The 72089-nt window shown below is 36.6% G+C and overlaps 4 protein-coding genes across 5 annotated transcripts; 3 read left to right on the forward strand and 1 right to left on the reverse strand.

Annotated features, from left to right (window-relative positions):
• The first annotated feature begins 1706 nt into the window (after nt 1-1706).
• On the forward strand, nt 1707-19841 carry LOC136204810 (dihydropyrimidinase). The gene is made up of 13 exons (XM_065995548.1): nt 1707-1953; nt 2187-2351; nt 6457-6508; nt 6722-6991; nt 7106-7317; nt 8313-8433; nt 11481-11568; nt 11673-11751; nt 17481-17568; nt 17674-17714; nt 17792-17844; nt 18338-18494; nt 19509-19841. The coding sequence occupies exons 1-13, from the start codon at nt 1828-1830 to the stop codon at nt 19689-19691; spliced, it is 1635 nt and encodes a 544-aa protein (XP_065851620.1). The 5' UTR covers nt 1707-1827; the 3' UTR covers nt 19692-19841.
• A 3923-nt stretch (nt 19842-23764) lies between these two features.
• LOC136204842 (uncharacterized) lies at nt 23765-27584 on the forward strand. Of its 2 annotated transcripts, XM_065995550.1 has the most exons (4): nt 23765-24478; nt 27115-27204; nt 27278-27345; nt 27449-27584. In XM_065995550.1, the coding sequence occupies exons 1-4, from the start codon at nt 23828-23830 to the stop codon at nt 27582-27584; spliced, it is 945 nt and encodes a 314-aa protein (XP_065851622.1). In that variant the 5' UTR covers nt 23765-23827. The 2 variants fall into 2 exon arrangements, with proteins under 2 accessions (XP_065851622.1, XP_065851623.1); XM_065995551.1 differs by lacking the exon at nt 27278-27345 and having other exon boundaries at nt 27449-27574.
• Nucleotides 27585-27704: 120 nt separating this feature from the next.
• On the reverse strand, nt 27705-36488 carry LOC136204826 (sugar transporter ERD6-like 6). Its single transcript, XM_065995549.1, has 18 exons — nt 36095-36488; nt 35934-35996; nt 35757-35846; nt 35524-35583; nt 35369-35434; nt 35048-35113; nt 34867-34942; nt 34458-34522; nt 34261-34353; nt 34049-34129; nt 33859-33943; nt 30149-30195; nt 29558-29620; nt 29394-29453; nt 29188-29253; nt 28998-29057; nt 28174-28288; nt 27705-28033 (listed from the first exon to the last, which is right to left on the reverse strand). The coding sequence occupies exons 1-18, from the start codon at nt 36281-36283 to the stop codon at nt 27921-27923; spliced, it is 1458 nt and encodes a 485-aa protein (XP_065851621.1). The 5' UTR covers nt 36284-36488; the 3' UTR covers nt 27705-27920.
• Nucleotides 36489-67477: 30989 nt separating this feature from the next.
• LOC136210964 (uncharacterized) lies at nt 67478-70718 on the forward strand. Its single transcript, XM_066002446.1, has 2 exons — nt 67478-67655; nt 70016-70718. The coding sequence occupies exons 1-2, from the start codon at nt 67490-67492 to the stop codon at nt 70642-70644; spliced, it is 795 nt and encodes a 264-aa protein (XP_065858518.1). The 5' UTR covers nt 67478-67489; the 3' UTR covers nt 70645-70718.
• The last annotated feature ends 1371 nt before the right edge of the window (nt 70719-72089 follow it).

Raw genomic sequence — 72089 nt, forward strand, 5'->3', positions numbered from 1 at the left:
TTTTTTTTATATATATATACAATGTCTTTGATATGTTACTAAAGAGTGATTAAATGTGGTGAAGATAATTTTTTCATTAGTAAAAGCGGAAAATATAGATTTTATCCGTAGATCACTTGATATATTTGGTTGTAAAAGAAATGACTCAGATCCGAAAGTTTAGAAGAGTTTAAATGATGAAGGTTAGATTACAGTTAATTCTTTTTTTTTTAAAAAATTTGCGCAATGCGCTTACATTAAAGAAGAAAGAAAATCCCCACCAGACCCGGATGTGATTCGAACTCATGACCTCCCAAGGCATAGGTAAGCTCTCAACCCATGACCCGGATGTGATTCTCTTTGAATTTAGAGTGTTTCAATAATTGTTAGTATTAGTTGTACCTTTAATGATTTTTTTTTTTTTTACTTTTTGTAGTTTTTTTTTTTTATCTTCGGAATCCTATATTAGATGTAGCTATACTTACGTGAGATTTTATTCTTCATGTTTCATGTTTTACTTGTATTTTTTTATATAATGAAATGATATAAAGATTCTAATAATTTTTTTTATATTATTATATAATTAATTACTATATATATATATAAGAAAAAAATAGAAAAGTTTATAGATCAAGTATAATTTTATTTAGTATACTTTGGCTATTCACTTTAATAAAAAAAACTAAACAAAAATACAACTCATAAACTATATAATTATTTCTAACAATAGTGATTCAGAAGGAGAATCAATTGCAATATCAACTGTCCGAGTAGACAAGATCCTCTCTGAAGATTTTCGGAGCTAGCTGGACATCTGTGGGAAAGGGCTGTCTGCGGCGGAAATCAGACGAGTGGTGGTCATTCTCTGGTAGCTGTGGTATCGGCGGAATAAATTCCTCAACGAGCACAAGTGGACCGAATCGAGGATATTAATTAACAAGGCTGCTGCTTTTATTCAAGAATACAACAATGGTATGAATGCTAACTCTACAAAGCCGACAAATAACCCGATGTCTAATTCACTAACCCGTGGTCTTGCAAGAATATGGAGCCCTCCTCGGAGCGGCGTTATAAAAATTAATTGTGACGCCAAAATTGGAATGAATGGCCGTGCGTGTAGGGCGGGGTTGGTTATTAGAAATGCGGCATGTGAGATTATGGCGTCGGCTGAAGTTCCCATTGGTGTTTGCACTTCAGTGGAGGAGGCGTAGATTCAAGCAATTCTTGAAGGGTTGCTACTTGCAAGGGATTGAAGTTTTAACGATATCATAATTGAATCTGACGCCCAAATTGTAGTGCAAAAAAGATGATTTTCCGAAGTCCTATCTCCTTTTTCTTGTAAGAAGATCTTCATAAATAGAGTTCTATTTTTCATAATTGTATTTTTTTCTTTTATGCATAAAGAAGGCAATAGAGTAGCTCATTCTCTTGGTGCGTGTGCCGTTAATATAAATGAACAATCTATTGTGTTTATGGAGAATTGCCCTGCCCCCAATTTGGCACTTATATGTAAGGATTCCAGACTTGCTTTTTATTAATCTAAGGTTACTGATTAAAAAAAATAATAAATATTTAGAGATTAATAAATTGATTATAATTTCTCTCTGCACTATTTTTTTCTTTTGAGTTTAACAATATTACTAATTTATTTCTTTGTTACCATTTCTCACAGAAAAATTCTGCCTTCCTTCAAAACCACATTTAAAAAAAATAAATAAATATAGGTTTTGCCTAGAAGAAACAAAAAGGGATACCATGCCGTGACGCTGTAATGTAGAAATGGAGCGGGATGGATGAATTATGAAAGTGAAATCTACTAGCCTCGCTGAATATGACCATTAGGAGTCAATGGCGAAGAAGGCGCTCAAAGAACAAGTGAAAAGTATGGCTTCCGCTTCCATTGCTTCTCCTTTTTATCTCTTCTCCTTTTCACTTCTCCTTTTTGCTTCTCCTTCGATTTCACAATCGAATCAGGTATTTTCTGCTAGATTTTCTGTTCAATCTTCTATTTCTTTCTTTTGTTGCTTAACCATTTCTTTGAGTTCCTTTCTCAATAATCAGTTACTGAACTGAGTTTATTTCTCACTAAAATTTGGCGTTGAATTTCTGTTTCCAGGTTGAAAATATGTAAGAAAAAATGTTCTAAGTAAAAGAAATTCAAATAATCGAAGTGTGTTTATGTTTGTTTATCAATGTTGATTTTGCAGTTCTGTGAAGATGAGACTGCATATTGTGAAGTTGGATATGGAATTCCATCATCATCATCAAAGCTCTTGATTAAGGGGGGAACTGTTGTGAATGCTCACCATCAAGAGGTTGCTGATGTTTATGTGGAGGATGGGATCATTGTTGCAGTGCAACCTAATCTAAAGGTCTAGTATTGCTATTATTTTTTAAACATATTTCTCGAATCATGTGGCCCCTTAATTCTAGCAACATATCTCTAGATTAAGTGCTGATTTGCACTTCTTTTGTAGACTTCAAATCCCTCTTTTGTCTTGGACTAAGTTCAGTGCAAATAATAATATAACAATATGCCCATAAACAGAAATTATTGCTGTATTTTGGCTCTTTTAATAGAAATGGGTTATATTTGATGTTTCCATACTCAAAGTGAGACATTATCATGTTAGGTATGGGAATGAACTCAATCAGGGGACTAGCTATTAAATGTGAATTCCTATCACGCTTTGGTCAATTTACGTATTTAACAAAATTGAATTTCAAATCTTTTTCATACTTCATTTAATCTTGGATGAAATTTTCCAAACATCCCAAGCTTAAGAAGAAAAAAAGAATGATAGAGATGATAATACGAATTAAGGGTAGAAAAGAAAGGAAATAAATGGAATACGTGGTTTTGGGCTCTTAGCTCGAGTTAGTGACAGGAAATAGATTATGGGATACTATACTCATAGTTGTTAAAGGCGCACTAAGGCGCTAAAGGGTCCTAGAGCCTAGGCTCAAGGTGTGCCCCTGAGGAACACAAGGCGCACAAAAAACAGTCTATTACTAATTAAAGCATATCAATATTTGATATCAATATCACTAATACTCTAATAGAGGGCGGGCCTTGGCGCAACGGTAAACGTTGTAGTCGTGTGACCGAGAGGTCACGGGTTCGAGTCTTAGGAGCGGTCTCTTGCCAAAAAAAAAAATTGGCGGGGGAAGGTTTGCCCCAGTACACCCTTGTGGTGGACCCCTCTCCGGACCCTCGCTTAGTGGGGACGTGTAGTGCTCCGGGCCGCCCTTTTATCACTAATACTCTAATACTAGTTACAGTACAAACAAAAAAAAAACACCCTTATGACCACCCAACCAAGACAAAACCACATAAAAACATAATACTAAATGTCAAAAACACCAAGTTAAGTTCATACTTCACAGAGACATTAACATATACTTAACGCCTTAACCTAAGTACCTAACTCATGCTACAATTCCAGGCTGCATGTTCTCTGCTGGTTCTTCTGTGCGTCACAGTTTCTTCTGTTTCTGTGTGTCGCAGCTTCTGTTTGAGTGGAACCTATTCTTTACGTGACTCTGATCTTAATCCCTCTCTAGTCTTTCTATATTTACGTCTCTTTGATATCTTATTTAGATCAAGGGTTAAGATTAAGTTATTTAAATTAGATTAGTGGTTGAGATTAATCAACCATTTGTTTGCAAAACAGTAAAGAAAGAAAAAAACCCTAGTGAAAACAGTATATGTTACTGAGGCGCGCCTTGACTCGGGCTCTGAAGCCCAGGCGAGGCGCACAAGACGCGAGCCTTTTAAACTGTGTCTCGCCTTGTGCAATCAAGGCTCACTACCTTGAGCCTTGCTGAAGATGCGCCTCAAGTGCTCCTGAGGCGTGCCTTTGACAACTATGTATATAGGTCTAGGAGGAGTGAGAAGGAAGGCAGCTTTTGGAATTTTAAATTTTGGGTGTTCTGTGCTTCTGCATAGCTTTTCCTTTAACTTTTCTTGTCTTTCTTATGTTACCAGTGTATTTTTTGGAGTTATTCACGTACTTGAACTAATTGTGTGTCAGTTCTTCTGTTCTATGTCCATTTGCTTGTTTAGTTGTGTGTTTCGAGATTTCTAACAAAAGATCAATAAAGCAATCAATTGCCCTTTTTGTTCTACTTGCATCTCCAACTTATTATAATGCTATTAATTATGATGCTTGATTGCCCATTGTCACAAGTACGATCCTGTATTATTTTAGAGAAAATAAAAAGTATTTTTTTATGGCTCTTTAGTAGTAACTAAGCAAATCTGCAATTTTGTTTTGATTGGTTATGAGAGAAAGTATATTAACAAATAGATTTCCTGCATTTTATGTGACCAATTGTGACAGACACATTTTTTCCTGTTAAGCTCCCAGTTGGAGAACATGTGTAAGAACAATTTTTCTTCCAACATAACCGTGAGGGGTAAATTCATTCCTTGACATTCTGTTGTAGTACATTCCTCCAAACTACCCAAAAATAGCAACACTAGTTATTTCTTGACTATACACAGTTCTATTTGACTTATTCTTTGGAACCTGCTTTTGCCCTAGAATTACTGAACATTAAATGATAAATATACTAGTTCCCATAATTTTTTTTTTGTATCAAAAGCTATTTGCAAAGCAACTATTTTTACTGTTTCTTTTACCTACATTTGCTCATATATTTGTTTTTATTTGTCTAGATTAGCAATAATAGTCTATATTTTCACGAATGAAGAATTTGAAAACTTGGATGCTACCATGTACTTTGTATCTCTCTCCAAACTTCTCTTGCGTGACAACCTCCTTCTCAACTCTAACAATTGGTTGGTTATAGGACTTTTCATCCAAACATTTTCTAACTTACCTTATGTATTGAACTACTTCTTCCCTATTGAATGTTGACTGTTAAACATGGTAAGCAAAAGATTCCGACTCCCTTTCTTAACCATGATAGAACTCTTGAAAGCATTTCGCTTGAAGTAAAATTCAAGCTATAAATTTTCCTTCCTTGTACCTCTGGAAAAGCCAGCTAGTTTGGTGACAGATAATTGGCTGATTATTATAGTTGAAATGCTTGGCTAGATATGTTTCATTAACAACTTATTGGACCAGTGGTAACTTTCAACCTAAGGCCTTGTATAGTGTGGAAAACATATGCTATTTTCCAGAAAAATTCTCCAAAAAGTTAGAAAAAGGAATACGTCGTTAAAAAGGAAAATCTAAACAGAAAAATGATGTTTTCCCTATTCTCTTTTAAATTCCACGGTTTTCCATCCCCTGAATGAAGCCAACAACAATCTCTCCTTTTTTCTTATTTATATCTTGTTATTGAAAATTCTTAATGAAAAGTTCAATTAATATTGAGCATGGTATTATTTAATAAAAAAAATAACTAATTGAAAGATTTAAAATATAAATATAAAAGATAGATAACTTACCATGCTTTAAAACCTTGTAGTTTTCCATTTAGAAAATGAAAAAAAATAGAAAACTAAGAAAATGGAAATAGAAATGGTTTTTGAAAACTAAACAAGCCTTAAGTGACAGAGAATATGCAAATAGTGGTAATAGTGGTGAGCTGCTAGATCAAGTTACACGTGGACTAGGGTGTTGAGAGTCTATATCCGTAGAAAGAAGAAAGAGGACCAAGGGAAAAAGGGGAATGTCACATCAGTTAGTTATGCCTAGGGAATGGGAATGAGGTGGCAGTAGTTAGTAATTCCTTTTTGTTGTATTTAGTGTAAAGTTTGTGTGAGGAGGAGAAAGGCTATTTTTGGATTGTTTTTCTGCATTAGAATGCAAGGCTCTAACTAGTGTGAAGAGGGAAGGTTCTCCCTGTGGGGCTTAGCCTATCCTTCCTATTGTTTGTCTCTTTCGGATTAATCAATACATTCTTCATTCCCTTCTTTTATCAATTTGTTCTTCTGTTCATCTAAATATTTCTGTTATAGTTTCTATCACTAAGCTTTCCCACCTCGACAGAAGTCAAAACTTTTGGGCCACTAGTTTTAGACTTCTTAAGTTAAAGTCTGTAGCCACTAATGTCTATAAAATTTGTAGATGACTTTGTGTATGTATCCTGATGGGTTTAGATTGCTGTTGCAATTGCAATTGCATATGCATATGATGGTAATGGAGCTGTTATAACTGTTACATGATGTCGGCCTTTTCTTTCTGTCAATCTTTTTTATGATACTTACAAAAGGTACAATATCAATTGATGGTAGAGGAATTCCCTAAAATCATTGATGTGCTAAAATAAATAATTTGAGTCATTAAGTTACTGTTATCATTATTACTAGACTAAAAACATTTCTTCTCTTCTGGATCTTGCCTTCATCGTTCTAGGTGGTGGACATCTGACATTTATTTAACTCTCTTTCCTATTGCCTAGTTTCCAGTTCCTTTCTTTTTTTTTTATCATCAGTTGGTATTTACTTTTCTTGTTTTCCCATTTTTTTGCTCTGCATTGAATCTTTTTGGCTGTCATTTGCAGGTTGGTGATGATGTTAACATTATTGATGCTTCTGGAAAGTTTGTAATGCCAGGTAAGCTCATATAATGATTGATTATTCTGCTGCTTTTGACTTTTATACAAGTGGAATCAAAATGATCATAAGGACTATTTTTTAACTTAGGAAGTGATTAAAAAATTATTGTTCAGCGCAATTTACTTCGTATACCTTGGGTAATATCATTTCAATGTATAATTAAAATAATCTGTTCTTGTTGACTGGAAATTCTTGCTGTATAATTAACAGGAGGAATTGATCCCCATACACATCTAGCCATGGAGTTTATGGGTACCGAGACTGTGGATGACTTCTTCAGCGGCCAGGCTGCAGCTTTGGCCGGTGGAACAACCATGCATATTGACTTTGTTATTCCAGTCAATGGCAATTTAATGGCAGGCTTTAAAGCGTATGAAAGAAAGGCCAAGAAGTCTTGCATGGACTATGGTTTCCATATGGCTATCACCAAATGGGATGAAGTTGTTTCAAGGGAAATGGGAATTATGGTGAAGGAGAAAGGTTGTTTTTGAAATTTTATTATATATCATCTGCATTTATGTAGATATGATCTATTCCTGCTTCTGTGTGTGTGTGCACATATAAATAATTTGCTTGTACATTTGGAATTTGTAGGAATCAACTCTTTCAAGTTTTTCATGGCATACAAAGGTTCCCTTATGATCAGTGATGAGCTTCTCTTAGAAGGTTTGAAGAGGTGCAAGTTGCTTGGTGCCCTAGCTATGGTTCATGCAGAAAATGGAGATGGCGTATTTGAAGGGCAGAATAGAATGATTGAACTTGGCATTGCTGGTCCAGAAGGGCATGCTCTTTCAAGGCCTTCAGTGGTAGACCTCAAACTATATTAACTAATTATGCTTTCTGGCCTTTTGGATTTATATTCTGCTATCAGATTTATTGTGAACAATCTGAAAATCTTGATAGTTCTTTGGTGCTGGTATATAATATGTACCTGTTCAGCCTGGGTTGCCTACCTACAAAAATACTGGGCTTTGGACATGCATTTTTTCCCTAGGGCCTGCTTGAAGTAAACCTGAGTAAGCCTGATTGATAGCTGTGTGGGTTTGGGAAGATAGTTTGCTTTAGGTTGGAACTGCTTCAATACTTAATAATATGTAAAAGCATATGTTTTTTTTTTTGGCCTTCGCTTGGAGAAATTTTCGGGCTCAGATAATCGGGCCAAAGCAATCTAGCATGGTGGTCTGGAGTTCGGTTAGCCCAGCCTGCATTTTGAATAGGTCAAGGTGCTAGTACATTATTCCTTATTCTCACTGGATTTGTATGGAGCTTGGTTAATTAGTTAACCTTAATAGTCTGATAGCAGTTTGTGGGATGGGGTATTTAATTCATATCTTTAGTTGAACTGGTTCCTTTTTCTCATCTATTAGCAAACGAGTGTCATTTCAATGAGTTTTTATTTATTTATTTTTAATTCACACTGATGAATACAATTGAAAAGGAATGCATTAAATTGGGGAAAAATGGTTGTTTATTTCCAGGTGCCTGGGTTAGTTTATTTTATGCACTTCAATTTATCTCCTTTAATTTGTGATATAGAGTTAGTTTATTATATATACTTTAAGTTGTCTCCTTTAATCGTTTTCATTAGCATTCATATTAACGTAAGATGGTTCTGTTAATTTAGGAATCTGAGAAAGGATGTCATCCAACTAATATATCTCTACTTGAAATTCTGATTTATAACATACGTGCATGCATAGCAAAACTGTAATCATATGCTCTGGTTTTAAGTTAATATTTAATAAACTATTTGAAAGATACTTAGGTTCCATGTAATTTAGATTGTAGTCTAATGTTGCAGCTTGAAGGTGAGGCAACTTCTCGTGCAATTCATTTAGCGGCTTTTGTAAACACGCCTCTGTATGTGGTTCATGTGATGAGCATTGATGCAATGGAAGAAATAGCTAAAGCTCGAAAGTCAGGTTTCCACTAATAACATATTAAACTTTAGATTCTATCATGTGGTCTTATTTTGCAGCTGTACTTGATTTGATAATATGGTTTGAATAAGAAAGGTAGTAAGTTTCGATCACTAATAACATATGGAATAACATGTCCGATAATGTTTCCCTTCCAAGGAGGTAGTTGACCATGATACACATAGAAAGAAGTATTTAGAATATATTATTTGTATTTTCGTTGTAATTCTTATGTCGCAGAATTAATCATCAATTTTATTGTTTGGGACTATGGGTAGAATTTGAAATTCATCAAGATTAGAAGTCATGATGTTTTTATGGAGAATATGTAATTCAACTGAGATGATCCAGTAGTCTCTGTGCTGCCCCTAATTGAACTCCTTGAACTTCATATTCTCAAACTAATAAATTTGGTGGGCTTCTGGTACCCGAGATGGAGGATCAACAGAAACCCCTTTTCATTTCTTTTATCCAAATTGTGGTATAAAAATATTCGCTGATCTAAGTGTCTCTGGCATTGGTGGAAAGGCATGAAAAGCTGAACCTAATATGAACTATAGTTCTTTGTCTACTTGTGGTTATATTAAGTCTTATGATTATGGTATTTGCACAAGGTTACTCTTTAATCATAATAGCTTGACTTAAGAAAATGAACCTTGACTTGTTAATGGAGCATATTAATGGCTTGTTATAGCTTGATGATCAATAAAATTTCCCTAAGATTTGCTCTGGTAACAAAACTTTAAGTTTAACTTTAATTATTATTATTTTTTTTGTTTTTGTGATTGAAATACTTCTACCCTATTATAGAAGTATGGTACAACTTTTACCAAAAGCAAAAATTAAATAATATAACTCACAATTCAATGTATTAACATCTCAATGAAGTTAGTCACAAAACAAACTGAGAAAACTGTATCTTTTTATTCTTTCTGATATGAAATCAACTTTGAATTAATGCGAACATTGTATTTTCTGATGGATATCGAACATGAGTTCGGTAAATTTACTTGATTGCGGCAACATTAGAGCTTAGAAACCTCTTACAAGTTGAAGTTTTATGAGCATAATAAATATTAGTGTAAATTTAATAATCATACCGGAACTTCATAAGAATACATATTCAAAAATTTTGTGCATGCTTTTCAACTGTTTTAAGATGAATTTCTGACTGTGTTCATCTACATATTGCCTCAAATAATGTTATACATACTATGTGATGTGTGCATACGTTGTTAAACGTAAACGTCTGAATGTCATTATTGAAAGAGGTTATTTAAATTGCAAAATTGTTTGTTGGACGCAGCAAACAATCCACATGCCTTGGAATATTTGCATTTTCCACTTTGGGAATATGTGTATCAAGTCTTATGTATAAGACAAGATATATCTATTCTCACTTTGTTGATTCACATTTTAACTAATGTATTCTTAACAAGATGTAGATATGGTTTCAACTGTAGGTCTCTTTGATTTGCTGACATGTTACAGTTCTAGTGTGTTAGATATTAATATGAATTGGGGTTTAACTATCAACTTAAATTTTTAGTTCAATTGGTTCCATGATATGGTATCAGAGCCTCTTTGACCAAATGATCAAGGGTTCGATTCCTGGCAACTCCATTTGTTGATTTAATTTCGACACATGCTAAGATGGGTCTCTGTTGTTCACGCTTCAAGCCCATGACATAGGGAATTTCGTGTCATGAAAGCAAGAATGTTAAGTGTTTGCTATAATTGGTTTTCTTGATAGGACAGTATACTAGGGGGTGTAGTGAAACATGATAATCATGATTTGTTTGTTGTTCATTATGATCCAGCCTTATTTTCCTGTTGATTCCGGAGAAATTTTCTTAGAATTAGGATATTGAATAATTTTAGTAGATTGTTCTACCCAAGGTAACCAAGGTTGAAGCAAGGATGATTGGTTTTAGAATACTTATAGGAATAAATTGAATAATTATATTTCTTAAAATCTAAGATACTAATTATAACTTTCCTGTATTTGTAATCATATTCAAAATACCAAATTCAACATAATATGTACATAGAGAATCTTATACTATAAAGGAGAAATAATTTAAACCTATCTGTGGTTTGACAAAATACAATAGTAGATTTTCATGTGTTATATAATCCTTTCATTAGTTTCACATATTTTTTCGGTTAAAACTTCTGTTTATTTGGTAAAATGGAGTCAATGCACTATGAAGTAAACATTGTATTGTACCCTTATTATTAAGTTTAAATGCATGATATCCATTTAATGCAGAAACTTGGATTGGACCTACTAGTGTATTTGGTAAAATCACCCAAATCTTATGAAATAATCTGTCCTTTACAGTTTGTCCCAGTGATAAGTAATGAGTCTCAAAAGATTAACAGCTACCATGTTCCTATAACTTGAAGCATGAGTTCCAGTTGTGTTACTCCCAAAGTTTCTGCATGATACCATTCCCAACTAGAGCATCTTTTGCTCTTAGTAATTCCATAGAATGGTAAGAACCTATATATATAGTATATATAGATACATAGATATATAGATGGATAGATAAATAGATAAAGATATATATATATATATATATATAGAGAGAGAGAGAGAGAGAGAGAGAAGAGAGAGAGAAAGCTGATCCTCAAAAACTGAAAAGCAAAAGAGTTTGTATTGGATAAATATATACTTCTTCTATTTGTCTCAAAATTTTCCTCACAAGCAGAAAGTATTTATTTGCTTGTTTTTTACGGAAAATATTTTACGGAAGCAGAATTGATTTTCATTCATGTGTTTTTTTTTTTTCTATGCTATGGTTTTCTGGAGACTTTCATATAATTGGTAATGCTTGAAATTCAACGTGTAGAACCTTTGGAGTTTGGACTATAGTAATTTAAAACGAACTGTCAAAATGGAATACTGAATGGGCTTTTGGATAAATGGGATATTTTCTGAGTTTGGTTCGTTTTCATATTTTTACTTGTATATCCTTTGATTGCTATATTTATTTGTTTTACGAAGTTGAAGGCATGAAAGAATGATTGCTTTCTTCAAACTGCAGGGCAGAGGGTTGTTGGAGAACCAGTGGTTTCTGGATTGGTTCTTGATGATTCTAAGCTTTGGGATCCTGACTTCACCACTGCATCAAAGCAAGAACCAGCATTACATACATTATTCGTTTAATTGTTTATCTATTTGAATTTGAACAGTCGGTTTATTTGAAATATAAGCATATACATATTTTCTCATTCAGGTATGTCATGAGTCCTCCTATTAGGCCATCAGGACATAACAAGGCCCTACAAGCTGCCCTTTCAACTGGAGTTCTGCAGGTTTCTTTCTTTTCAATTTTAACGCATGATAACCTTGGCTTGTAGCAATAGTGCTTCCTACTCACCCTTTACTCAACCTAAAGAACAGAAGATATCTTTAACTATCTCCCATCTAAAATTTTAAATGAATAGATAAAAATTGGTGATATTCATGTTATTGATTTTTCAAAAATTCAGATATTCTTCTTCTGTATCATAAGGGTCAAATTTACCCCTAAGATTATTAGGGAAGATCTATTTTTACATCTATCGTATAAAAGGGTCTAATGTTGCCCTAGTGGGAAAAATCCTAACTTAGTTTTATCCTTTTCCAAGTACATATCAACAACAACAACAAAGCCTTAGTCCCGAAATGATTCGGGGTCGGCTAACATGAATCATCATATAAAACCGTGAAATCAAGTCGTGTCAGTGACACAAATTCGCTCCCTCCACTCCGTCCTATCCACTACAATATTTTCCTCAATTCCCAGTAAACTCATATTACTCTTGATCACCCTCCTCCAAGTTTGCTTAGGTCTTCCCCTACCCCTCGCCACTACATCCCTTTGCCACTCTTCGGTTCTCCTAACCGTCGCATCAAGCGCTCTACGTCTCACAAGGCCAAACCACCTTAGTCGGTTTTCTCTCATTTTATTCTCAATAGATGTGACCCTTACTTTTGTCCTAATTATTTCATTACTCACCCGATCCTTTCTCGTATGACCACACATCCATCTCAACATACGCATCTCCGCCACCGACATCTTATGGATGTGACGGTGTTTCACTGCCAAACACTCCGTACCATATAACAATGCTGGTCTGATTGCCGTGCAGTAGAATTTTCCCTTCAATCTATTAGGCATGCCGGGGTCACAAAGGAAACCCGTAGCACTCTTCCACTTCGACCAACCAGATTTAATCCTATGAGCAACATCTCCATCTACTTCTCCATCCATTTGGATAATAGATCCTAAATACCGGAAGCAATCCGAGGCCTGAACAACTCTCCCATCTAGGGTGATTGTCCCTGCCTCCCTACTCCTATGGCCGCTAAACTTACACTCCAAATATTCTGTCTTACTTCGGCTCAACTTAAAGCCTCTAGATTCTAGAGTTTGTCTCCATAGTTCTAACTTCCTCTCCACTCCTTCTTTCGTCTCATCAACCAACACAATATCATCTGCAAACAACATGCACCATGGTATACCTGTTGGAAATTAGGCTAAGGTATAGCAGCGGAAATATAAATTTTTTAACCTATTACCATTTAACCCTAGGATCCGTTAATCGTTATTTCATATAAAGAAGGCTAAGAAGAATTACCTTTTGATGATCAATCTACCGTTGTTAATGAAGTGCCCACAACTCTTCTCCGAGTTCCCAAACACGAAATAAAACACGGGAATATTAATTTAGAATCAACCGTTGAATAGCAACCAAAGTAGATTGCCTTTAACTAATCAACACAAGATCAAGGATAAAAGAAATAGATGAAATCAATTGATCGGAAGGAAGCCGTAGAAAATCTCGTCTTCGAACTAGGGGTGTCGAAATTTTCTCTCTCCCGGTTGCACTGAGTATTTCGAAAATCTCAATAGGGTTTGCACTAGTGGATTTCGAAAATCCTAGGAGAGGGGTATTTATAATCTCTTGTATCTAATCCCTAGTTAGATAGAATTAGGTTACTGAATAGGAATTCAATTCGGAATAGAATTCCCAATTATTATCTAATTATATATCTAATATATTAAGGATAATAATAATAACCTTATTGGATAATAATAGGAGTATTATAATCTAATTAAAACTCATAACTTATTTATCTCTTAATTAATTTAATTCATAATCCTAATCTAATTAGGATTAACAAAAACAAATTAATTATTCATGTATTTCACTACATGAATTTCGACCCCCCCTTGGTCCATGGGCCTTATTGGGCTCAATTGGGCTTCCATCAATTAATTAACATCTATCTCTCTTTTAGGTTCCAAGTCTTATGTGTGACCCATTAGGTTCTTATTGCTTCTAGCCGTATGCAACGTTATTAAATAATTTTCAAAGAATTATATTTAATCTTTGCATAACGGAATGATGTACAGAGTATGTGATTAGCAAGTCCGTAATCATTCCCCAGAGCCATAAGAAGACAGGTTGATTCTGTCGTTAACCTTTCCGTATTAGTTACAGTATAATTCGATCCTTTATCAACTACATCCTTGAACTGAATCTTATGACTATGGATGATGTCAAGTCACATATAGCGAGACGTTCGTTTTACTTGTACAGGCCGAGTCAACTCAAATAGATAGGTTAAGTGAAATCTGTATTTCAAGTCTTAAGCTATCACCTTGCAAGGATTTAGAGTCGAGTCTTCCACAAGCGATCCTTGGATGTATCTCCCATTCATCGGGAGTGATAAATGCTCAATCCAATATATAACGATCCCGCAATCACTTCCTGTGATACCCAACGTCTACTGTTCACACCCCAGAGTCATCTCTGTTAAGGATCGTGTTACACCAGAGTCAAAGCGTCACATTCCGTAATCCAGAATACCAATTAATATTCCTTTGAGTCTGAGGATTACTTATACCTATTAATACCAATGAGATGAACATGTGACAAGGACGAATCTACCCATCCTGTTATCTCAAATCGGATCCCCAATCCTAATGAACTACTTTTCATCGGATCCATGTAACTGTCCAGATGTCTTTATATATGAAGCTTGTGAGATCAGCTTTCTGTCGGACAGAAGACATTGTTACATGCAAGTCTCAACAGTGATATATCAATCCTAAACATATCACTTGACTTGGGGTGGTTTTAAGTTTATTAGTTTATTATAAAGTTTTGTCTCACTTCATGCTTGTATGAACACTTTATAATCACTTTAAACAAACTTACGGATTTCCTTTTATTAGACTTTATTTAGTGCTTAAAAGGGATTGCCTTTATATAGTTATAAAACATATATGATATATCTCATTAAAACAAATGATATAAAAAACAATTCATTTACATTAAGTTTGTATCCTAGAACAATTGTCTATAGGACACTAAACTCCAACAATACCATCTTGAAGTGAACTTGTTAGTTCATCCATAACGATGGCAAAAAGAAATGGGCTTAGTGCGGAACCTTGATGCACTCCAATCGTAATAGGAAACTCTTCAGTCTTCCCAACACTAGTACGTACACTCGTGCATGCTCCCTCATACATGTCCTTTATGATGTCAATATATTTCCGCGAAATGCCTTTCCTTATCAAGACCCACCAAAGTACTTCCCTTGGTACCTTATCATATGTTTTCTCCAAGTCAATGAAAACCATATGCAAGTCTTTCTTCTTATTTCGATAGTGCTCCATTAATTGTCTCATTAGATGGATGACTTCTATAGTTGATCTTCCCGGCATAAAGCCAAACTGGTTTTCCGAGATCTTCACCGTCCTCCTTAGCCTTTGTTCGATCACTCGCTCCCAAAGTTTCATAGTATGACTCATTAATTTGATTCCTCAACAGTTGGCACAATCTTGGACATCGCCTTTGTTCTTATACAAAGGGATTAAGATACTTTTCCTCCATTCTGATGGCATCTTATTGTTTCTCCAAATTTTGTTAAAGAACGTCGTCACCCATTCGATTCCTCTCTCTCCCAAACATCTCCAAATCTCAATAGGGATGCCATCAGGTCCTACTGCTTTCTTCAACCTCATCTTATTTAATGCCATTTTGACTTCTCCCTTTTGAATTCTCCGCAGGCATTCATGATTTATCTTATCGTGAGGGATACTTATATCTCCAACATCTTGACTGCGATCTCCATTAAATAAGTCATCAAAATATGACCTCCATCGTTCCTTGATATCCTTATCTCCAACTAGGACTTTCTGGTCCACATCCTTCACACATTTAACTTTTCTGAGATCTCGCGTCTTTCTATCTCTCATCCGAGCAATTCTATATATGTCTCTTTCCCCTTCTTTCGTATCCAATCTTGTATACAGATCCCGATTCACCTTTGCTCTAGCATCTCGTATGACCTTCCTTACTTCCCTTTTAGCCTCTTTGTATTTTTCGTAGTTCTCGTCACTTCTACATTTCCCCAATATTTTATAGGATTCTCGCTTACTCTTTACTGCTTGTCGTACTTCTTCTGTCCACCAAGATGTGTCCTTACCCGGTGGCATGCTACCTTTAGATTCCCTTAGAACTTCCTTCGCTACTTCCCTTATACTATGCTCCATCTTAGTCCATATCGAATCTATATCTAAATCCATATTACAAGTCCAAATATCTTTTTTGGTCATTTCATCCACAAAATTTTTGTTGATTCTCCCCTTGCAACTTCCACCACTTAATCTTAGTCTCCACTTGTGGTGTTCGTTTTCTTATACATTTCCTACTTCGAAAATCAAGCACCACTACTCTATGTTGGGTTGTCATACTCTCACCAGGGATCACCTTACAATCAATATAACTCTTTCTCCAAGCACTCCTTACTAAGAAGAAGTCAATTTGGCTCGCAATACCGCCACTCCGATAAGTCACTAAGTGGGATGTTCTCTTCATAAACCATGTGTTCATGATACAAGTCACAGGCTGATGCGAATTCCAAAATATCATTTCCTGCTTCATTCTTATCTCCAAAACCATACCCTCCATGAACACTCTCAAACCCATCTCGCTTAGAACCCACGTGTTCATTGAGATCACCCCCCAGTACCATCTTTTCATCCCTAGGAACCTGTTGCACCACTTCCTCTAAGTCCTCCCAAAAAGCTTGTCTTATAGAGACATCTAATCCTATTTGTGGCACATATGCACTAATGACATTCACAACCTCATCCCCTATCACTAGCTTAACACTCATAATTCTATCGCTCTTCCTAGACTCCGCTACTACATCATCAATATACTCACGATCAATAAGAATACCTACTCCATTTCTACCCTTATCCTTTCTTGAGTACCAAAGCTTATAACCCCAAGGAGCTATCTCTCTAGCCTTGGCTCCAACCCACTTGGTTTCTTGTAGGCACATTATATTTATTCTCCTCCTCTTGATAACATCTACAATTTCAGCTAATTTTCCTGTCAATGAACATATGTTCCATGTCCCAAAGCGTAACCTACTACCCTTACCCCTACCCCTACCATTACCGTGGACTAGCTTATTTACCCGCAACCCTTGCATATTTGACACCACCCCCGGGTCCTGGGGTGGCGCGCCGCTTCGGGGCGACGACCTAGCAACCCTTGCACATTTATCACTACACCCGGGTCTAGGAAGTGTAGCGCGTCGCTGAGTAGGGAACGCCCCCACGATATTTATATTGTGGTTCATGTCATAAGATGTGGCTAAGTTTTACGCTGGCCGCTACAAACCTACCGCAACCCTCCTCCTTTGTCCGGGCTTGGAACCGGCTGTAAAGGCCACCAAGTGACCCTCATAGGCGGAGTTTTCCAAGTACATATCGACAAACCAAAATCTGCGATAATTACGTGCAGATTTTCTGATTCAATCCCTTGGAAAAGAGTAGAACTGAGCTAGAGTTTCTACGATGAGGGCAGCATGAGAGTGCTTTCAAGTAAAATTGATTTTCTCCAATAACTATAATGGCAAAAATTGGCCCTTGTCCCCCTATGCGTCTCTGCTTGCCTAAGAAGTCCTTGTTAATATTTACTTGGTCTTATTATCTGTTCCTCGGCGTAATCTTAATCTTTATATTTTGCAGCTTGTAGGTACTGACCATTGCGTATTTAATTCCACACAAAAAGCTTTTGGGATTGACGATTTCCGTAAAATCCCTAATGGTGTCAATGGTAATTAAAAAAAGGTTCTATAAATGCCAAAAACGTATTTGCGCATTATGGTGGCTTTCTTTTAACGCTTTCCAATTTTGCTTCTCTTGACATTTGGGAATGTAGGAATTGAAGAGAGAATGCATTTGGTTTGGGATACAATGGTGGTAAGCTAGTATAGACTCTTCAATCCTTCTCTTGGATTGTGAAATAGTTTCACTATCAACATATCCTTATCTTTCAGGAATCTGGCCAAATTTCTGTCACTGATTTTGTGCGGGTGACAAGCACTGAATGGTATGTTATGCCATTTAATCTTTAGATTGCATATCAACAGTCTTAGGATTTGTTATTTAGCTAAGGATTATAAAGAAGAATAGGGTTATGGTACACTTCAACCCTCATTTTTTTTTCGAAAATCATATTAATCTTTAATGTTTTATTTTTATTCTTTCCAAACATTTCCCTCAACATTTTTACCCAACTCAATTTTATCCTTTTCTAATGGATCCTTATCAAAAGATCTCAATTTGTTGGTAAATTTATTGGCAACTACCGACAAATTATGACTCGTTGGTGTTTAATTTAAAGTATGCAAAATTAAGCTGGGGAAAAAACATCGAGGGTGAAATTGAAAAAAAATATAATGTGATTAGGAGCTAATATGAGTTTCTCCTAAAACATTGAGGATTAAATTGTAAATTAACCCTAGAGAAATACCTGAGACCTGAGTAATAAATTTGAGCTCTCCGAACTAATTAAATATTTAATTGACCCCTACAAATTTTAGTGCTAGGATCTTCAATATATATCCAAGAAAAGGAGCAATTCTTGTTGGATCAGATGCAGATATTATTATACTCAACCCAAACTCAAGTTTCCAAGTTAATGCAAGATCTCACCACTCCCGAACAGATACAAATGTATATGAGGATAGAAAAGGGAAGGTATGTCCTCTACACTAGCATCATTTATCTTTCATTATTATTATTATTATTTTTAAATTTGAAATTAAATATATTATATGTATTGCTGTATGAGTAGGGACTTGCTTTGCTTTGATTGAACAAGACCAGAAATATGATTGAAGAAAACATATTCTCTGGTCTTGTTCGATCAAACCAAAGCCATATAATACGTAACTTGATTCTGATTATAAAAAAAAAAAAAAAAAGCGGCCCGGTCGCATTACGCGTCCCCGCTGAGCGAGGGTCCGGGGAGGGGTCCCACCACAAGGGTGTATTGGGGGCAAGCCTTCCCTTGCCAATTTAATTGGCAAGAGGCCGCTCCTAAGACTCGAACCCGTGACCTCAGGTCACACGGCAACAACGTTTTACCGTTGCGCCAAGGCTCGCCCTCTTGATTCTGATTATAATGTGAGAAAAATGCCTTGGGTATTAGAATTAGATGCTTTCTTGTGAAACCAGATTTCTCGTCTGCTATTTCACGGTACATTTTCATTTTCATCCATAATGGTTACATTCATGTTTACTTATATGCTATTTATTTCTCTGGTGAACTTCATTTCGCACCCTTAAACATGGCACTGGATCTCATTTTAGCCCTTAAGCTTCAATTTACCTCACTTGTTTCAAATATAACATACTAGTTTTGGTCAAATTTGACTATACATCGCTGTAAAGACATTCACACCCTTTTAGTTTTAACTTTTGTCTTAAGTAATTTTCTTTTTAATTGTATTATATATGTATATTTCGAGAATAAATTAAAAATATTAAGTGGAACTTTAGTATCAGGTAACTTTGAGGATAATAAAAAGTTCATTTAAAAACGAGAACCTTACTATCTTGGCAGTAATGTTTTAGTCAATTTTTAACTAAAGACGTTTATATAAGTGCATGTTTTTTTAAGTCTCTAAATCGAAATGAAAAGGTTAAATTAATCAGAAACGATTTTAATTTTTGTGAGAATGCATAAGATATACTAGTTTGTTGTTTCAGGGAAAGGTTGAAGTGACAATTGCTGGGGGAAGAATAGTCTGGAAAGACAATAAGTTGAAGGTGTCTCCTGGTTCTGGCAAGTATATAGAAATGCCTCCTTTTAGTTATCTTTTTAGTGGGATTGACAAGGCTGATGCTTCATATCTTTCTTCCCTCAATGCTCCTGTAAAGCGTTTCAGATAAGGTAAATCTTAGGAGTTGGATCCAATCAAAATCAACTTGTAATATAGAATAATAGGACTTATGTCATTAGCAGTCCCTTGCACTTTTATAATTTTATAATCGCGTTAACTGTTCTTCTATTGAAAAATAATAGAAAAACTGGTTGCTTTCCGTGTTATCTTGTTAAGCCCCTCTTTCTTGGGCATGAATGAACACCCGCTTGAAAAGTGGGGACAACGTTTATTCGTAACCTGATTACTGACAGCGTTCGGGGCAAAAGCCATTCCACCAAGCTCACACCTTAACGTAAGGAAGTTTCCCCGCTGTGTTAATATATTTATTTAAGAGCTATTTACTAAATATACTAGTGAAGTAAATTTTATATTTATTCCTAATCCTATTCGTATTGCTATGTCATGCTTGGTCGTGTTGAAGATTGAGACCATAGGAAGGTAAACTTGAGTAGCTTATTCATTTGTTTACGCACTATATTTACTGCTTGATGATTTTACCCAACAATAAATCCTAAACAATCAAAGATTGAAACTTTTCCGTAGGGAAGTTGAGAAAAATTATACGATGAAGGTCACAAGACTTTTTTTAAGAGGATGAGTTCGAAACAACTTCTCATTTCTGATTTTAGAGATGTACTAATTGAGCTATACGTTTTTAGTTGAAGGTCACAAAATACTTGAACTGATATCGGTATAATAAAAGAGGAAGTCGGTATGTAGAAGAAAGAGATTGAGATTATAAAGATTAATATAAATTGTGAGATTGATAGTGATAAGCTGAAAGAGCAAACTAACAAATCCCCAATTTTTATCTCTTCTATTTTTTCATGTGATTTAATGCCCACTCGTTAATTTTGTAGTTCTACTTGTGGTTTCTAAGATTTTGATTTTTGGTGGTTAGGACAAGAAAGATGGAAAAGATCAATGGCAATAAGAAGGTGACGAAGGGATTGTTAATTCAAAACTGAATTGATATTTAAATTTCAATTTGGTTTAAACGAAACATGTTTGTCAACTCTAAAAACCATTTTGACTTTTAATCCATTCGTTCACCTTATAATCAAGGGATTTTTTAGGAAAGGTTTGATGCAACTAAAAATTAAATATCAAATGCTTGTTGTGTCAAAATAAAAGAATATGAGTATAATACACTAAAAATCAAAAGATCAAGGATCTTAAAATGTTTTTTTTGGACTAATCGGGGATAATATATTCAAATAGGCACTATTTATTTGTCTAGAATACGAGTTCTCATATTAGGTACTACGTCCTCCATGTCACATGGAAAGCCTTGTGATTGTACTTAATAAAATATGGTGATTATAAAAAAAAATAAAACATGGTGAGATTTCTAATACTATACGCGGATTCATTTTACACTTGACAAAATATGTATGATCCTTATTTGACATGGGGAACCCGATACTTCTAATGATTTTTCTTAAACTATATTTTTTTGGGGGGCGTTATCTGAGTTATATATTTGAATATATGCATATTTCGAGTAACGAGATTATTAGTACATAAAAAGATGTATACTTCTTCCAGCTTATATATTATTATATTTGACTAAATCATACGTATTAAAAAATGATTGATTTGCATTATAGCAAATATACTAAAATATCATCTAACTCTCTTTATTAATAATTTCCATTAACATTTATTATAAAAAGTAATTAATGTTAAATTTATTAATATTAATATTAATATGATAAAATAGAAAAAATTGATATTAAAAATTTAAAGTGATAACTAATATGAAGTCCAGTCTAAATAATATGAATGGAGGGAATAATACAACAACAACAAAGCCTTAGTCCCGAAATGATCCGGGATCGGCTAACATGAACCATCATATAAAACCGTGAAAATCAAGTCGTGTCAGCGACACAGATTCGCTCCCTCCACTCCGTCCTATCCACTACCATATTTTCCTCAATTCCCAATAAACTCATATCACTCTCGATCACCCTCCTCCAAGTTTGCTTAGGTCTTCCCCTACCCCTCACCACTACATCCCTTTGCCACTCTTCGGTTCTCCTAACCGGCGCATCAAGCGCTCTACGTCTCACATAGCCAAACCACCTTAGTCGGTTTTCTCTCATTTTATTCTCAATAGATGTGACCCCTACTTTTGTCCTAATTATTTCATTACGCACCCGGTCCTTTCTCGTGTGACCACACATCCATCTCAACATACGCATCTCCGCCACCGACATCTTATGGATGTGGCAGTGTTTCACTGCCCAACACTCCGTACCATATAACAATGTTGGTCTAATTGCCGTCCGGTAGAATTTTCCCTTCAATCTATTAGGCATGCCAGGATCACAAAGGAAACCCGTAGCACTCTTCCACTTCGACCAACCAGCTTTAATCCTATGAGCAACATCTTCATCTACTTCTCCATCCGTTTGGATAATAGATCCTAAATACCGGAAGCAATCCGAGGCCTGAACAACTCTCCCATCCAGGGTGATTGTCCCTGCCTCCCTACTCCTACGGCCGCTAAACTTACACTCCAATTAAGGTGTTGATAGTTTGCATTTATTGGGTTTGCTAATAATTCAACGTTTCTGGATATTAGGAAGATTTATCTCCAATTAAGTCCAACTTGTCTTTTATTATAAAATGTTATATTATGGATAGAAAATATAATTGCATGTATTATTTTTGCTGAGAAAGCAGGTAGGTAGGACCATATATATATATATATATATATATGCACCAAAAGATTGAAGAATTGAAGAAGAAAGTCAATTAATTAACAAGTGGAGGTAGGCTGGTGCCGGTGATCAACCATAAATTATTAATCTCAATTATAGAAAGATTAATTACGTGCAAGAAAACCTTAAAATCTTCATATTAATTAACATTTGTTAGATGACCCAATGCCACCCAGTTTTAAATCTGTGAGATATATATAGCTGTTGTCAATCATCATTCATCAATTAAATAATCATATATAAGATAAATACAAATGTATTCTCATGGAAGAAACTTCCAATCAAATTAGGTTAAAATGTGATCAAACATATGGAACAATAAGAGAAATTTCGAAATCACTTTAGAATAAATAGTTTCCTGGTTCTAACACCAAAAATCAAACCATTTTAGCACAATACAAATTATTCTCATTATAATGGATATTCACTATTCAAATATTAACACATGTCTATAAAAGAAGTAACATCGTACCTTTTAACCGACAGATAAAACAAAAACATAACACAACATCATAACATAAGACAAAGCAAGGAAATTCCTCGTTGAATTTATAAAATCTCTACTAACAAATTTAATAGAAATAAGGTCAAATTTGACTATGTACAAATTTAACCTTAACATATAAAATAGTTCAAATATAAAGTTAACGTTAATCTTAGTTTTATGTTATAAAAATTTTTCAAAAGGCTGATTTTAGGGGTGAGCATGGTCCGGTTTGGTCAAAAAAATGAACTCAATCAAATTAGACTGAACCAAATTACATGTATTTTTTAGGATCAAACCCAACCAAATTTGGTTTGATCTAGACTGAACTGAATTATTTCGGTCTGGTCCGGATTGGTTCATGTTTAGAAAACATGTTTAATTGTTTTTTTTTCTATATATAGTTAGTTAATTAATTTAAAATCCTAAAACTAAAAGTAGTATATATTGTATTTTGGTTTGGTTTTATTTGGTTTTGGATCACTAAGTTTATCACATGATAAATTGTTAAACTGTTAAAAATGTTTACTGCAGTACTAATATAGTTAAAAATAACCAACCAAAACTTTACAAAAGTATTTGAAATAACAACTAAATAAAAGTCAAACTAATTTTTTCAAAATTTCAATAACGTAAAACTAAAATTTATTTTAAATTTGCAGTATTTCATATATATTGCCAATGATCCACAACCCATAGATTATTATCGAATTATCTTACAATTTACCTTAAAATTAAAAAAGAAATGATGCAATTATGGTGGTTGACAATTTCCATTTAAAGCAATAAGGAAAATTGAGGAGACAAAAAAAAAAAAAATATAGCTATAATATAGTCCCATAAAATGTCAATCATGCACACCAAAACACTAAAACTACATCCTCCTTGTGTTTAAATTTCCCATTTCAATCCAATACTTTACATAACAAAATGGTGAACCTTGTAGCAGCTCAAAAACCCTTAATGCATGGCCTAATGAAAATGGCTGGAGTTAAACCCTATTTGCTAGAAATAGAACCAGGTACTGTCATGAACTTCTGGCTTCCACTTGAAACCATTCAAAAACCTCAAAAGCATGAAAAACACAAAACCTTATTAAAACCTAAAAAACCAGTTGTTGTCCTAATCCATGGGTTTGCTTCCGAGGGAATAGTGACATGGCAATTCCAAGTGGGTGCCTTAACCAAAAAATACTCGGTTTACATCCCTGACTTGCTCTTCTTCGGCGACTCAATCACCGATAAAACAGACAGGTCGCCGACGTTCCAAGCGGAGACCGTGGTGAAAGGTTTGAAGAAGATAGGGGTGGAGAAATGTACGGTGGTGGGATTTAGCTACGGAGGAATGGTGGCGTTTAAGATGGCGGAGTTGTATCCGGAGATGGTGGAAGCTTTGGTTATTTCCGGTTCCATTTTGGCTATGACTGACTCTATAAGTGAAGCTACACTTAGTAGCCTTGGCTTTAAATCTTCGTCGGAGCTTTTATTGCCTGATTCTGTTAAGGGTCTTAAAGCTTTGCTTTCTGTTGCTGCTTATAAGAAGCTTTGGTTCCCTAATCGCCTTCACAGTGACTTCCTTCAGGTACTTTCTTTTCCTTTAACAACCACGGATTTAACTCTTACTACTCGACCCGGCTAGGGCTGTAAATGAGCCGTTATTAGCAGTTCAATGTTCAGCTCCATCAAAATTTGAACAAGTTCACTTTCACTTATAAATGAGCCGAAAACTTGGCTATAGGTTTATGAACAATTTCAATTACAATATTCATGAACACCGAATAACTTGGTTCTATTTTTTTTAATAATAGTATTTTATATAAAAGGGAAATATAAAATAATAATTTTATGTAAACTTTAGTTTTGTAGGTTTTAAAATTAAGTAGTTTTGCATTAAAGAAATTTTAAATTAACATAATTAGTGAGATGTTTGTATTCGACATATCTTGTTTGATGACTATCTCTCTAAAACTTATTTCTTTAGAATGATTCAAGCTTAGATTTAGATTTTGATTAATTTTTATTAATTATTATTTTAGTTTTTTTGGGATAAAAATTAAAGTAGAAGGTTGAAAAAAAGTATAAACATATAAAATTGAAAAGTTCAAAAACTGTATTTTTTTTTTAAAATATTTCCATTCCAATGTGTATTATTATAATTTTGGATTTTTGGGTTCATGAATTATCCCATCATTTACTTGCACATTTGACATTCTGGTAATTCTGCAAGACTAGGTACAGAGTAGAGTATAAAAATTTATGGATGCTTCTTTTTTAAAGGAATGGTAATTGTTATATCTATTGATGATTGAGATAAATTGAAGATTATAAAGCAAAAAATTTTTGTTTTAAATGTTTTTTTTTCACTTTGTATATGATTTAAAAATATTTCGCAGAACAAGAAAAAGCATGATCACTTTTTTTTTTTTTTTTTTTGAAAGATTAAGGTTTCATTCATGGGTATTGAACTAAGTATCAGAAACACATGAAGTTAGGTAGGGATTGCATTAACAACACCTTATTATGGATCACATTATATATACATATATTTTTTTTTGGTAAGAAGGGAAGAAAAAAAAAAAACAAACAAAAACCTAACCCGGGATCAGTCTAGGAAGACTGACCCCAATCCTATCCTCAAGAAGAGAAGGTAACAGAAAAGAAGGAGGAACGGAAAGGGTAAAAACACCTAACATCCCCCCATGCCCAGCAGCTGCCAAGCGATCCGCCACGCGGTTTTGCTCCCTATAAATATGGGAGAAGGTAAGAGAATCGAAGGCAGGACGAAGCCTCAAGATGGCTTTAATGAGATTCTGACTCTTAAGACAAACAGCCTGTCTATCCGAAATCCTGTTGATAGCCTCCAAATTGTCAGACTCCACCGAAAGTCTTTTAACACCCATGCGAATGACGAGTTTAATGCCAGACAAGATCCCCCAGAGCTCTGCAGTAAAGGAGGAGCCCGTACCTAAGTTATGGGTAAACCCAGCCAGCCAGGCGCCACCAGCATCCCGAAGAACTCCACCAGCAGCAATTCTGCCATTACTAAGGCAGGAGCCATCCGTATTCAACTTGACAACCCCTTCCCTGGGCTTCCTCCAACCAACTAAATGGACCTCTTTAACCGGGGAGGGGTGAACCAGGGGCTCTCCTTCAAAACTCTTTGTAATAACAGAGAGTTTTTTCGAGAAGTAAAACCGGAGGTCAGGAATAAAGACAGTCTTCTCAGCAAATAGCTCTTCATTCCTCCATTTCCACATTTGGTAACAAATAATGGCGAAGAGAATAGCCCCGTGCTCCATACTGGCCAACAAATTCCCATTAACGCCTTCAGAGAACCAGTCAATATCAGAGAACCCCATAAAGGAAGGAAGGATGTGGTGAGGAAGGACCCCTTCCCAAACCTTTCTACTATTCGGGCAATCCCTCAAAGCATGGCACAAGGTTTCCACATGGCCGCTGCATCTGCTACAGGCACCAGATACAGCCAAGTGCCTTCTGTGTCTATCTGCATTCGTGAGGAGCCTGTCTTTGACTCCCAGCCATAGGAAACACCTAATGCGGTAGGGGACTTTGAGGGCCCAAATGGACTTCCAAATTTTCAAAGGAGGATCAGCCCTATTAAGGGTAAAAGCTTCATAGGCCGATTTGCAAGAATAAGAACCATTATATATACATATATAAGTGTAGCTAAAATGCATATTATCTATTTTCTACACTTTTTTTTTTGGTCTCAAACTAAATGAATTAAACATTTTACATGTTCTCTTCCAAAAAAAAAACATTTTACATGTTTTTTTTTTTAAAATTTCAATTGATTAAATAAAATAATTTTGAAAATTTGAATTTACGTACAAACTAAACGGAGAAGTGTAAGAATTGAATAGAACTACAAGACAAGAATGCCAAGTTCTTAAAAATATAGAGATTTGCTAATTCATGTATTTTACTAAACTGTAAGAAATTTAAATTATTTAATCTAATCATAATTTCAAAAAAAAAAAAAATCTTCTATCTCTTCTACTGATCAGATCATGTTGTTTGCAACATGTGCCTTTTTTTTTTATTTATCTTATGTTGTTCTATTAAATATTTCAAATGGTGGTTTGAAATTTACACAAATAAAACACATCCATATCCTCTAAATTATAAACTTTACATTAAATTCTCTCTTTATCTTTTATGTATAGAGTTAGTTGACTAACCGGAGAGTAATTACAGGTTATGTTCAACAACAGGAAAGAGAGAGCTGAACTCTTAGAGGGATTAGTCATTAGCAATAAAGACACTTCCATCCCCAAATTTCCACAGGTAGGATACCATACCAACTCTTTTTTCAAATAATGTCACAAATTATTTTACTTGTTTGATATTTGACATGCAGAAGATACATCTGTTATGGGGTGAGAATGACCAAATCTTCAAGCTGGAACTTGCACATAACATGAAAGAGTATATATATATATGCCTCCCCATTCCTATAATAATAATTTCACTCTTGATCCCTAAACTTATTTATAACATCACAATTAATTCATGCTATATATGATTGCAGGCAACTGGGGGAAAAAGCAACATTTCAGGGCATTAGGAAGGCAGGCCACTTAGTTCACCTGGAAAGACCCTGTGTTTATAATCGCTGCCTCAAGCAGTTCCTAGCTTCCCTGCAACAAGATCAAATACACAACTGATAATTTGCCTTTTCTTCCCCTATTGTTTTGTAATTTATATTCCTCAAAATCATTATTTATGTTACCTTGTCATTTCTGTAGCCAAAGACTATGAAATACAAAAACAAAACATGAATTAAATAAACAAAAACTCAACTCTTCTTTTGTTCTTCTATTTCAATGAATTTTCTTTGTTTGTTTGCTTTCTTTTACCATAACAAACCAATAATTACAAATGAACAAATAAAATAAAAGAAACACATTGTACATTCATGTAGGAAGACTTGTGGAGTCAATCAATCTGAACAACGAAACGATTTAGTCAAAACCAGATCACACAAGATTGAGCAAACACTTTCATCGAAAGGACGATTGTATCTCCTCCAGTGTTCTTCCTTTGGTTTCAGGAACCCAAAGAGACACGAATACGACGGTAAGACCAGTAACCAGAGTGTATATAGTAAAGGTCCCTGTTACAGTGAAACATTTTCAATAGTTAGACGAGGTAAAACTATAAATATCCTCGTGTAGATTCAAAATACTTTCATAACAAGTTACACAAGTTCGTGTGCACGTGTCTACAGGGTTAGAGAGAGAGAGAGAGAGAGACCTCCAGTACTCCAACTCAGCAGAATGTTTGCAGTCATTGTCACCACCCACGAGCATAACCAATTCGCCAATGTTGCCACGCTTCCAGCAAGACTTTTAATATTCACCGGAAGTATCTACAACGTGTCATTCAGAGAAACAATTTACAACATTCTGATTCATGATAAGTCAATTGACAATATCTGGATAAAGGATCAATTTGGCCCATTCAACTTGTTCCAGGGGTCAATTTTGTTTCACAATGAATTTTCGGTAACAATTTGGTAGTTTTAACTTATAATTTTTTGTCAAATTAGCCCAAAATGACACATGTCAGCATAAAACATGTCAAAGAATCATGAATCATATGCTAACACGTGTTACTTTGAGACTAAATTGCCCAAAATTGCCAAGTTGTGGAATAAATTGATATCCAAATTTATTTCGGGTCAAATTGATCCTCTGAAGCAAGTTAAATGCCCAAATTAACCTTTTGTCTCCATTATTAACCACGTAAATAAAGCTTCAACACTAAATTGTCACCTAAGTTTCACTAAAGATGAAATACAAGTTACATGATACTGCTGACCCTAGGAGCTGAATTTAAATTTGATCCTAGATTTTAAAGTTTTACAATTTAATACCTATATAACAGTTGGCGGAACGTAATTTAGCAAAAGGAAAAGCAATAATCTTTCAACAATTTAATATGCAATCCCTCACAGTATAGTCCTCAAATCATCTTAAATATGCTAATCAAATAATTTATCACAGTGAGTTAGTTATATGCTGGTCATTCTGTATACTTGCGAAATTATGATTGGCATGAACCAGAACTTTGCATACCTCTGACATTATAAGCCAAGGAATAGCTCCAAGTCCAAGAGAGAAGAAAATAATCAGAGCCTGAATAAAAGCATTAATTTATCAAATAGCGTGGAATACCCTTGATAACATTTTTAAAAGCACAAAGGCAGGCATGCCATTACAAGTAATGTAATACTGGCATGCGTAAAAAAAAATATAAGAAACATACCACAAGTCCCACAAGTGACAGTATTCCCACCATGCTATATAAATTGGAATCCTTTGAAACAGCGCTCTGGCATGGATGATGCAGAAAAAGAGAGATAAGGAAACATCCAAAGTTGCTCCAATAAACAAAGTTGCAATGCTTGTTGCTCAAAATATAAATTTGCAACATAAGTTGTATTAATATATGGCTTTCGTGACATTACAAACCTTTATATAAAAGGCAACTGCAACAAGAAGCAGGCTAGCAGTCATACCACATGTAGATACCTGTGGAAGTCATTCAATTAAGATCCCTTTTGTTTGGTTCTTCATCCTTAATGGTTGAATTTTCTAGATCAACTAAATAGCTAGATTGGCAAAAATATACTCACAATCAGAAGAAGCCTACGCCCAGCTTTATCCATCAGCCATGTAGTGACCCCGGTAGCAAGAACCTGCAAAAATTTAGGTTTAATAGATGAAACAGGCCAGATCCACAATTTTTCATCTTTTTCTTATAATAATTTCCTATCATTGTTTTCAAGGTTGAATCCTAAGCAGTGCGGTATTAGATCATTTTTCTGGAGGGCCCAAATAGTAAGGAAAAAAAAAGTAGTTAAGAAAATAAAATAATAAATTGTTTCACAATAAAAGAAAAGACTAATTATAGGCTATACAAGTACATATGATCTTGCTTGGTGTGTGAAATGGGATGGGGTAGCTAAGAATTTAATTCATACAAATAATAGGTTGATAATATGCTATAAGTATTTATTAATTGCTTGATATGCGAAATGGGAGGGACAAAAATTGATAATGCATTATAACAATACAAAATACAAAACCATATTATAGTGTCGCAAAGGAAAAAAGTTCATAGGGGCCTTCAAACTCCATGTAGCATTGCCCCTGAACCTAAGATGTATAGCTTTAAGTTAACCAAGGAAAAAATAAAATATAGAGTTTAATGCATCAGAACTTGCCTGAATGAACCCAAGTCCTACTGTAGCAAGATTACTTGAGGCAAAACCTGCAAAATTTATAGTCACTAATTAACCATCTGACAGAAGATCATATGTTATTTCACCTAAATAATATATATTTCCATTAGGGAAAAAAAAAAGAATAATCTGACTATTGAAAGAGAAAAAATGTGAGCTAGATAACAATTATTGGTGAGGAAGTTCACTAAATGTCCAGCTGAAGCTCTTTAGTTTTTGTTTCGTTGGTTAGGTTTTTGAGATACTTCTGCTCTTGAATTGTAAGGGATTATATAAATAGCAGAGGATACTCCCGCATTAAAAAAAGTTCAGAACCGATTTTCCACTCTATCATTCTTAGCCTGCATTTTTCTATCAACGTTTGTTCTGTAAAAATTCTTTTCATGTCAATTCAAACTAAACTTATTATGCATGTATATGCGAAACATATAACATTTCCTAAACAACCCCAACCAAGATATACAAAGTATTCAACATGGTTCTAACACTAAAAACAAGGACAGTAATCAAGTATAGCAGCTACTCTTCAAAATAGGCATGCGCCATGGTCAGGAGTAGGGCTATGTCTATGCACCAAAAAATAAATCACATTGTGGTCATCTATAATATAATAGCCATAAGAATAACCTAGGGCTACAATGTTATAACAACATAAATAATAATTTCTAAAGTTGACATTTTAATATAATTATTCACTTGTCATCTGACGTATTGAACCTAACTTGTAAGGTCCAAACTTTCAACTATGAAGGAGATCAAGAGTAATCAACAAAAGTTAAAAGTTAACTGTTGTTTGCTAATGCTGAAACTATTGTATGATATAGTATTTTGGTAAGAAATAAAAAGAAAATAATTAAATGCATGTTGTTTAAGAGATATAAAATATTTATTATTGTAAGAAATTTTATGAGAAGTTGTAACACAAATATAGAGTACATAAACAGTTTCCTATTATAGAATTTCAACGTTAACAATTTAAGCCATTATTATTAACAATGTTCAGCATAAAATTTTAATAGAAATATTGATCGTGAATGGTATCAAACAGAGACGTGGTTTTGGTTCCTATAAATAGTTTGTTATCTATCGGGATTGGTGTGAGATTAGAAGGTATATATAGGTCTAGTATGCAAGAGAGGAGTTTCTTCTGAAATCAAGACTTGAGGCATTTCAACTTATTAACTTAGGAAAGGGGCTCAGTCCCGTGGGAAGATAAGCTCTTCCTTCTGCTCGTTTCCTCTGTTTTTCTTCAGTTATTTCCATTCTAGCTTCCATATGCATACTGGTACTTGGAATAGACAGTTGTGTTGATTTGCTATTGTTCACTAATTTTTGATCAATTGGTTCGATCAGCTTGATTTCAGAAACCAAGGGAAATATGAAGAGGCAACTTTGTGCCAGATTTGAAGCTAATGGAATCACATCAGTCAACTTGAAGTTCAAGTGCAGGAACTCACTCAATCAAAGACCTCCTTACAACATGCAAGGAACCTGAAAAGTTGCAAGAGGGGTTTTGAAGGGATATGTTGGGACTCGAAGACTAGTGATGGGCTGGATTAAGTGTCAGGAGAAAGACTTATTACAGAAGGTGGACCTGATTCTCCTACCATTACCAGGATCTAGAAGGGCATATAGTTTGGTCACCATTCTTTTGAGTACCTATATTTTCAACATGGTAGACAGGAAAGATAGGAGGTTAATGCATTTTTACAATCTTACATTATTGAAGAACCACAGTTGTCTTTGAAGGTGAAATTGCATGTATTCTTACACAAGAATCCTCAGGGGTGGCTTATGCTCGCCTGCTTAGACTTGCTTTCAGGATCCATAAGATCCATTTATCTCCAACTCAAATTCGAATCGAGGAGTGGGGAAGTGCATTTTCTCCATTTTAATGTACTTCATATACTTGGTGTAATTTATAGTGGAGCTGATAGAATGATTTAGCGGATTGGAGATTCAAAATCCTGATGAGGGATTGGTAGATCTGAAGCAATAGATCTTTAGGGAGTATATTGAAGAATTTGAACTATTGGCCTCATTAGTTGCTTGGCAACAAACTTCGAGCCATGCAGTTGGCTCGGAAAGTTGAGGTCACGTTGTCTCATAGGGGTAATCTCCATTCTCAGGCACATCCTACAAGAACCATAAACTCTGCAATGGATGTTAAAGTTATAGGCCACATGCCGACAACTAGGTGAAAAAATCCTTTTGAGGGCACGAGACAGGATAGTATCATTGACAAAACAGGTGAAAAGGGCATAATTTAAAGGGACCCCACATCACGATAACCCAAAGAACAATTCTTCTTTTTTTGAGATTCGAAAACAAGGAGAGGAACGACATTGAGTACTAAACGTCTCTCTTAGAAAGAATGGGAAGAAAGTGAGTAAGGGCGTCTGTGTCCATTTTGGCTAGTGCACCCAACCGTAATTGTGGTTGTTGTTGTTAACAGATGATAAAGAGTTAATGAGAAAGGGAAAATTGTGGGGGTTAAGGTACTGCAAGACAAAAGGGAAATTGTGAGGAATGACAGATTTGTTGTTGGAAGCTACAGTTTTATTCACCATCATGTTAAAGGTGAAGCTAAAAGATAGTATAGAGGGAGTAAAGTTAGGTGCAATTTTTGGGCCTCACTATCGGAATAGAAGAAACTGCCTGCTGACCCGTTGGTGAAAGAAGGTCTTCCTTTAATGATCCGTCTCTTACATCCAGTTAGTGAGGTCCAAAATTACACCATGTCTCGAACGTTGGGTCAAATATTGCAGCTTTCGATACTTCTTCTTCCTTCCTCCCACCAGGCCTGATATGTCCTGGATGTGGGGAAAGACTCATTTTTTGAAACTTGCTTGCTCAATTGATAGCTTGCCTAAGGTTAAGATGGGTACCGCACTATATCTCATGTTGGGGTCATATTTACCTTCCCCCATAACCACAGGGTCATTTTTTACCCTTTTCCCAATATTTTGACTAATAGTGACTTCTTATTTCTTAACTTAATTGAACATTACCAAACAAACTAAAAAATATGAAGCACTTAATTTATAATTCTGAGTGTTGAATGAGATTATCAAACAACCTATTACTCTTTGGAACATTTTCCTCAATTTTTAGAAAGAATGATAGAAAAAACTTGTAACCTAAAAGTTATACTTTCCAGACCATATAATGTTTACAAGGTAGCAGATATATCCTACATAGGGGTGACAATTTCGAGTTTCATGTCAAGCTCGTGTTATCTCATATTTATGTTCCATATGGTTGGCGCAACGGTAAACGTTGTTGTCGTGTGACCAAGAGGTCACGGGTTCGAGTCTTAGGAGCGGCCTCTTGCCAAATAAATTGGCAGGGGAAGGCTTGCCCCCAGAACACCCTTGTGGTGGGACCCCTCCCCGGACCCTCGCTCAGCGGGGACGCGTAGTGCACCGGGCCGCCCTTATGGTTATATATGATATAAATCCTAGAAAAATGATCTTATCAACCGTGTTGTGTCAATCGGGTTGTCTCTGTAAATCATGTTGTCGTGTTAAAAATTGCCACCCCTAATCCTACATATCTTGTTTCCATGTGTTTTATATAGTCAAAGATGGGTTCAGACATGTTTAAGTCAATGAAGTAGATAGACCAGTCTAGCAAGCTATCAAAAAGAATAACAAAATGGGAGATCAGAGCTAAAGAAAGGCAGGTCTCACCAGCACTTTCAAATATGTTGCTGGAATAAAATAGTATTCCATTGATGCCACTGAGTTGCTGGAGCATAAGTAATCCAATTCCCAACTAAAATATGAATTACTGTCATCAGCATCTGGATTTTCTTTTTTAAGTTTCAAAGATACTAAAACATGAGGAAATAAATCAGAATTTAAAAACAAACCAGTCTACCATCAAAGGAAACCAATATCTTCTTCGCCTAAGCTCTGAAAATCGGATCGTTGATCTTTTGGTTGATGATGCTACAGATCGCTGAAAATATACATCAAGGCAAGTGAAAGGGTTACATAGAGGGTCTAACATTGAAACTTCTTTGTCACGCAAGTCTGTTTGTAAAATTGATTCAAGTTGAAAGAAAACAAATTCAACATTTCAGTTCAGACCTTGATTTCATTCACTTCAATAGAAATGTCTGTATCAAACCCTCGTAACACTTGCAAAGATGCTTCAAAATCTTCTGTCATCCCCATTTTGGCCTGCCACCCCCATCCCCATAACAAAGAAATGAAAACAGTAACAAGAAATTCAACAAAGATATGAAATATCAAAAAACCCACAACATTTGGGATGTAAACCATACCAGCCATCGAGGTGACTCTGGAATGAAAAACAATCCAGGAATTAATATTGTGCAAGGCAAAATTCCTGTAAATCAACTTTCATAAATCAGTGAAGCTGTTCATTCACCGGACTGCTGAACCGATAGCTAGCATTCATTCAAATTGATGAATGTGTAAAATAAACGCACATAAAACAATTCATAGCATATTTCATATTTCACAAAATGTTTTATTGTTTGTTTTTTTGCTATGGTCTCACGGTTTATTGTGTTGCATAAACTTCACACATGTTTATGTATGCGAATGATCATTGTTAGAAATACACATAGTCAATCCTAGGTAGGAATTTACTAACAAAATTGTTGTCCTATACATTACTCAAACTTTTTCCCCGCTGATACAAGGTTCAAAGGATTTTTGGGGGCTTACCTAAGACTGCAAGCACCCTCCAGTTCACAAAAAGTCCTAACACATAAACCAGCAATATGCCAAGAGTAACTGACAGCTATTTAAGGAAAAAAAAGAAGACCATTATTAGTCAACATCTAAAACATCAAGCTGAAATAAGAGACACCTGCATAACTCAACTAATTCAAAAAGCAAAAGCTACCTGGTTAACTGATCCAAGGCTTCCTCTCATGTTCTGAGGTGATATCTCAGCTATATATACTGGTACCTAAGAATAATAAATTGAAATCACTTTTTTCTGAAATAAATATGTCCCAGAAATCCTAATACTCATTATTAATGATTTAAAACAAATACATAGGTAAAAAGTATCCAGTTAATTTAGTGCAGTAGCGGATAAAAAAGACTGATATAGGGAAAATTGGAAATGGTTCTCTTATTCTTTCATACTGAGTTCTAAAATCAGTTTCGAAATACTAGAAGATCATCTTGAACGAAACAAACTGGGAGCTTCAAGGCTTACCACATATGAGATTATACCAACACCAAATCCAGCTAACAACCTTCCCATGAACAAAAACGATAAATCCTGAAATTTGAGCAAAGAAATTATTTATGGAAAGCTCAAAAGGAAATAAAGAAATAAGTACAAGCTTTCATGTATCGATCAACACTCACTCTGGCAAAAGATATGCATAACCATCCAATTATATTTGGGATTGCCGCAATCATCAGTGACTGCAATTTAAAATGACCATGCAGAATTGCCACCCATTAGATAAATATGCACAAATTTCTTGTTATTTCATTGCCTTCAAATTATATAAAGCATCACAATTTCTTCCTTTTTATGGAAATCATGGAGTGATATCCACAATTAAATAAGAAATGATCTAGTGAAGATATTATACCCCCTTGCGGCCAATGTACTCTGCAATCTGACCACTGGCAATAGCTCCAACCATGGCACCAACATTGGCTAAAGAACCAAATAGAGAGAACTGCGCGCAGACGAAAAAGGAAATTAACAAAACATTAAAAAGAGAGAGAGAGATGAGAAAGGAGATTCAAAAATGAAAAAGTCAAACCTCGGCAACAGTGAGTTTGAGATCGGTGGTGATTGCCGTTTGGGTAGGAGAAGAATATCCACACTAAAATAAGAAAATGTGATGAACTAATTGATGTAATTGACATAAGAAAAAGGGTGAAACAGAAGAGAATAGAAAAGAAAGGAAGTGGATGTTCCTACGGTGAAACCGAATTGGATAGGACCCAAGGCGACGATAAGAACACAAAGGACAACAGAAACAGCACCATCACGGATGACCTGAGCAGAGGAGCCCATCATGCTAGACTGTCTGGAGCTCATCCTATACCAACTCCCGGTGTGGAGGAGAGGTTTCCTAAGTCCATCTTCGCCATCATCCCTTGAAGCCATAGCGCTGAAGGATTTCTCTTAACAAGATGGATTCAAAATTAACGGAGTCTAATTCATAAAGCTCCGATTGAAATTTTAGAAGGAAAGAAAATGGTAGGAGCAGAGAAATGGCTGGTCGGGAAGGGTGGGTCCAGATTTGCTATTTTGGAAGAAAGATTCGTGTTGACACTTCAGAAACAGCCTCTCACGAGACAGGTGTGGGGATGGCGCGTTTTTTTGTTTTTGCATAATAAATTATTTCTAATTTTATCCACCTCCCTTCTCTTTGTTTGATCCCAAACATTGCTTATATCCTTAAATCTACAATTACAGTCTTCACATTGAGAAGTTAGTCATTCGTTTATAGCCTCTCTCTCTCTTTCTATCTATCTATATATATATATATATATATATACATATAGAGGTAAGAGGAACATATTTGAGCTAATTTTAATCATATATTAGAGATTTAGATTAGTTCTTGAAAGATCCGATAGAGAATTACTTTTGAGTCCTGTAAGACGAACACAAAGAGATTGGTCGGATTCTAACAGAAAGCTCTCTGACGTTCAAATCAATTTCGACATAAGGAAACTACAACAACACAAAAGTAAAGAGATCTCTAAAAGTTATACGTGATGTAATGTAAGAGGGTGAACGTATTTTGTTGAGGGAGTGAGATCTTTTATATAGGAGTGGAGATTCCTAATCTGAATATGAATAAACTTGCTTTTATCTTATTTAGGAAAGAATCTTAATTGAAGCCAAACTCTAATAAAAATGGGAGAATAGCGTGCATACTCATACGCTTTCTAATTAAATCAGATTGTGAGATCCCTGATTAGGAAGGATTGCATCTGCTAATGGGCAAATCTAGAGTGTCTAGTGAACGTGAGAAGGATTTAACTAGTGTTGGTCTCGTGTGATTAGTTCCAAAGGGGGGTTAGGAACTAATATAACTTTTTCGTTTTAATTATGCTGACTTAATATAATTCTTTGAGTTTCACAACTCAGTTTTGGTCAGCACGGTCGAGTGAGGCGTAAGACGGCTTTAGTCAGATACTGACTAGAGCTGTTTTACTTGCGAGTTGGGAAATGACACTTTTATAGTCAGCTTCCAACTCAGCACTCTGATTTACTCAGTGTCAGTTTAAACAATTTATATACTGTGTAAATATAGCAAACAACACATACAAATATATATTGAGAGAGAGTTATAAATTACTCAACACGACTTATCCTGGTTCGGCCTCTCCGCCTACGTCCAGTCCCCAGAATCCCTCCGGGCTTTTTCAATCCAATACTGAGCTCTTTAAAGGCAGAGCACAAACCGTTTACAAGGCAGCTGAATATGCAAGAGTACCGTCCTCTATTCGTCTACTCAACTCCTACTAAGTGCTATAACCGAACACCTAGATTTCTCTACCGCTGAGTACTTAAAACCGAGTACTCAGCACAACTCTCTCAATTTTACAATTGATACAAACTTGTTCTTTTTCAGACAAAGAACACTTTAGTTGATTACAAAATCAAACTAGCTTTTACACAGAGATAGAAATTTGGTGTAAGATCTTTTTCTTGTTTTGATGTGCTTTGTATGTATGCTATTTTTCTCTTGTATTTCGGCAAAGGATCCAAGAAGTGTACTTGTCCTTTTATAGTTGTAATCTGAAGATACAATGATTTGAATCTGGAATTTTCCGTTGGATTCAAACGACTTTCTCTTGCGACATGTTCTGGTCAGCTTCAGATTTGTAGGCCAATCTTGTCGTCTGAATTCGGCAAGCGTCAGACTTATCTTCTTCTCGCAGGTTTGTCTTCTTGTACAGGTTTCGTCTTTTAGCTAACAGACAGTTGACCCATGCGTCTCGAAACTGTATCTATGCATAATTCCAAAGCTTCTGAATTGGTGCAGATCACTATCGGATCTTTGTCTTATAGCAACGGATCTTTGGTGCTGTCCTTAAGATCATTCAGCATGACTTTGATAGCCGTTGTCTTTGATTGTTGCCAATTCCGATACTGAGTTGCCTTTCACTCAGCTTCCACGGTCAGCTTTGTTCTGCAAGATATAGTTCCAAAGAAGACTTTTCTTCTTTTATGCTAAGTTGCTTTTCACTCAGCTTCTACGGTCAGCTTCGTTCTGTAAGCTTTGGTCCTGAAGAAAACTTTCCTTCTTTCGTACTGAGTCATTCTTTACTCAGCCCCTGCTATGTTATCATGATGACTACGTTCTGTCTTAATTTGATTCCTGTTCTTATAAATATTTTTATATTTAACATTGAACAAACGCATTAGTACAATTAAACCAAAGCACTTAAATTTAATTGTCTTAATCATGGATTAACTTAAGTAATTTTGTCAAATCAAAATCATGTTGGAAAGGTGTTTCAAAAAACTCCCCCATTTTGATGTTGGCAAAATATTTAGTTATGGAACTCAGTTTTGAAGTTCCCATGATTGAATATCAGGTCTACTAGCAGTAAGATAGAGTAGAGAGCCAATCATACCTCGATATAACTTGCTGTCTACTGACTTACCTTTCTCGTCAGCACAAAGGACAGTATCAGTACCCATTGGGATTGATATGGGCTTACATTCTTCTATATCAAACTTCTTTAACATTTCTTTGGCGTACTTAGACTGACTAATAAAGATGTCATTCTTCCCTTGCTTGATTTGAAGTCCAAGGAAGAAGTTGAGTTCGCCCATCATAGACATCTCAAACTCAGTTTGCATTTGTTTGCTAAATTCTTTGCACATAGATTCGTCAGTAGCACCAAATATTATATCATCTACGTAAATTTGTGCCAGCATGGTATTTTTACCCTTTTTCTTAATGAATAAGGTTGTGTCAGCTTTGCCTCTGACATAGTTCCTGATAAGTAGGAAACTGGTCAACCTCTCATACCAAGCACGAGGTGCTTGTTTCAGGTCGTACAGGGCCTTCTTGAGTTTATAAACTGGTTTGAAAACTTTGGATCTTCAAACCCAGGAGACTGACTAACATATACCTCTTCGTTTATAAATCCATTAAGAAAAGCACTTTTGACATCCATTTGATATAGTTTGAAGTTCATGAAACTAGCATATGCATACAATATACGTATAGCCTCTAACCTAGCTACGGGTGCAAAGGTCTCACCATAGTCAATGCCCTCTTGCTGACTATAGCCTTAGGCTACAAGTCGGGCTTTGTTTCTGACTACATTGCCTTGCTCATCTAGCTTATTTCTAAAGACCCACTTAGTTCCTATGGTCTTTTGATTCCTAGGTTTTGGTACTAAATCTCATACCTCATTTCTTTTGAATTGATCAAGCTCCTATTGCATAGCATTGATCCAATGTTCGTCGTGCTCAGCTTCAGCGAAATTCTTTGGCTCATGTACTGAGACGAATGCAACATTGCTGAGATACTTTCTAAGCTGATCTCTTGTCATCAGCTTGTTGTCAGCAGCATCAAGAATGGACTTCTCCGAATGTCCTCTTGGAATTTTTATTTCTTTGGGTAATGTTGAGTTGTCTGGAATAGGTGTTTCTACAATATCTGCAGGATTAGATTGGTCAGCAAAGGTAATTTCGGTTTCGTGTTTACCTTTGGTCAGCCCTTGTACTGATAACTCAGAGGCTCCATTTTGATCAGCGGAAGCTGAGCTTGGTTCATCTTCAGCGGACTGAGTTGTCTTTCCTGCAGGGTCAGTTTCATCGAACTCGATATGGACATACTTTTCTACAACTTGAGTTCGTTTATTATACACCCTATATGCTTTACTGTTAGTTGAGTACCCTAAAAAGATCGCTTCGTCAACTTTAGCATCAAATTTAGCAAGATTATCTTTTGTGTTGAGTATAAAACATTTACACCCAAAGGCACGAAAGTAGCCAATGTTGGGCTTCCGTCCTTTCCAAAGTTCATAAGGGGTTTTCTTGAGTATAGGTCTAACTAAAGACCTATTCAATATATAACATGTTGTGTGGACAGCTTCACCCCAGAAGTACTTTGGAAGCCTATTTTCACTCAGTATTGTCCTAGCAATTTCAACTATTGTTCTGTTCTTCCTTTCAACAATCCCATTTTGTCGAGGCATCGTAAGAGCAGAAAAGTTATGGTCAATGCCACTGACTTCACAGAATTCATCAAACTATTGGTTTTTTAATTCTCCGCCATTATCACTTCTAAGATGAGCTACTCTTAGGTCTTTGTCATTTTCAAGCTTTTTAATCAATGTTGTGAACATCTCAAATGTTTCATCCTTGCTACTCAGCAAGATGATCCAAGTATACCGAGAGAAATCATCTACAATGACTAAGGAAAATTTCTTACCGCCCAAGCTGAGTGGCTGGACAGGTCCGAAAAGGTCCAAGTGTAGTAATTCCAATGGTCTCTTAGTTGAGACAATGTTTTTACTTTGAAAAGACTTTTTCGTTTGTTTACCTTGCTGACAAGCATTACATAATTGATCTTTTTCAAATTTCAATTTGGGCAATCCATCGACTAGTTGCTTTCTAGCTAATTTGGCAAGGAGGTCCATGCTTACATGACCAAGTCTCCTATGCCATAGCCAGGAGTTATCCTCTTTAGATACTAAGCATATATTTTTAGAAAACTGTTTTTCTAAACTCAACATATATACATTTTCAACACGAGGGGTAGTTAAAATCAAATTGTTTGTTTTTCCCTCGAGTATTCGACACTGAGTAGCATCAAATATAACCTATCTACTGCTGTCACACAGCTGAGCTACGCTCAAAAGGTTATATTTGAGACCCTTAACTAAGGAGACTGAATCAATAGTGGGGTTACCTCCGATAGTACCTGAACCTACTATCTTACCCTTTTTATTGTCTCCAAAGCTTACGTTTCCACCTCGTTTAAGCTCAAGTGTGATGAACTGAGTTTCATCACCAATCATATGCCTCGAGCATGCGCTGTCAATATACCACAGTTTTGATTTCTCCACGCATCTCAGGCTCACCTGCATTTTAAATCATTCATATTTAGGTACCCAATTCTTTTTGGGTCCTCGTTGGTTAGCATAGACAGATGCTACATCATATTTTAATTTGTGACGACATATATTTATTGTGTGGCCATCTTTACCACAGAAGTCACAATAGGTCACCCTTTGAGGGTGATTTCGTTTCTGGTCAGCACCATTGTGCTGAGCATGCCAATATACCTTAGTGGTATGACCTTTCTTTCCGCAGAAGTCATATTGGACAATCCGCTTGTTATACCAACACACATCTATTGTGTGTCCTCTTTTCCCACAACAGTCACACTGAATGAACTGTTTACGCTGACCGATACCTGAGTACTCAGCATGAGATTTATTTGAACCTTTCATTTGGTTCTGTAGATTTGTGACATCCTTTCTCAGTTTCTTTCAATTTGATTGGACTTTTGAGACAAACTTATGCATGATTTCCATGTTGTCATGCAAAGTTGAGTTGTCTTGGAGAAGATATCGGAGGTCACTTAGTTTGACCTCTTCAATCTCGTCACACCGCCTGCTGAGTGCCTTTATTTTCTTGTTACACTTTTTAGTCAGTGTATATAAATCACTCAGGGCGTTAACCATTTCATTTCTAAGCAAGTGGAGAGATGTTACCTCATTGGAATGTTCCTCTTGGTCAGAGCCGTCAGAGAGGTCATCTTGCTCAGATTGACTTTGGTCAGCAGCGTCATCGGCCATGAAATAGATATTTGCCGACTCAGTGGCTTCAGCTTTTGATGATGTTGAGTCATCGCTGTCACTCCATGTGGCCACCATTGCCTTTTTGCTTCCCTTCTTTTCTTTCTTCAGATTAGGGAAGCTTGACTTAATGTGCCCAGTTTAATGGCACTCAAAGCATGTGACAGGTTTGGAGCTGTCCTTTTTGTATTTGTCACTGGACTCAGCTTTGTACCTATCGCCTCTTTTGAATGACCTCTTGCTGTTCCTTTCATTCTTTCTGAACAGCTTCTTCATCTTCCTTGTGAACATGGCCATTTTCTTATCGTCTGATGAGTCAGCTTCAGTTGAGTCAGCTTTCATGACAAGTGATTTTTGTTTCTTGTCCTCTGACTTCTCTTTTGCTTCGAAGTTTTTCATAGAGATCTCATGAGTCAGCAGAGATCCGATCAGCTCGTCGTATTTATACGTGGTCAAGTCCTGAGCTTCTTCTATAGCTGTCTTCTTAGCTTGCCAGCTTTTGGGAAGACTTCTCAATATTTTCTTCACATGTTCCTCTTCGGTGAAGTTCTTTCCGAGCCTCTTGAGCTCATTTATAATATTGGTGAACCTTGAGTTCATCTCCGAGATGTCTTCATTTTCATTCATCTTGAACATCTCATATAGTCTCATATGTTGGTTTACCTTGGACTCCTTGACCTTGCTTGTGCCTTCATAGGTCACCTCCAGCTTTTTCCAAATCTCCTGTGCTGACTCGCAACCTGAAATCTTATTGTACTCTGCAGCATCTAGAGCACAGTGAAGCATATTGATAGCCGAAGCGTTATTTTGTAATTTCTTAAGGTCATTTTCTGACCACTCAGTTTCACTCTTAACAAATTTCTCATTGTCAACAGTTTTATAAGGCACATATAGGCCTTGAACTATTGCAAGCCATGCACTCATGTTTGTGGCTTGAATAAAGTTCTTCATCCTATTCTTCCAGAATGTATAATTAGATCCAAAGAATAAGGGAGGCCGACTAATTGATAATCCTTCAAGGAGTATCTGTGTTGTTTGGTTCCCTGGAAGGAAACGAGTGCTGTTCTCAGCCATTTATCGGGATCAGCTCAAGATAGTTATATCTTTGAGTAGTGAGCTATACGGCTCTGATACCACTTGTTGGTCCCGTGTGATTAGTTCCAAAGGGGGGGTTAGGAACTAATATAACTTTTTCGTTTTAATTATGCTGACTTAATATAATTCTTTGAGTTTCACAACTCAGTTTTGGTCAGCACGGCCGAGTGAGGCGTAAGACGGCTGTTAGACGAGGTGCCGCGGCCTAATCTCCCGGGCGGACCGGGGGGTGGACACCTCATGGCGATGTAAGCGGTGATTGGCGCCGAAAGCAACCAATCGTGGAATCAAGCTGCTCGGCAGGACCGGAGCTCGGAGTATGGAAGAGTCGCCACCCATGAATGGGAAAATGAACACCGATCCCTTGCGGGAGACCGGTGAGGGTTCGGGAAACTTAGGACGAGCCGAGAAGGCTAGCTCCTTTCCGGAGAAAGGCTACTAGGCACCCCGACATCGCCCGGTTATGAACCACCGACCTCCTACTCAGCGTGTTAGGCGATAACGGACTAATCGCATATTTCTTTAAGTTTAAAATTCATTTGAAACCTTTTCTTTCTCGTTTTGAAAACCGTTTTGAGCATATATTATGGAAAGCCATTTTGGTAAAGAATCACCCATTTACATCAGTTCAAAATACATAGGAGAGAGAGGGGGAGAAGAAAGAATTGATTTGTTTACAATGTGATTTATGCTTCGTATTACATACTAACTCTAAACTAAGCTCACTTCCCAAAAACGAGTTTATTTACATGGTCCGTACCTTAATCGCTAATAAGTGTCTATTTCAGCGATAAAATACCCACTTATTATGCTTATTTGTTAGCTGGTTTGATTGTTATCACGACTTTTATTGCTTGTTTTGTGTATTATGCCTCTACAGGGACTTATTATGAAGAAAGGAGCTTAATTGAGGCTATTTGGAGCTAATTTGACTAAAGATAAAATCTGGAGCTGTTTTAAAGACCTGAAGTCGAAAATTGGAGTTAGTCTTACGCAAGACTAAGAAGCAGGCGGACAGAAATCTTTCCAAATATGTCAAGTGCGAATCTGTTCTATTCCAACACGTTTTCAGATGTCTATTAAAGAGTTTTAAGCCTACAAATCAGGAAGGAAGAAGCCAAGTAGTATTAGGAAGTTAGAATATTTATTTTTTATAATTAGCTAGTATTTATCTCCTAATTAGGGTTAGAGAATTCCTATAAATAGGAGATGATCTATCTCTAATGAGCATAGAGAGTAGAGTTGAGTTTTAAATTCAGTTTTACATTCAATTTTCATTCCGTTTTTAGTTCTTAGGTTTAGCTTTTATTTTTTTATTTTGTTCTTTAGCGTTATTCTTCCATGGCTATTCATAGCTAAATTTTCAATTTCAGTTAAGGGTTAATTCAAAGGAGGTTTTCTTTATTATTGTGAGATTGTTATGCTTTAATTCTTCTTATATCTTATCGTTTATTTGTTCATCGTGTTTAGAGAATTATTCTCCATTGATTGTTTGTTCTATGAATGATGATTGCAGGTTGTTTGTCGGATCAAATAATCATATGGCTGATTTGGTTTATTAGAGTTTCACCTAAGATAGCCAAACAAAGTAGCTATTGACTATTTAAATCAAGCTAGCTTCGTGTTTGGAAGAACGAACTCGAGTCGGACAAACCTGAGTTTGTCTTCCACGTGACATTAACACGAATCTAGTTGGGTTTATCTCAGTCAAATGAACAGATAATTTAGTCCAAAATCGTCGACGCTGAGAGACGATTAACTAGATCAGGTTCTTCTAATTCTTAAGCTGTCAATAAATTAAATCTTAGGCGTTGAGATAGGATTATTTATTGATTAGGAACTAGTTATTTGCAGTGCTTGACTAGTTTAATATTAAGGAAGAATACTCCAAACTGATCCGATATGTGTATAAGAGTCTATTTTATCTATCAATGATCAAGACTAATTGAATTCCTTGCCTGAGAATCCCTTAGCTGAAATCTTCTTTATTTATTATATTCAACTTCAATTTTGATTTTGTTATTTTTATTGACTTAGTTCATCAATCTACTCAAAAACCCCCCACTTTATTTTACTTATCTTCTTGGCTATTAATTTAGTTAAATCAGTACTAATCCCTTGGGTTCGACCTTTGCTTACCCTTTTTACAAATCCATATTTCGGTCAAGTAAAGTTATAATTATTTTTGGTGGATTCGACACCCGTCAATCGCCGTTGGAACGATTTAGGTACGTTTCAAAACCTCGTTTAATGACGTTCACTCGAATCGCCGTTGGAACGACTCGAGCGTTTGAAAATGTTGAGATAAAAGTCTTAATAAGAAAACGTGGTTAAGCATACAAGTCAATTTATTTTGTTCAAAAACCATTTAGTTAGGAAAACAATTCAAAAACTCTATTATTTACAATTAAAAGCAATTTTAATTACAAGGTTCACTTAATCCGTCGTTGGAACGAATTAAGGTTTTAAAACGTGATGTTTTAAGAAATGGTTTAAAATGTCAAGAAAACGTTATTTACACTTTAGGAATATCTAGAAAACTTTAAGTTTAAATAAGCAAATTAAACTCTTTTTTTGTGATTTTACTTTCCCCTTTTCACTCAATTAACCTTTAACATTATCATAATTACAACATTGAACCAATTAAATCAAAATTCCTCAATTGAAAACCAATTTAAAACCATGTCCCCAAATGCCAAAAAGAATAAGGAAGAATATGTACATATATACATATATATATTTTTAGATAAAAATAATGATATACATGTAACTTTGAAAACCAAGCAAAGAATACCCTATAGTATAGCTAAGTATATGTATAATAATGAAAATAACACTAAGTATGATATATTATAATCAAAACATGTAAAAATGATGAGGCAAGTTCATAAATAAGAAAATGACCTTTGATTCAAAAACAATATTTACATCATAACCCAAAAACCAATTAATCACCCCAAAAGTCACAAAAACTATACATATATACTTATATAATTTACAAAACCAAATCAATATAAATTAAATTTCTAACATAACACAAATAGACATATAATATGTAGATAATAATTATATAAACCAAAAATATATTTATCAAGTATTTTACATAATTAAATAGAGATATACTTAAGAAGAAATGCCAAAAAGATAAGAAAAAGACTCAAAAAATGGGTATTTAAGGTTCCAGCAGCTTTACCGACGGAAAATCCGTCGGTAAACAGCCTTTAGTGACAGAAAACGTAAAATTACAGAAACAGTCCATAACTTTTCAGATTTATTCAAAAGCTTTAGATTAGATCTATTCTATCGTTTTGGACTTCCGAACTACCAAAAATGGATCATAGTTTATAACGGAAGTTCCTAAAACGACGTTTTTATTTTAAAACGTTATTTTGAAATATTCTTAAAACTTATAATTACAACGTTTTTAATACCCGAACTACCTTTGAATCGGATCACGGTTCGTATTGGGATATTAAAACGAGGTTTTTATTTTAAAACAAAACCGAACGTTTATCTAATACGAGACAAAAATTAAATAAATACGAAAAATTAAATAAAACGTGATAAATAAATAAATAACTAAATAAATGTTAACTTGAGGAAAAATCCTTGATCGGAGCACTTCCCTGTGAGGTGCCGTTGGGATCGGCCAGGGACACTCCGATGCCAAAGTCAGTAAGATGGATCAAGGAAACCAACAGAATTGACAAGAATGGTGAGAATGTGTGCGTACCTTGATAACCTAGGGGATCAGGCTATATATAGCTGGGAAGTTGTAACCTTCAGGTAACTAGAAAGTCTCCATTAATGCCTCATTAATGGCAGTTACGGGTTATTCTGAACCTGACGGATTAAATGTTAACTTATTAATGATCTTTTATGGCCGAGCCAGCGGTCAGCCGTTATAGAGGCGAAGGGAGAGATTCGCCTTATAGGTCCGCCAGCGGATCTCTCTGAGCTGATCTGGGGAGATCCGCCAACCAGCTTCCTTTTGGAGACCACTACGCGGCGTACTTCGAGGTGAATATCCTTTTTGGTCCTCAGGATAATATCTCAATGTTATCAGAAGCCCCCCCAAAATGTCCTTAAAGTCCTTTAGGGCTTTTGAACTTCCGCGCGCCGTCATAAACACTTGCATTAATGAGCACATTGTTCAATGCCATTGGATGATTGACATGTGTAGTGGACACACTGTCCCAGGAAGAAGAAAACTTCTTTCTTCTTCTTACGCTTTCTCTTTCTTCCTCATTTCCCCATTTTTCTCCTGCGCTCGAAGCTTTTCTGGGATTTCTTCTGGGTTTTGCACCAAGCTTCCGATTTCTCATGTAAGTTTATTTTCTTTTCGCTTTAACTTTTCCTGGATGTTTAGAAGTTCGTCTTCATCTTCTAGATCAACTTCAAAACTTTTTAATTCCTCTCATCCTTCTAAAATTGAAGTAGATTTTAGCTGGACTACCTCGTCGTCGGAGAACTCCCATTCTTCCGAGGACACGGTTAATTCCGATTTAGCTGAGTTTGATAACTCGGCGTGTAATCATTACCAGACTCGTTCCACTAGGAATCCCTCTCTTTTTTACTTCTATCTCCGGTGTTGCTCCGGCCGGTGACCCTAGGTGGTTCCGGGGATCAATGGCCTCTTCTTCGATTCCTCCCAAGAAAAAGAATCCCCGAGCGGAGTCCACTCCGTCTCGCATGAATGCCGCGGATCTAGCGAATCTGGCGGATCGCTTTCCCTGGATCAAAAATTATGAGACCTAGCTCGCCGCATCTCATCAACGTCCTTCCTATCCGCCTAGCGGCTTCCTCACAGTGTATAGTAGTCATATGGAGAGAGGGTTCCGACTTCCTCTTCCAAAGATGATGGCGGACATCCTCTCTTACTTTGACATCACAGTCAGCCAGCTACATACTAACTGCTGGTTGGACATTGCTTTAGACTGCTACCTTGCCTCGAATTTAGGAGTTGTATACACGGGCCGTATCTTTAGAGCTTTTCACAAACCCTCAAAAAGGAAGTCCGAATCTTATCTCACGTTTGCCAAGTTCGGAGTTTATTCGCCTTTTAGCGAAAAAATGTCTAATGTTCATTGCTGGGATGAGAAATTCTTCTACGTGAAGATAAAGGATGGCGAACCATTAGGCTTTCCTTCAGTCTGGAATCCCAGGCCGCTACATATGGCGGGTGACATGCGAATTTTAACGAACAGTGATGAGGAGGTGGCGGAGCTCATGAAGCAGATTAAGGCGGATGCATGGACTTATGCAGATGCCTTAGCTTTCATGATGAGTGATATCCCATTGATTCGTCGGGAAGAGGATAAATTTATTTACTCAAAGATTGCACAATTTGACCAAGGTACCCTTCATTTCTTCGTGAGCTTTGATTACTTTAATGTTTTCTTTGGCAGGGGTGTATCTAAGGCCAATCACGCTCTTGCAGAGACATGCAGGAAGTTTTTGGAGGCTGAAGCATGCAAGAAAGGTCAAGCGGTGAATCCTCAAGCTGATACTGGTAAACGTCCCGCAGAGAAGGTGGTCGAGCCGCCACTAAAGAGGAGGAAGCCCAACACCACTGGGGGCCTTAAGCTTATGGCGGACGCTATGAGGTTTGCCAAACCTGCTGAGGAGATTGCACAGGTAGTCTACCTTTTGATTTCCTTTCGTTCATCAAGTTTTGGACCGGAGTATGACTCTTTCATGTTTGTGTAGACGGCAAAGCCTGATATTGGCGGATACTGGTCCGCAAAATTGGGAGCCCAAGGTTCTTTCAAGAACGAATCCATCTTAAATGATCTGGATGAGGCCTTGGGTCAGGTGGGCGAAGTGCAGAGGAACTATGACCAGATTCCTAGTTCAATTCATGCTCAAAAGGGGAAGACGGAGCTCCTTTCGGTGAGTTTCTTTTAGAAAAGATGTAGAAAGTATTAGTTCCTTAGTCCTTTTGCTTTTTGATTGAATCGTTTGTTTTTGACAGTTGTATGCTCGCCTTCGCACCATGGAAAATGAGCTCCTTCAGAATGTGGCGGATAAGGCAACTATTGAGAGGTTGGAGAAAGAGATAGTGGAAGCCAATTCCACTATTGCTTCTATTAATGCAGGTCTTGCTTCTGCGAATGCAAACCTTGCTTCTGCCACAGCCGCCTTAGTTCTCAGGGATGAGGAGATTAAGAGTTTAAAGGCAAAGATTGCATCTGATGCCAAGAGCCACGAAGACGCCCTTGGAGAAGCTGAATACACGGCGGGTGTGCAAGCTTTTTATTACGGCGAGATGCTTATGGCGTACTTCTCCTTAGCGCATCCTGAGATTAACTTCACAGATCCGCAATTCGCCGTCCCTGAACCAGAAGATGTGGCGAAGTTCAATAAAATGCCAGACGCTAAGGAGTACCTCCGTGATTATGTTCGGAGATGGATGAAGGGACCTATGGAGGAAACCAAACCCTCTACTACGGTCTCGGTGGATGAGCTTGATGAAGTGCCCCTTAAGGCGGATGCAGAACCAATTCCTGATCAGGCTCTTCCACTTGGTCCCACATCTTTGGTGAATAAGGAGGTATCTCCTGATGGCGTATCTGCGAATGTGGAGAAGGAGGATCCCCAAGCAAGCACCGTGGACGAAGAAAGCGCAAAGGAGGATGCTCCTATTGTTGTTTATCTTGCTTTTATTTGGGATATTGTAAAAACATTTCTAAGTACAATTTGTTTTGATCCTTTATGGAAACTATGTTATTTTACCTTTACGTTTGTGTAAGGAAATATATAGACACCTAGGATTTGGAGTAGGTGGCCAGCCATACTCCACTGTATGAACCTTTGTGAAGGTTTGAAAGCTGTTCTATTCCTTCTAGAGGAAGTAAAGCTGCCCAGGGGATCGATTTGCTACCTATCTTTGAGGTGAAATGATCCGCCCGTAGGACTTGTGAATTCCTTTCTGGGGAGGATAAGAGAGTGTAAAGACCTTGCGTCCAAGGATCGTTTTAACTCTATTGGAGATTGGGATCCGCCTAGAGGCGGATCCGCCCATAAGATTGATCCTCTTATGTTTTTAAGGGCATCGAGGACGTATCTCTAAGATAGCGATACATTGCAGATGTGGAGAGCGTTGGATGCCCCCCCTCTTTTTAAGACTGGAATATTGATATTGCTGCAGTAAACAATAAAAAGAACATAGATAATAGAACAAATGATGTTTATTAATGGGAGAAACCTTATTACAGCAAGTAGGTCTTATAAGTGAGCCTCGTTAAAACCTTTAATAAGAAAAACCACATGGGAAAAAGCTTATTAAAGGAAAAAGAGTACTCAAGACCGTGTATACACTTCATTTTCTGACAAAGTATTTGCGGAGATTTTGGAGGTTCCACATGCGTGGTAGTGTATTGCCCTCCATGTCCTGTATTTTAAACGTGGCTAGTCCAATCTTGTCCACTATCTGATATGGACCCGTCTAGTTAAGTCCTAACTTGCCCTTGCCTTCTCGAGATTGGACTTTATCAGCTTTACGGAGCACGAGATCTCCCACATTTAGGTCCACAAGTTTGGCGTCTTTACCATGGTAAGCTGCAATCCGCTGTTTGTATACTGCCATGCGTACATAGGATTGATCCCTGCGATCTTCAATCTGTGTTGGACTCCCTTGGTACGTGAATCAGCTCCCATTTAGTTTCCTTAGCTTCAAGGTGATCCAGCAACTTTTTGACTTCCGCTACGTATTTGGCCAGAACCTCGTCTTTCACCTAATTCTTGATTACTTGGTTGACCATTAGTTTAGAGTCGCTATAGATTACGATCCGCTCCGGAGTGATTTCTTGGAGTAGGCGTAATCCCAATATCAGAGCTTCATATTCAGCAGCATTATTAGTGGCATGGAAATTTAATTTTACTGCGTATCGTAATTTTATGTATTGGGGACCTTTGATCACAACGCCTGCACCCGCTCCATCCGCCGAGGAGGCTCCATCGGTGTACATTGACCATTCCTCTATCGGAGGCTTGGGATGATCTATCCCTTCGTCAGTGAATTCATTCACGAAGTCCGCCAGGACCTGACTCTTTAGAGCTGACCTGCTTTCATACCTCACATCGAATTCGCCAAGGCGAATTGCCCACTCCATCAACCTTCCCGAAGTGTCTGGTTTCTGTAACACTTTTCTCATTGGTATATTTGTTCGAACCACTACAGTATGCGCCTGAAAATATGGCCTAAGGCGGATTGTCGTGGTTACAACAGCCAGTGCCATTTTATCAAGCTTTGAATACCTGGTTTCGGCGTCTTTCAAAACCTTGCTCACGTAATAAACCGGAAACTGCTGGCCATCCTCTTCTCGTATCATGACCGTGCATACGGCTTTGTCTGTGACCGATACATACATGTAGAGATCTTCTCCCTTTAAAGGTCGACTCATCATGGGTGGCTCTGTGAGGAACTGCTTGATTCCTTCGAAGGCTCTTTCATAATCCTCATTCCACTCGAATGCCTTTTGCTTCTTGATGACTTCGTAAAAGAGCTGGCATCTGCGAGCTGAACAAGAGATAAACCTGCCCAAGGCTATAATACGCCCGTTAAGGCGTTGTACCTCTCTGATATTCCGTGGCGCTTGCATTTCCAGGACTGCCTTAACTTTGTCAGGATTTGGGCTAACTCCTTTTTCACTGATCATGAACCCTAAGAATTTTCCATAGGTTGCCCCGAAAGTGCACTTCTCTGGGTTTAACTTAATATTGTGGCATCGGAGTACGTCCAGTACCTCCTTTATATCATCTGCATGCTTTTCTACGGTCGTACTTTTGATGATCATATCATCTACATAGACAGAATAATTACCCCTTTTACTATCTGTGAATATCTTGTTCATCATCCTCTGATAAGTTGCACCTGCGTTCTTAAGCCCGAAGGGCATAACTTTGAAATAATAAGTGGCTTGGTGTGTTACGAACGAGGTCTTGATTCTATCTGAGGGCTCCATAGGGATCTGATGATAACTTGACTTCACATCAGTAAAGGAATACATTGCGTGACCGGCGGTTCCATCTACAAGCATGTCAATACATGGCAAAGGATAGTTGTCCTTGGGGCAAGCTTTATTGAGATCTGTAAAGTCAATGCACATACGGTAAGATCCGCCAGCTTTTTTCACCAACACGACGTTCGCCAACCACTGAGTGTAAAGCACCTCCTCGATGGCATCCGCCCTCTGGAGCTTGGCGATCTCTTCCTCAATCACCTTCTGCCTTTCCGGGCCATGATTTCTCCGTTTCTGAGCCACAGGAACTGCATCCTTATCAATGTTGAGTTTGTGAGTGATTACGTCTGGGCTGATTCCGGGGAGAATTTCATCCTTCCATGCAAAGACATCCTCCGCCTCACAGAGCACTTTGGTGATTGCATCTTTAATCTCGCCCTTGAGCCCCTTAGCCATTCGCACCTGCTTTCCATCCGCCATAAGGTACATTTCGGTCTCGCCCAAGGCCATTGTGACACGCTCCTCTTCATCTTCCTCCTTAGATTGGGGGCGAATCATTAGTGATGTCGAATACATCTCTTGGGCCACCTTTTGGCTACCTTTGATCATTACACCTCCCTTGGCCGTGGGAATGTAAAGTGTTAAGTGGCGAATGGAGATAAAAGCTGCGACTTCAGAGATAAAAGGTCGTCCGAGGATGATATTGTAAGCTAACTGACCATCCAAGACCGAAAACTCTAAATCTCCCCTCCAAACTTGATCATCGTCTGTAAGCTCACAGTCCAAAGTAACTTGGCCTTTTGTTTGAATAGTATGTCCCGTTACTCCCAAGATATTGACCACGGTTGGCTCTACTTGAACAGGATCAATCCTGAGTTTGGCGAAAGCTCCTCGGGTAATGACATTGCACGAACTTCCAGTATCAATCATTACCCTTTTCATCTCCCAGCCTTCAACCATCATAGTGACGACCAGAGCATCTGCATGGGGTGGTATCTCAGGACCTGCATCTGAAAAGGGGCGATTTAATGACGTCCTGTCAAGGGCGGTAGTCCTTGACTTTTTCAACGTTGGCTGGTACCCAGGTCCGCCTGCTATGAAATTGATGGTACCCTTTCCTTTCTTCTTTGGGTCCTCCTTGGGTCTGTCACCTTCTCCTCTTTTGCCTTCCGTTTGGATGAACCGATCCAATTTGCCCCTTTCTATGAGACGCTCAATTTCTCGAGCTAATTCCCAGCATGCATCAGTGTCAGGGCCATTTTTCTTGTGGTACTTACAATAGTTTTTAGGGGTTTTACCATTATTGGTATACTCCCCCCCTTTGGTTCGGGGTATGAAATGCTCCGCTTATGTTGGCTGTTCTCGATCCACATAAGAACTTCACTCTTAGAAGCATTGAGAGGTGTGAAGGAGGTGACAAACGTTGATTTATTCCTAGAATCTCTTCGCTTGCTTCGGGAGGAAGGATCCTGACGCTTGTCTTTGTCTCGATCTCGAGGACGAGATTCACCCCTGTCTCTTTTTGGCGATGATGGTGAACCTCGGCGAATGTCGTCCACCTCTATAAAATCCTTACAACGCTCCATCAGCTCCGCCATGCTGGTGGGTTTCTTTCAGATGAGATCTTCCTGCAAACTCTTGCAGGTAGTGTTTCTTACGAAACATTCCACAGCTATGGAGATATCCACATCAACGATTTGTATGCACAATTGGTTGAAAGTGCCCACATACTCCCGAAGGGGTTCATTCGCTTTCTGCTTTAACTCAAAAAGCTTTCCAGATTTCACCACTACAGGAATACAACCGGCGAATTTAGCACAGAATTCCCTGCTCAATTGATCGAAGCTGTTTATCGAGCCCGGAGGTAGAGATTGAAACAACAAATAGGCTGGGCCCCCCAGCATGGTGACAAACATTTTGCAGAGCACGGGCTCGCTGGCTCGGTTGAGCTTGGCCAGTATTCGATACTTTCGAACGTGAGCTTCTGGATTATCTTTGCCTGTGTATATTGCGAGATTGGGAATCTTAAAAGCTCTTTCTGTCTCCTCCGCCTCAATCCAAGCTGCAAAAGGCGAATCTCTATTGGCGAACGGGTTGTGCCTGGCATTTTCTTCATTCATACGGAGCACCAGGGCCCTTACTCTATCATCAAAAATTTTCGGATCCGCCCTGGGACGGCCTCTTCGTGGCGATCTGCTTGGAGAAGAAGAAGAAGAAGAAGAACTTGAATCAGACGATGGATCTGATGGCGAACGTCTTCCTTCATTACCGCGTCCACTTCCTCCTCCGCCTCCTCCTCCACCACCACCTCTCCCTCCATTTCCTCCACCTGGGGGAGTCAGACCGCTTCCTCCCCCCTGACCTCCTGACGGGATGTGTCCAACAGTTCCTGAAGGCGGCGGCGGTGGTGGTCCACTTGCATGGGATGCCTTTTCTGGCCTTTTACTTCGCCTACGGCCAGTAGATGGGGGCGATCTGCCACGGCGGGAGGATCTTGCTCGTCGGGGCGAAGGTGACCTTATCCGCTTATCCTTCTCTTTTCTATGCTTCTTGCGAGTTGGCCCTTTAGATCCGCCAAGGGATAAATTCATCCGTGGACGCCTGGGTATATTGGACCCACCAAGATTCAACCCCAGACCCCCAGATCCGCCAGGAAGGGTCGTATCATTTCTTTGACTTCCCTCACCAGGGAATAACTCCCGATTAATTGGTCGCTCGCCACCTGATGTCGTGGCAGTTAACATGGAATCCGCGTTGTGAGCTTGAAGGAACGAGGAGCTATGGGCACCTGGTCCAAGGCCAAAGTTTAACAAAGGCAAAGATGAAACGGTTGAAGTAGACGTCGTGCTCCAACGCGGAGGAAGAGTCATGTATGTTCGAAGGCGATTTCCTATCTCGAGTCCATATCGCGCCTCGATATCTTATGCACACATATTGATAAAAACGGCGGTAGGCATGTTAGTGTCGACATGCGTTATTGGAGCGGTTATATCGGTGCGACCAGCACTAGATGGTGTAACTAACGGTGTTTCAATCCCTGAGGAGGGATTTTCACCTCCGTTGGTCATTGCGTTTTCAGCGTGAACGAAAAAACCCTTTGTTTGATTAAGGATTCCACGATCACCGCACCAATGTGAACTTGAGGAAAAATCCTTGATCGGAGCACTTCCCTGTGAGGTGCCATTGGGATCGGCCAGGGACACTCCGATGCCAAAGTCAGTAAGATGGATCAAGGAAACCAACGGAATTGACAAGAATGGTGAGAATGTGTGCGTACCTTGATAACCTAGGGGATCAGGCTATATATAGCTGGGAAGTTGTAACCTTCAGGTAACTAGAAAGTCTCCATTAATGCCTCATTAATGGCGGTTACGGGTTATTCTGAACCTGGCGGATTAAATGTTAACTCATTAATGATCTTTTATGGCCGAGCCAGCGGTCAGCCGTTATAGAGGCGAAGGGAGAGATTCGCCTTATAGGTCCGCCAGCGGATCTCTCTGAGCTGATCTGGGGAGATCCGCCAACCAGCTTCCTTTTGGAGACCACTACGCGGCGTACTTCAAGGTGAATATCCCTTTTGGTCCTCGGGATAATATCTCAATGTTATCAATAAATAAAATTATAACATAAAAATAAATAAATAAAAGAAATAAATTAAATAAAATAAAACGAGTCTAGTCCTCGGATAATACCTCAAGATCGGTATCTGACAGTCGAAGTCGGTTGATTCCACGAATCGTGCTTTTCCTGTGTTTTTTGTATTTTTGGTAAAATTTTAACTTTTAGGAAATTCGGAATTTTTAGGAAAAAAATGTTTTTTCCCAAAAAAATAACTTTCTCTCTCTAAAAAATGTCTTAGAGTGAGAAAGTCTCCAAAAAAAATTCTCTCCAATTGCATGGGGATCCGTGCCTTAAATAGGCACGGGTCCCGGAAAAATATGGGCGACGCCCAAATAAAATTGGGCGTCGCCCAAAGCTGGTTGGGCGGACGCCCAACTTTCGTTGGGCGGACGCCCAACATGGTTGGGCGCGCGCCCAACCAGCGTTGGGTGCGCGTGCCCAACTGACGTTGGGTATTCGCCCAACGAGCGTTGGGCGTCCGCCCAACGTCGCTGGGCGCTCGCCCAACGGCTACCGGGCGCACTCGCCCAGCGGCCGCCGGGCGTGCGCGCCCATCGGTCGTCGAGCGCGCGCTCCGCGCTGTCGGGCGTGTGCGCCCAGCGGACGTCGAGCGTGCGCCCCGCGCTGCCGGGCATTCGGGCCCAGCGGACGTCGAGCGTGCGCCCCGCGCTGCCGAGCGTGCGTCCAACTGTCGTTGGACACGCGTCGGCTGCCGCTAGGCGCTCGCACCATGTCGCTGAGCACTTGCGAGCCGTCCACTTGACGACCGCGACTCCCACTAACTTCTTCCCTCTTTATTATATATTTTTGTTTTTAAAAACTTCCGGAACCAACCGCTTCAACCGTCTTGTTACAGGTTTTCATCACAGGTCCTCCGACTCGGTGTCTACAACGGCTTTAGTCAGATACTGACTAGAGCTGTTTTACTTGCGAGTTGGGAAATGACACTTTTGTGGTCAGCTTCCAACTCAGCACTCTGATTTACTCAGTGTCAGTTTAAACAATTTATATACTGAGTAAATATAGCAAGCAACACATACAAATATATATTGAGAGAGAGTTGGAAATTACTCAGCACGACTTATCCTGGTTCGGCCTCTCCGCCTACGTCTAGTCCCCAGAATCCCTTCGAGCTTTTTCAATCCAATACTGAGCTCTTTAAAGGCAGAGCACAAACCGTTTACAAGGCAGTTGAATATGCAAGAGTACCGTCCTCTATTCGTCTACTCAACTCCTACTAAGTGCTATAACTGAACACCTAGATTTCTCTACCGCTGAGTACTTAAAACCGAGTACTCAGCACAACTCTCCCAATTTTACAATTGATACAAACTTGTTCTTTTTCAGACAAAGAACACTTTAGTTGATTACAAAATCAAACTAGCTTTTACACAGAGATAGAAATTTGGTGTAAGATCTTTTTCTTGTTTTGATGTGCTTTGTATGTATGCTCTTTTTCTCTTATATTTCGGCAAAGGATCCAAGAAGTGTACTTGTCCTTTTATAGTTGTAATCTGAAGATACAATGATTTGAATCCGGAATTTTTCGTTGGATTCAAATGGCTTTCTCTTGCAATATGTTCTGGTCAGCTTCAGATTTGCAGGCCAATCCTGTCGTCTGAATTCGGCAGACGCCAGGCTTGTCTTCTTCTCGCAGGTTTGTCTTCTTGTACAGGTTTCGTCTTTTAGCTAACGGACAGTTGACCCATGCATCTCGAAACTGTATCTATGCATAATTCCAAAGCTTCTGAATTGGTGTAGATCACTGTCGGATATTTGTCTTATAGCAACGGATCTTTGGTGCTGTCCTTAAGATCATTCAGCATGACTTTGATAGCCGTTGTCTTTGATTGTTGCCAATTCCGATACTGAGTTGCCTTTCACTCAGCTTCCACGGTCAGCTTTGTTCTGCAAGATATAGTTCCAAAGAAGACTTTTCTTCTTTTATGCTGAGTTGCTTTTCACTCAGCTTCTACGGTCAGCTTCGTTCTGTAAGCTTTGGTCCTGAAGAAAACTTTCCTTCTTTCGTACTGAGTCATTCTTTACCCAGCCCCTGCTATGTTATCATGCTGACTATGTTCTGTCTTAATTTGATTCCTGTTCTTATAAATATTTTTATACTTAACATTGAACAAATGCATTAGTACAATTAAACCAAAGCACTTAAATTTAATTGTCTTATTCATTGATTAACTTAAATAATTTTGTCAAATCAAAATCATGTTGGAAAGGTGTTTCAACAGCTAGTACCAGCCTAAGCAGAATTTCAACACTCAGCCAATCAGTATCAGCATGAGCTGAATCTCAACACTCAGTTTTGGATCTAAAATTATTTAATTCTATTATCAGAAGCTCCTTCTATAAGCCTAGTATAGTCTTTTAAGGCTAGTTGAGATCTTTCTGTTTTTCACGGGATGCACCTCTTTTGAGAATGTTTTTCATCATCTAAATCTATGCCAAAGTGTAGAGGTTAGTTTGTAAGGAGATTGAGCTGATCATTATACTTTGTCGAGTATATCCTTTTTAAATGTAGGATTGTTCTTTCCACCATTTATTTGTTGGCACATTTGTTGTAATTAGGGTTTGGGGTATTGCAGATGGTCGCCTCAATATATATTTAAATAGGATTTTTCAGAAGATAGGTTGATGAGGAATCGATCCTGGGTTCACCGGACGTCCCACCGGTGCTGGGAGAGGTCCCCTGAAGACAATTTGATGATCAAATTAGTGCAATTAGAGTTAATGAGAGAAAAGAGTAAGAATTAGAGAGAGAAAGAGTTACCCTAAGTTTGACTGCTTTTGGGGTATTTATAGGCTCCCTATGTGATGAAGAGTTAAATGGCCTTAGTACCTCTGGGTGTGGGGGTTTGTTTAAAGGTTTTCTTCCGAGGGTCCGGGTCTGACGTGCATTTAGAGCCGCTGGGTGGGATCGATACCATAGACGCTGGACGACTTCTCATATACTTCATCAGAGGTGTTTTCATTTTCTTAACGTTAGTTTTTGGGCTCTAGCATTTTCTTTTTCTATTAGGGTTAGGCACGGTTCAATTAACCGATCCATTGGGCCTAAAAATTTACCGAACCGTTATCAACGGTTTTTTAACCATCCAAATCGAAAATGATCCATACTTATCGGTTAACCATACGACCAGTTAACCAGTAATTTCAGTTAGGTTTTTCGGTTAACGATTTTTAACCACTTCTCACTAGTTAACCAAAAATCAACGGTTAACCATAATTTTTAAACAATATTAAAATACACATAATTTTAAATAACCACTTCTCGATGGCTGTGTGTGCTTAGATTTTAGGGTTGCTGTGTTAGCGCTTTCTAGTTCTTTCGACAGAAAAGAAAAGAAAAGAAAGAGAATAACTTATTTTAGGTTAGTGAGTGTTGTTAGTGTTTCCATTTATTATTTTTATCATTCTGTATGTAATTACATATAAGTTAATTATGTATATGTATGTATTTTTTTTTAATCATTTTGTATATAATTACAAAAGTAAATAAATATATATATTTTTTAAATATATATATATTAAACGGCCTGGTTAACCATTAACTGTAGTTTTTGTACACTTCAAACTGAAACCGAACTGAAAACCGAAACCAGTATAATTTTCAACCCTATAACAAAATCGCTGGTTCGGTTAACCATCTTTTTGGGTCAGTTACCGGTTTGTCTGATTTTTTTGCCCGCCTCTATTTTCTATTGCACATTCAAGCTCTCGTTTGAGGCAATAAGAACCAGTAAGTGTCTTTTCCTACATGCATCTTCATCTTTTTCTTTTTTTGTAAAGAAATTCTTGAACAAATGCCTTCCTTGGCCAAGATCACCCATCTGCAATTCAATTACCATTGAAGATCCTAAAATTGCCTCCTCATCATGTATAAGAGATCCTGAGAATCAGCCTTCATCATATATTCAATGGCACACATGCATGAGCTGACTATAAGCACAATTATATTTTACATTAGGTATATGAATATTAATTGAGTAACATGTATAGTATTAGTTGGATGGCTATTTCATAGTTGCTTATACGTGTATTTGTCCAGTCACCTTTACCAAGTTTTGAAAAAAAGCACAGATGCATGAAAAAGTATGTTTTGTTGATCCAAGTTCCATTTTTGCACTTGGAAGTAAGAAAACACAAACGGACCGGTCTAAGGAATTGATGGATCAGTTCAAACTGGGTAGTGCTAAATTTATCTTTCCCCCACCTTACAACTCAAGGTACGTATGAATACTTTCTACTATGTGTTTATTACAGTTAATTCTCTCATATTGATACAACTGAAATGGTAATTACTTGCATATCACATTGGACTCTAACCGTGGTTGACATAAAGAAGAAAAAAACTATTGGTTAGATTCATTGAAAACGTGATTGCCAAATTCAACAAAATGGACAGATGTTGTCAACAAGTAAGTTTCAAAATGCTTCTAATGTGTACACATTCAAATAATCCCGTTTCTCACATACATACGTGTTGTTACACTTTTTGCAGTGCGATCAAGTTCATATTATGCTCAGAAAGAGCCAAAGAACGTGACAAAAACCAAATTCAAAATGACACCACTTCTAGTGAGTTTTACAATTACAGGATTTAACTAGTATATTTTGGATACTTTATTGGTCTAACTATTATATTTCGTGTCAAGGGATAATAGAACATGTAGTTTTTGGATCCTCGAGCAATGGGATAATAGAACATGTAGTTTTTGGATAATGATGTACATGAGAGAGATCCTTTTCGACCAAGTCAGATTGTACATAATTTATATTACCATAATTTTTTGTTGAGGTCTATCATGTAGATGTATTCAAATTAGATCAGTGATCGATTTCCCACTTTCGAGTCATTGTCGATACAATTTGCAGATATTGGATTTTCCATTATTCAAATCGTGTATATCCGTCACTTGTAGTGATTTAGCATTCATTAAAATGGCTAGAGTTGAGTCCCATATCACTTATAGAGCAAATTCTCAATAAACATCTATATTTTGTAGTGGCAAAACAAGTGTGGATTGACTTACGAACAGTCGGATCTTAATGATGATGTCCGCAAATAATGGGCAGAGCAAGTGACAATGGAGATTGTGCGTACTTAATGTTTCGTACAATGAATATGATAACTGTTTTGTGAATATCGGGTACATTTTTTGTGCATATTTTGTATAATGATATGTTACTGGTTCTATGTGCAGATTGTGCACAATTGGTGTTAATTTATAAGTAGCTTAGTTTATGTAAATAATGGATATGTGGTTATATGTAAACTTTATTTCTATATTTCAGCTTTGTTGTAATTACAATACTATCATGTACTCCAATGGCTATATGTGCTGGTGCGTGAATGAGGTTACATAAAAGATATTATATGTACATGTTATGCGACACATAAAATGAAAAAGTCCGTCGTCTATTGTAATATCGAATAAGCATTAAAATAAAAAGAATTTCATTTTATGATGCGTAATACGACATCATATTAATGGAATACTGTCATATATGCTAAAACGTTAAGATGACATAAAATGAAAAAAACAATTGTGGTCTAATAATTTACGTAGTCATATATGACTAATTGTTTTGACAATTTATTAAATAAAAACGTCATGTGAAATACTCTCACTAGATACGTATAACTAAATATATTGTCATCTCAATGACCTTACTATGACAGAATTAAATAAAAACATTGTCGTTGTAACTACACTACAATGACAGATACAAATATAACATATGTCGTATAATACGTAGAAGTTCCAGTATTTCACTCACTCTAGTGACGGGCTATATAAAAGACATGTCATTAGAATACATCCAGCGTGACGGTTCCTAATAGTAATACTGTCATTGTAACAATGAAAAGATGATAGAAGACAAGTAAGCGCCTATCATGTGATGCTGCTAGAGATGATATAACGCTACCGTTGTCTGCTGCACTATCAAATGACAACAAGCTCTGTGACAGTTACATTTTCTTCAAGACGACGGTTTTAAACTGTCATCTGAAAAGGTACTCAACATAGTGAAAAGACAACAAATGTTCTCAGACTCCAACATCAAATTCTTTTAACTAGTAATTATGCAAGTTTCAATGTGAATTGATTTCCCCTTATCATTGTTGTTCTATCATTCGTTGAAATTTGCAATTCCAAGTGTGGAATCAAAATCATAACCTCTTCTTCTGAAGGGTCTTCCCATTATAATGTTGTAAGCCAAAGGCCTATCCACGATATTAAATTCACATCCCCCTTTTCACTTGTGCTCTCCATCCCTAAATAATCATTCTAACACCACTTGGCTTGTGACGGGTGTCGTGTGTTATGTAAGTTCTATGAGTGAGAAATAGACTCGTTAGACTCTAATTGGGTCAATTCTCAGTTTATTGAAAGCACTAACAGTGATTAAGTTTACATAACTTCATGTGTCAATGATCACTACTAAGACATTGGTATCTAGATTAGACGGCTAGATTAATTAAAGAGAATGAACAATTTAGTAGATCATGCTTCCTAGTTTTGGAGAGTCACTTCCTTGTCCGTGTTCTTGTCTTTTGTGAAATATGAACCTCCTGAAATGACATCGATAATATAGAAAGTAATAATACGATATAACATAATTCTATGTTGCTTATATGTACATTTTAAGGGTAAATTACATACGTGGTGTACAACCTTTATCCATAATCACACTTTAGTGTACAACCAAAATTTTGTCACACTAAAATGTACAACCTTTTAGTGACCTCCCATTAAAGTGTACAGCCGGTAATTTTGACCGGTCAACGCCTGGTCAACGCGCCACCTCATCATTTTTAACTACCTAACAAATAAAAATGGCTCCCACCTAATGTTAAAAGACTAATTCACCCTTACTTATATTTTCTTTTATTTTTTATTTTTCTTTTATATTAATTCCATATTTTCCTGTCCTAAATCTATCCCCTGTCTCTCTCTTCGGCCTTGGCTCAACCTCCTCCTCCTTCTTCTTTGTCTCTGCAACTTCATGGCGATTTTTCAGGTCTGATCTCATGATGAACAAGTGATTCTACTTAGTGGGGTTTAAAAAGATAACATTTTTAGTTACAGTGGGTCTGCTCTGCTCTGCTCTCATCATTTTCAAAAAGAGTTCAGTGTGTTTCCTCGGAACAGTTAACACATTAACGGGAGGATTGGACATGAAAATGATAGCAACGCCGTCGTTTCCAACCTCCAAGGTGACTAGAGGCTTCGCCATGGCTCCTCTTTTGAGATAATTAAAGCTTTCTCACAGTTGATTCCGTCTTGTAAAGAGAAACAACCGCAGAAGAAGAAGAAAAAGAAGAAGAAGAAGAAGGCGGTCACAGGAAACAGAAAAGCAAGAGATTATGCTAGTTTCATCTCTTCATTCAATTTATAGAGAAGAACCGTTAATGGAGTTCACTGACATCAACTTCTAAATAATGTGAAAACCCATTTCCTCACTGATCTGGTATTTGCGATCTGGATTTTATGAATCGGTAGTTAGAAAGAACACTGAAGAAATTACAGTGGGTCTGCTCTGCTCTCATCATTCACTTTCTTTCCCTTTTCTATTTATTGGGTTTCTGCAATTTTTTCCTCTTCTTCCAAACTAAGAATTTTATGAATCTTTTCCTCTTCTTTTTCTTATGAGAAAGGGGGATTTTTGAATGACCAAAAGCCAAAGAAGCATAAATACAAAACCTTGTTTTTCTTACTGGTGGGCGGTGTCTGGTGTTATGCACGTCTGCTCTTTTGATCTCTTCTTCTTCTTTCCCATTGATTGCTGCCTCAACTGTTTTTAAAAAAAAGCTCCTGAAACTCGAGGTAAAAAAGTGTTCTTTCAAAATGAAGTTAAGAATGTGTACCATAAACCTTTATATGGATTTTTCTGTGCAAAAGTTACAAACTTTTCCTGGTAATTCTTCTTCTATTGTGAATTGATTTGGGGTTTTTGGTGATGAATTAACTGTTGTAGCAATAAAGTAGAGAAGAAGAAGGAGGAGGAGGTTGAGCCAGTTGAAGAGGCGGAAGAGAGAGACAGGGGACAAATTTAGGAGAGAGAAAAGATGGAATTAATATGAAAGAAAAATAAAAAATAAAAGAAAATATAAGTAAGGGTAAATTAGTTATTTAATATTAGGTGGGAGCCACTTTTATCTGTTAGGAGGTCAAAAGTGATGAGGTGGCGCATTGACCAGGCGTTGACCGGTCAAAATTACCGGCTGTACACTTTAGTGGGAGGTCACTAAAAGGTTGTACATTTTAGTGTGACAAAATTTTGGTTGTACACCAAAGTGTGATTATGGGTAAAAGTTATATACCACGTATGTAATTTACCCTACATTTTAAGGATTAAATTTGCTATATAATTATATTTTGACTATTTTTCTAAGGGTAATTAATTTATTAGTCCCTATATTTTGATAAAACACACTGTTTAGTCCCTATATTTTCAAAAACACATGGTAAAGTCCCTAACGTTTTTCTCAGTGAACTGTTTAGTCCCTAACGTTTTTCTCAGTGAACTGTTTAGTCCCTGCCGTTAGACTCTCATGAAGATTCTGTTAGTCAATTTGGATTTGCGTTCTTCTTTTCCTTTATTTTCCTTTCCTTTAAACTCTAATGCATCTGAAATCAATTTTGAATGTTCTTTTTCTTGATTTTCTTCTTAATCGTTCAAATTCGTAAGCATTGTATCGGTTCTTTTTCTTATTCTCCATACAAATAGCTTCTTCTTCTAAATTGGATTTCCTCTTCTGAAGTTTGAAGGTAAATAGTAAATGGTAATTTCGTCATTTCTGAAGTCATAAACGGTAAAAAAATCTAACAAACAGACGGAAGGACTAAACAGTTCACTGAGAAAAAAGTTAGGGACCTTACCATGTGTTTTTAAAAATACAGGGACTAAACAGTATGTTTTATCAAAATATAGGGACTAATAAATTAATTACCCTTTTTCTAATTGTTAGTTTTAAGGTAATTTATTATATTATGTTATTTAAAAAAAATTACGTGGATATTTTTACAAAATAGAGACAATATTCTAAATTAAAATTTTAACCTCTTTAAAATACCATATTTATTTATTTTTAATAAACAAACAATGAATTAATGAGCCAAATCATGGCAAAATTGTAACAATGAATCAGAAATAGAACTCGGTAATAAATTAAAAAATGAAGGGCAAGTGGATAAACAAGAAGACTGTGCTAACACATGTGTCATCCCATTCATTTGCCTCCATTTGACTGAGTAAGAGTCATTTGATATTAGAATCGATCGTATTTGAATAATTCTATCCCCAAATTCAGAATCATCAACAGAACTAGAATTTATTGAATCAATCATTTGTTTAACATCAGATTCGAAAACCACATTCCTTATTCCATCAGCTTCTAACCATTGCATAGCCTATAATAGAGCTTCGACCTCACATTCTCGTGTTGTCAAACAACATAACAAATCCACACATCTCCCCATTACAAACTGTCTATTTTCATCTCATACAGCTGCTCCCATCCCTGCACGACCATCAGCGTTAAAACATGCGACATCAACACAACACGAGAGAAATCCTTCCGATGGCGGGTGCCAAACCATGCAACCAGTAGATGAAATATTTCCTGCTACTGTATTTACGATCTGTTGTTCTCTTGTACCAGTCCGATTCCTCAAGGCATTTGCTTCTGACCAATCATTAAGTATTGTGCAAGCTTGTGCCACAATTTGATCTGTTGTGCGAATCTCATATTGCCAAAGACGGGTATTTCTAGTCTGCCATAAACTCCAGAGGTGCATCAAAAATGTTTTCACAATTTGTTCCGGTACTGCTCTAATCATATTATGAAATCATGATGTCAAGTTCTCAGCCACCGCCGCCTCCGCATTAATTCGATCCAGAAGTCTCGCCTTCTGCCACACTCTTATAGCTCATACACATTCAATAAAAAGATGTCATCCATCCTCCCAAGGTTTGTTACATATCACACAAGTACTACATACCTGTAACCCGCGAAATCGAAGATTCACACGCGTTGGGAGACAATTATGTGCTAGTTGCTAGCCAAAATGTCGGAACTTGTGTGGAATTTCAACATACCATAATTTTTTCCAGGCTCCCTGAACATGAAATCTCTCTCCTGCTTCCAACGCTGTAACTAGTTTGTATGCACTTTTCACTGTGTAACGTCCTGAAGAATGGAATTTCCATATTAACCGGTCCTCACTACTCAAAGTACCAACAGACAGTTTATGAATTTCTGTAAACTATGCTTGAAAATTTCCTCCAACAACTCTTCATCCTAATCCCCAGAATTATGGATAAACAAATCATTAACTTTCAAATACTCCAACCCTTCCACCATAGGGGTTCGTATATAGTCATCATCCTCATCACGCAACCATCTCTCACTCCACACATTTATTGGTTGACCGTTTCTAATTTTTCATCTGATTCCTTCTTTAATGATTATTTGAGAACTCCAAATACTTCGTCATATAAAACTTGGTGAATGTCCGAGTAAGGCCCCCATAAAATCTCCTTTTGGATAATATTTAGCTTTATTAAAAAAAATTGTTCTAAATATTCAGTTATAATAATTAACATTTTTATTTATCTGGTCTTTTAATTATTGGCTTCATCTACTTTTAAAATACATCTAATTGACATTTCAAAAATAATTTAATTAAAATATTAAGAGAAAAAAATCAAGAAATCAAGTTAACCTATTATGTGCATGTAAATTTCATAAAAGTACTTTATATTTTTGCTCATTAAAATTATTTGTTTCTTGAAGGAACTATAAATTAGGTTTCGACAACACATAAATGGACATATTCAAATAACCCAATGAAGTGAGTGTAAAATTACATCATCTATCTTAAATTTTTTTTTTATTTTAATTGCATTGATGTAGCATTGCTATATTTATTTTTTTGGTGAAAGCATTGCTATTCTTTTTAAGCCAATGCTCATCTGCATAAAGCTCATTGAATCTTGCAAATTAGCCTAATTAAAAATATAAACGATACTTATGCAAAAATGTAACATCTTAGTGAAATACACATGCAATACTGAAAATGTAGCATTTTTTCTTTTAGCCTAATTGAAAATGTAATCACTCTTAATTTTACTTATAGGTGTTGTACATCATGTTATGTGGTTTAAAAATTGACAAACATGTATTTTGAGATTGATTCCATTCGTATTAAAAAAAGTCAAAATGTCAGTCAAAGTTAAGGTCACAATGATATTTTTATCTTTATATTTATTTATTTTATAATTTATTTTTTATTTTTTCCCTAACTGACCACTATCTTACACCTCATTTCTTTCTCCTCAAATAGTATCAAGATATCTCTTTGTCAATTTTTAAACTACAAGTTTATATTTGAAAATGACCATTAGTTTTTTTTTTTTTTTTTACTTTCTCTTAAAATGTATCCATGTATTTTTTTTTGGATGACCTGACCTTGCATTTCTGAAGTTTGAAAGGTTGAAAAAATTGTGGTGTTGAAGGATGGTTAATTGTCCAATTCTTATTTTAATTTAAAAAATTGTCTAGGCGTGGTGATTGAGAATTATATATGGATATATTAATTTTGAAAGGGAGATAAATGGTATAGAAATAAAGTGCATATTTTAGTAAATTGAAATAAGAAAAGTTCTAAGATCCGAAGTTTAATAGAAATAACAAATTTCTTTCAAACAAATAGAAATAACAAAATTTCTTCAGAAAAAAAAAAAAAAACAAACTTTAGAGAGATAAAGAAAAAGAGAAGTTGCAGAGAGAAATGGCGAGCAATGATAGGCAACAAAGAAGAAGAAGAATAATGGACAAAGGGGGTGACCGATTGGCCCTTATCACTGGCCAAATCAAAAATCTTGATGAATCTGTTACACCCAAGGCTTGTGATACTCCTACTTCTACCCATCATTCACATACCGAATCCTCACCACCAATTATGGTCTCTCAAGACTTTCTTAATTCTATCAATGGTTCGTACCCTCCCTTTTTTCTTTTCGATTTTCCTATTTAATCCATAATTCGTAATTTATGTCATGTTTTTTTTTAATCATATATGAATGAAAGCTTATGGAATCTCTATACATTTTCCTTTTCAAATTATTGAAGATTTCTAGTTTTAGAGAAGAGAGGTGAACTCTGGAATTCATCCTCTTAACAAAAGAACACCAAATATGAATATCCATTGACAATAATTTCGGGCAGGGGTGGAGCCAGGGGGACGGCCCATAGGCCCTCCAGCCATCGGAACCACCATGGCCATAAGTAGTTTTGGCCACCTGTCTCGGTAAAATTTAGACCTAGCAATTATCGTGTTTCGTGTCAAAATCGTGTTATCTCATATTTATGTTCCATATGGTTTTATATGTTATAAATGCTAGAAAAATGATTTTCGTGTCAATCATGTCGTGTCAGTCGGGTCGGCTCTGTAATCGTGTTTTCGTGTTAGAAATTGCCACCTCTATAAATTTAAGGTTGTGGTGATTCCGGCCTCGTGTTTCCAAGAAATTTATCTCGGGTGCTATATTAGTACTTCAAAATTGGCGCAAGTCCCGTTAAGTCATTTCTAAATCCAAAATTTAAATTTTTTTTGGCTTGTTAATTAGACCCTAATTAAATCCAAATTTTTAATTTTTGTTTGGCTTGTTAGCCCTTTCTTAAATCTAAATTTTTAATTTTTTCACTTATCGAATTTTTTTTATTAGACACTAATTTAGCAAAAAAAAAAAAAAAATTACACACCACGTGTAAAATCGGTCCCCCAAACGAATAATCTTGTATTCACTACTGATTTATGGTCATGTTTGTTATTAAACCTTAGAGGAACTTATAACTTACATTATGATATGTGTTAATAATAATATTAAATCAATGATTAAGACTTTTAATTCTCATCTACTAGAAGTTGTTTTAAATCATTTATGAAATCAAAAGGCTCTCTGTACTTGATCACATTTGGATCTCTAAAACCAAAACTTTAGGTTTGTTTCATTAGTTTCGTAAACTTATTTAAAATGTATTATTAGTCCTTTTCTTTGAAATCCACGTGTTAGAATAAATAGATATTTGGATAAGTTAAAGATATATCATTTTAAACAGTTTTAGAGGGTTAATATGTCACTGTAACAATTTCAATGGGTCAATATGTTATTTTAAGTAAGTTTAAAGGATCAATAAGCTATTCTAAAGGGAGTTAATAAACTTCTCCAAAGTTCCGGATACAATCCGATAATCTAAATAGGAAATTCTATATAGACGTGTCAATGAGGTGGGTTGGGAATGGGACAGGCAATTCCATCCTCATCCACATTCATAACGGGGATTCACCATCCATGTCTCATTGAGAAAAATGAGGATAAATTTGTTTCTATCCCCATACCAATACCAATGGATAATGAGAATCCCCATGAATATACCTATCATATTTTATAAAAAAATATTCTAAACTAATATCAAATATATACAATTTACTAAATATAATTTATTTTTAAAAAATAATAATAAAATAGATAAATCATTCTTAACTAACAACAAAACATATATAAGTATTTAATTGAAACAGAAGAAAGTTGTTTATTTAAAGCGGATTATATAGATTATAGGATATAATTACATTTTAGGATTAGTTTTTTTTTTTTTGCAAATTATATTAGTATTTAATATATATAATATAAAATATAATTTTTTATATCAATATTTACATTTTAATAGGTATATCTATAGATACTCGATACGTTAACCCTAACGATAATGAGTTGCGGATCCCCATGTAGCGATGATAACTATTTACTGTCCCAGTCCATCCCCGGAAATGGGGATAATTTTCTTTCCTATCCCTAGCCCTGTAAAAATGGGTATTGGGAATTTCCCGACCCTAATGGAGCAGGACCCAATGGATATGAGCATTACCCACCGCATTGTCAAGCCTAAGTCTATAATGCAATGAAGCCTTTTATAAAATGGTCATTCCTAAGTAAGTTGTTGTAATCAAATGTAACTAGCTATACTTTTAAACTTAATCAATTGTTTTAGCTCTATATTATTTTAATTCAATTATTGATCTCTTTTTTAATTATTAATTAAAAGTTTTATATTTGTTTTTCTCCAGTATAAAAATATATATATTAAAATGATGTAAACATAGTAACATGGCATCATTATATAGAAAGAACACATGTATAAAATTAGTTTGACATAGCTTGTTTTTTAATCTAAGGCTAGAGTTGAATGCAAAAGACATTAAGGAGATTATATCTATTGAGTGGTTAAGTGTCTCGAACCGTTTAAGCTAAGCATACACAAACATGCAATTCATTGGGTTATGTTTTTGCAGCTAGTCTTGAAGAGAAAGCTAATCTTTCAAAGATGGTGAAAATGAGAACTATTTCCCCAACTACACATGTTCCTGATCCAGTTCCCAAAACAGTGGAAGAAAACACTCCTGATACCACAACCACAACCACAACCACAAATAATACTAAAGAAGCTTCAGAAATAGTAACAACATCAATCCGAGACACAACACCACCAGTCGCAGCCACCACTGCCTCAGTTCCTCCTCCTCCTCCTCCTGCAGCCTCTAATAGTATATTCTCATCCAAAAGGATAACCCAAGGCATTATATTTTCTGAAAAACCACGAGCAATATGTTCAATGATAATAGGTTTGCTAGTGTTTATAATGAGTAAAGAGAGCTTCATAGCATCAAGGCCCTTTTACTTGATCTTGCTTAGTGATGTAACTATTGTGATTGCTCGGCTATTTGGTGAGGAGGTTGAAGATAAAAGAGCAGCAACTGGTGGTGGTGGTGGTAAGGCAGCAGATGGAGAAAATTGGGATGATGCTTTTAAATTGTTAGAGAGAGGTTTGGTGTTCTATCAAGCTACCAAAGCCATCTTCGTTGATTCTAGTATTTATCTAGTTGTTGTCATTTTTGGCCTTTCTCTTACCTATTACTTATGACTTTATTTGGAGTTTCCTTCAAATGATTTTTTTTAACTATTTATATTCATTGGTTACTTGTTTAGTAATAAGTTGAAGTTGCGTAAAAATATTATTGTAATTATATGATTTTTTTTTTGTTTATCTTATATGGTTTTATCAAAGATTGATTCTTGATATTATTATTATTGTTGTTATTATTTGAATTAAGATTTCTTCAAACCATGATAAATGATATTTCATTATTGTCTTATGATTTTCTTACTTACTTTCTTTCTATGTGATTTTTTTTTGTATTGTGTTTGCTAAAAATCATTCCGGAAGATCCATATGATTTCGTGGAAGATTCGATTGAAAGTTTCATCCATATTCTTGCGAGTCAAAGACAAAGAGATTGTCTGAGTCTCAACAGAAATTATTTGACGCTCAAATTAGTTCTGAACTAAAAAGGAAAAAGGAAAGTCATAGAAAGCAAATATTGCAAATAAGAGCAAAGATATATATTGTGAATTAGATGTACATTTTTTAGGGAGTAAGACGCTACATATAGGAGTGAAAAATCTGATTCTGAATATGAATAAAGTAACTCTAATTTGTTTAGCAATGAACCGTAAAAGAGGCAGGGCTCCATAAAAATAAGGACATTTTGCAGTTCTCAAGAGAAAACCCTCTTTTAAGAATGTTTTGCATCCTCTTAATGTGTGGCACTTATCATGGGGTTCATGGAATGCAATTGTTTCCAAACTTTTCGATTTAAAGAGACCTTACAAGAAGGATGTTGATTTCTTTATTTCTTATCCTTACCCTTTGAGATTAGATTACATCCATCTCTACATCTTCAAGCTTCCATTTCTTAGAAACATCAAATTGTAAGTCTTTTATTTTGATTTTTGTGTACTCTTCTTATTCTCTTTCTATAAAATGTCTCGATCCAATCTTCCTATTAAACAAACTCCTTCATCAATTATCGCTGTGTCTACGAAGACCCAATTCAATATTTCTGAAATCACTTCATCTTCTGGTAGAGGAAACCTAGAAAATGAATGTTCTTTTTCCCAACACTTTGAGCATATGACCCTTAGAATCGGAGAAATGTTGTTTTCAATCACCACAAAAACTTTAAAAAGTTTAGAAGTTTCTTTTTTTTTATCGAAGGTGCAATTGCCGTGTTCATGAGTCTAACTAAAGAATGGACCATCTCCTTGAAGTTTAGGAAGGCATATATGCAATATCGATCGGCACGCATGGCCATTCTAGGGGATGACTCAAAATGGGCTAATCGAAGCCTATGAACTTGACTGTATCTTCCAAATTGAGACTTTGATTTGGGACAAGTAAGTTCCATTGGACTCATAACAATAAATTCTACAACTCTCTGATGGATTTTAAGGTAAAATGTATTTCTAAAAATAACCAACGTCCTAGTTAAGGCTCGAGCCTATTTTGAATTTTAAAGAAATGCAACT

The sequence above is a fragment of the Euphorbia lathyris genome, chromosome 1 (assembly GCF_963576675.1).
Source record: "Euphorbia lathyris chromosome 1, ddEupLath1.1, whole genome shotgun sequence".
Classification (NCBI taxonomy): Eukaryota; Viridiplantae; Streptophyta; class Magnoliopsida; order Malpighiales; family Euphorbiaceae; genus Euphorbia; species Euphorbia lathyris.

Bases quoted from the DNA above. Each gene is read 5' to 3' on its own strand.
- LOC136204810 (XM_065995548.1), top strand. From the start codon at position 1,828: ATGGCGAAGAAGGCGCTCAAAGAACAAGTGAAAAGTATGGCTTCCGCT. The intron at 2,352-6,456 runs GTCTAGTATTGC...TGTCATTTGCAG, and splicing joins CAGTGCAACCTAATCTAAAG to GTTGGTGATGATGTTAACAT. The intron at 7,318-8,312 runs GTAGACCTCAAA...CTAATGTTGCAG, and splicing joins CTCTTTCAAGGCCTTCAGTG to CTTGAAGGTGAGGCAACTTC.
- LOC136204842 (XM_065995550.1), top strand. From the start codon at position 23,828: ATGGTGAACCTTGTAGCAGCTCAAAAACCCTTAATGCATGGCCTAATG. The intron at 24,479-27,114 runs GTACTTTCTTTT...GAGTAATTACAG, and splicing joins TTCACAGTGACTTCCTTCAG to GTTATGTTCAACAACAGGAA. The intron at 27,346-27,448 runs GTATATATATAT...ATATGATTGCAG, and splicing joins CTTGCACATAACATGAAAGA to GCAACTGGGGGAAAAAGCAA.
- LOC136204826 (XM_065995549.1), bottom strand. From the start codon at position 36,283: ATGGCTTCAAGGGATGATGGCGAAGATGGACTTAGGAAACCTCTCCTC. The intron at 35,997-36,094 runs GTAGGAACATCC...TTCTTATTTTAG, and splicing joins CTATCCAATTCGGTTTCACC to TGTGGATATTCTTCTCCTAC. The intron at 34,523-34,866 runs GTAAGCCCCCAA...GTTGATTTACAG, and splicing joins GAGGGTGCTTGCAGTCTTAG to GAATTTTGCCTTGCACAATA.
- LOC136210964 (XM_066002446.1), top strand. From the start codon at position 67,490: ATGGACAAAGGGGGTGACCGATTGGCCCTTATCACTGGCCAAATCAAA. The intron at 67,656-70,015 runs GTTCGTACCCTC...ATGTTTTTGCAG, and splicing joins CTTTCTTAATTCTATCAATG to CTAGTCTTGAAGAGAAAGCT.